The 72,089-nt window shown below is 34.4% G+C and overlaps 3 protein-coding genes across 18 annotated transcripts; all 3 read left to right on the top strand.

The window, feature by feature from the left end:
* Positions 1-1,841: 1,841 nt before the first annotated feature.
* Tret1-2_2 (facilitated trehalose transporter Tret1-2 homolog) lies at positions 1,842-10,920 on the top strand. Of its 2 annotated transcripts, none has more exons than XM_011195599.3 (5): positions 1,842-2,145; positions 8,697-8,994; positions 9,058-9,249; positions 9,361-9,669; positions 9,774-10,920. In XM_011195599.3, the coding sequence occupies exons 2-5, from the start codon at positions 8,715-8,717 to the stop codon at positions 10,556-10,558; spliced, it is 1,566 nt and encodes a 521-aa protein (XP_011193901.1). In that variant the 5' UTR covers positions 1,842-2,145; positions 8,697-8,714; the 3' UTR covers positions 10,559-10,920. The 2 variants fall into 2 exon arrangements, with proteins under 2 accessions (XP_011193901.1, XP_011193900.1); XM_011195598.3 differs by having other exon boundaries at positions 1,845-2,145; positions 8,714-8,994.
* A 6,449-nt stretch (positions 10,921-17,369) lies between these two features.
* On the top strand, positions 17,370-42,543 carry Tret1_26 (facilitated trehalose transporter Tret1-2 homolog). 15 transcript variants are annotated; one of them, XM_054232720.1, is made up of 8 exons: positions 29,931-30,266; positions 30,445-30,494; positions 35,406-35,608; positions 35,671-35,806; positions 36,280-36,474; positions 36,554-36,702; positions 41,194-41,353; positions 41,421-42,543. In XM_054232720.1, exons 3-8 carry the CDS (start codon positions 35,465-35,467, stop codon positions 42,308-42,310), a joined length of 1,674 nt encoding a protein of 557 aa, XP_054088695.1. In that variant the 5' UTR covers positions 29,931-30,266; positions 30,445-30,494; positions 35,406-35,464; the 3' UTR covers positions 42,311-42,543. The 15 variants fall into 15 exon arrangements, with proteins under 15 accessions (XP_054088700.1, XP_028900900.1, XP_054088696.1 ...); XM_011195587.3 differs by having other exon boundaries at positions 29,931-30,366; XM_054232722.1 differs by having other exon boundaries at positions 29,953-29,971.
* A 4,121-nt stretch (positions 42,544-46,664) lies between these two features.
* Positions 46,665-48,074, top strand: LOC128922546 (facilitated trehalose transporter Tret1-like; the record flags this gene model as incomplete). Its single annotated transcript, XM_054233474.1, has 2 exons — positions 46,665-46,884; positions 46,952-48,074. Coding segments are annotated over 2 exons (1,110 nt in total), but the record flags the coding sequence as incomplete, so codon positions are not given.
* Positions 48,075-72,089: the final 24,015 nt, after the last annotated feature.

Here is a 72,089-nt window from a genome sequence, read left to right as displayed (position 1 = left end):
ACCTTTTCTTAACTGCGTTTGAGGATTATCTTTTAGCCAGATTACTAACGGCACATGCTCTTGCATGCGATTTTGTTTTGACTCAAATAATTCCAGTTTTAATTGCGGCTTAGATCGCAATTTACTGTTATTTACAAACGGCTACCAGTTTCTGTTGAAGTACCGTTAGAAAATAACTAAAGCTGTTATCTTTAAGTCATTATGAGTATAAATATAGCAGATACTCGTAGATAATAAATATGATGTTGACTGAGTGCTGCAATTTCTGTGGAAGTGAACCAAGTGTCGGCTCTCATTCTTGACACATTTTCTATAAAATTATTTTAATAAAAAATATTATTTAAGAATGCAAACATGTGGCTTTCAAACAATTTATGAAGTATTAATAAAATGCGATATAAAAATTAATTTCGTTTACGTAACAAAACAAAACAAATACAATTATTTGCAAGGATTAAATTGGTGTAAATAAATAATTTAGGAGATTTCTTAAGTGAGTTTAAATCAAGTTAAATTTAAACAAATGTTTTACCAAATATACCTTCCACGCTATAACAACTTATTTCAAACCGTTTTGTTTGATGACAGGAGATATTTCGTCTTGTCCTCGTTCACTACCAGACCCATTCGCTTTCCTTATCTTGTCTAAAAAAATCAGAACTAACGGCACTGTTGTTACTTCCAATGATATCAATATCATCGACTGCATTAAAATCGACAAAGAGGTGATGTGCGTCGATCCCCTTTTGCAAGGATATTTTTCAAGAATTGGGGCATGATGAATATCTGGTCAGTTGTCGATTTTCCAGGTCTAAAGCCACACTGATAAGGTCCAATCAGTTTGTTAACGTGAGCTGTAGTCTTTCACACAGTACGCTCGATTGAATCTTATAGGCGATATTGAGGCGGCTTATCCCACGATAATTTGCACAAATTGTGGGGTCTCCCTTTTTGTGAATTGGGCAGAGTACACTTAGATTCCAATCGTCGGGCATAGGAAAATTGAAAATCTTGTAATAGCAGGCCTCTTTCCTTTTATATAATTGGCACTCATGAAATGTACTTGGCTTTTCATGTACATATGGATATGTTTTAAGAACTATTGACATGTTTAACTGATATAGGCTTATCACAATAATGGAGCTGTATAGGTAATTCATCTAGAACCCGACTACCCATTATCGCAAACAACAGCTATATTATATTAAATACTTCACAGTCATCCGTCGACGTATGCCCTTTGTTTACCAAACAATGAGAGAATGTTCACCTCAATCCTATCGCTGTTGGCACGCGAATAGACGGGAGACAACCAAACGTCTGCAATCGCCACCGATAACCTCGACTTACCACTTGAGTGCTGAAATTGCAAGAATGCAGATAAGCCAGTGGCGATCCATAAGCACTAATCGTATGCGATACACTGAAAATCCATAGAGCACAACGCGCCGCTCTGTTACTGATAACAAATACTCACAATTGATTACGTTGCGATTCCGCTTGGCCAATTTTACGTTTTTTCTACTATTTTTAATATTCTTTTGTGGCGTATGTGATTGCGCAAAGGCTAAAGTGCTAATATCGATAGAAGTTGACGGCGCCGCCACTTCAAAGCTTTTGTTGTGGTGTGCGTAATCTCTAAGTGCGGAGCCGTGAGAGTGTCAGATACGATACCTTTTTTTATTATTTGTTAAATAGATTTTTATGGTCATCGCACAGCCCATCACAGCTAAACAAGCCTTTGGGTAGTTGAGCACGCTAATGATCGAGCGATGGTAGAGGCAGCGGCTCACAGCGGCATTTGAATGTCGCTTTAACGCTTAGCTATGCGACATTTGCGCTTTAGTCGGCTGGCGTAACTGCTTCAAATCGGACCGTTTGACGTAAAACGGATATTTCGTCGGGTCAACCGTTTAGTAAAACGTGTTGTGTGTCGCAAAACAATTTCTATAGTAATCGGTGGTGAAAGCATTTAAATTCAGACAGCCCTGATTATTTGACTCGTGAAGTAAATGTGTCAAACTTGAACTTCAAAGTGTAGAGTACAGCTGTTCGCTTGTCGCATTCAGCTTATTTTTTGTACAAAAACGAGTTTTCGAATTCTTCAACTCTACTCGCATCGTTCGTGACCGTACCACCTCCGAAGTATGTAAATACACTTGGTATCGTGAATTTTGCATTTATTTTACCTGTGTTTTATTATTACTTCTGTGTTGTCGTGTTTATTTCTTTGTGATATTTGACAGTAATGTCTTGAAGTTGCTTGGCCAGTTTCGAATGTTCCGCGTTGGCTTCAATTCCGTCACACGTGCAACACAGTTCAGTTGTATACATTGCATGATCAGATATACTTATGCACATTTTTTAATAATAATAAATAATTATAATCTGTCATCGGTGAGAATTGTCTTAAAAATAGAATTGTCCTTTTAAATTTTTACATTAGTCGTGTTTTAACGAAGTTTTAACTTAGTTGAACCTGTCTACTTATTTTCTCTAAATATTTTATTGAATTGAAACAAAAAATTTGTTTGAAATACAAACAGGATAAATTTAAATATAGCTTCCTTCAGTCATCTTGATTTATGCTCGAAACTAAAATTGTTGTTTAAACATATTTATATAAGCCACGAGTATTTTATTTACTATATATAGGGAGGTGTTGACGTCAATACAATTTTATTTTGAAGCAGGTCTTTTGAATTGATAACACTATGGACACCAAATCGTTTGAAGCTAATAATACTGATAATGATCTACATATGCAACAAGTAAAATTCACAAGGGCACTCTAATGTTATTCTAGAATTTAAAAATTATTTTGAAAACAAAAATTTTAACAACAAACAGAAGTACTAGGCAATAATAAGTTTTTCAAATATGATGTTTGTGCGAACACTGTCATCCACTGTCGAATTTGTTCGCCCGAACACAGGAAGGATAGAATATTTTCAATTTTGTCGAGCAGAACGTCAAAAAAAAAAAAAATTGAATACGAACACTGCCACCATCAAGGAAAATCTTGTAAAAATTAACAAATTCGAGTGTGAATGGGCCGCTTACGTCTATGCATACGTTTTTAAGTTTTGATTTATGACTTACGTTGACCCAGTTTTGAGACGATTAACAACTGTTTACACAAAATGTGATGTTGATATGTTGAGTTGACTCTACCTCAATCTCCTACTTAAACTGTGCTTACCATACAAATCCACATCTAATAATAATATTATTATTATAAAACATTGTTTAAAATAGTACACTACTTTTGAGTGGTCTACATCACTTAACAGTTACAACAGTTAAGTAGCTGAGGTAATTAGTGAGGTAACCATTAGTATTCCGATATAATTAGGCCCTTACAAGTGATCCTAGTTTTAATGTAGACATAATTTATTTGTTTGTTATTTGTAACAACTTTCAATACATTTTCTTAAACAGTTATCATTAATAATACTATTATTCGTGCTTAATTAACTCGAGACATATTTATTAGTGCCAGTTCTGAAGTGACAATTTTCTAACGATATTATTCAAAATGAGCACTAAATTCGATAGTAAGGAAAATGCTACAGTTTCAATTAGAATGGAATTAAATTGATATTTATTTAATAAATGCAATATGAATACAATTTATAGAAACACTTGTGCGACTGAATATGAAACTGGTGTGAATAGAGTGTAAATGATTAGAGAGCTGGAGATCAATACATTGTTGATCGCTCGAGAACGCTTTAAATTCTGGATAACTAAATTGGAATTTTCTTAAGACAGATAAAACGGCTTCTCGTAATAGTCGCCACTCGGAATAATATCCACAATTATTCTAGTCTACTAAATAGTGTTGCACTCCACTCGAAGTTTTATGGTGCCCCGTAACAATAACATTTACTTAGAAACTCAGAATGTCTACAAATCTAATGCAAAAGTACTTACGCGTAATCTCAGATAAAACAATTTTATATGAACAGTGTGCTAACTGTATAAATATGTATTCAGCTCTGACTAAGTGTTTTATATTTCCTATGTAAATATTTGCATTTAATATGCGCATTCACTTAGTCGCTGGTGTGACCAAGTGCAAACATATAAATATATAGACTATTATAATTCTGATAACTTGACCTTTATCAACGTTACGTTATGAAGTGCTGATAACAAATAATGAGATTTCTGAATGCAATTCTTAAGTTGTTCAAGCAAGTACCGACGAAAATGATTTGAAGTGTTTGTGTGTTTCTACTGTTTTATGTGTTTTCTGATTTGATCGGACGGTTGTTAGAGGTAACGTGAAGTGGACACCGAACTGAATAACTACAAAGAAAGAAAGATTATGAGTGGTATGGAAATCTCTCTAAAGGAATTAAAGTTCGGTCTGATCTAATTTTACAAATAAAATAAAGTTATTATTAGGAAACATATTTTTAATGAGGGTTGACATATGCCTCGAAATAAATAAATTATTATTTGTACAATAAAACAAATAGATTTCACAATAAAAAAATATTTGTGATTTGCTTGCTAAGCGATTACTTTAATCTTTTTATGGGTGATGTGATTAAAATTATTAAAGCAAAGGAAGCTAACCATATGTTTTTTGTGTGTTATCTCTAAAATCGTGATACCAAATGAACCAGTATCAACAAACATAGAAATGCAAAAATAACTCCTTTAATATCTACTGTCTTTTTTATTAAATATTTCTATGTATAAATGAAGTCCGTAATCAATTTCCGAGCATTCTCAAACCGTAAACAGAAGAGGGTTAGAGTCTATTCATATTAAAACAGTTTGTTTGCGGTTATGAATATATTCCGCGACTCCGTGACTTCACTGACATTTTTGTATTGTTTTCCTTTCTTTTTTTTGTTTAAAGAATCATAATTAACTGTCTTTTCATATGTGTATGTATGTATTCCCGCTCCCATACACTCTTTATATCAATGTGTACTCAATCTTTCACAACATTGCGCAATATATGAACTGTAAATAGCCCTAGACAGTCCAATGTTTACTGAATCAATTAAAACGACATGCTGATAAATTATCATATCGCTCCAATATTGACCGCTGTTCCGCATCATTTGCACGTAGTAACTCGGTGGTGGTGCTGTACAACATTTTGATTAATGTTGATTGATTTTAAATTAATTGTTTATGATACAATACACATACTGTGACGATTTTGCATATGCAGCTGTTCAACCGATTGCTACGGAGCAAGATTTGCAGATGTTATTTATGAAAGTGAGTTGACATAGGGAAACAAGACAAAATGTGTATTTGTCTTGGACAAAGGCTTTACAGCTCCATAGATTAAATGCAAACTTTTAGATAATTTTTTTTTTAATTTTATTTGAAAAACATACGTATGTATGTACCATATATAGGGATGCAAACATCAGAATGTGTAAATATTAATAAGCCTCTTTATACAACTCCGGAAACACACTTTTTATGCATCGATGTTTTTAGATTCGAAAAATCGATGGCAAACATCGATGCCATTTGACAAAAACATCGATACATCGTTTGCATCCCTAACCATATACATATATTCGATATTAATATTATATAAGAGCTGGTGTAATTCGTGGATCAATTTCACCCAAGCTACATACATGGACATGATTCCAAGATTATATGTTGATTTTATTTCATTAAAATAGCTTTCACATTGACTAATATATGCGGTATAAGCACACCGAAATCCCATATATGGTTTATGGGTGCTAAAGGAAGTAGTGACCCGATTTATTTTTTGGCCAGAGGAATAGAATTTTCAGGAAAATTCATCCTCTTAATTTCATTAGGATTTAATCCTGTGACATCAGAATGCCAAGGAAGTTTTTTTACAAAAGTTGGTTTAAATCGGTCGATTAGTTCCTGTGACATGTTTTTTTGATCCATCAGTGGACGACACCACTCTCATTTTCCTTCTTTATACTTATCTGAGTGCAACTTTCTGTACCCCCTTAACTACGAATGACATCCGCATTTCAAAGAGCTTCGTCATGCTGATCAATTTATTATCTTAACTGTTAATTGTCTAACCCGTTTATTTGTCGGGTGACACAAGCAAACGTTAGGTGAACAAAAAACTATGCAACATATCCTAATTGAAAGTGTGGGAGCCTTGTTTGTGATCTGGCCGGGTCAAAGTGGTTACCACATATCTCAAACTCCTGACTGAAGGACTTAAACAGGTCAAAGCAACAAACGAACGAATTAACCTCCGGAACTCATTTGCTCTCCCCAACTAAAACATTTTATTCAATTGTTGTTTGCATCCTTTAATATAGTACATATCTACTTTTATTTTAATGTGTTACGAACAACCGCTAGGTACAGTTATTTTCAACGCTTATCAAAACATTATATTTATTAGGTAAGAGTAGTGTGTGAAATCTTATTCCGGACTAATAAAAACAAATATTCTAAAAATTATTTGCACATGTGCAAGTCGGATTGCAAAGTATCAAATAACCTCAAGCCCTCATATTTAAATTATTAGCATGCGATATTAACATATATGTATACATATGTATGGTAGGGTGGCCCTTATTTTCCAAAGTATTCCGATTCTCGATCGCACCCCCTAGAAATATGCGAATAGCCCAAAAACTTGTATATACAAAGTTTTGGGTCAATCAAAAAAGGTTTCAAAGCCACACTATCTGGTTTCCATACCGTAATAAGATCTGCATTTTATTACCTTTCCAAAATTACCACAATCTTAAAAATCGGTCGATTGATGATAGAGTTACAGAAATACAAATATGAAATTAAATTTAATGTGGTGCATTCTCAAGCGTCGCATGCTCGTGATATACCGTTATAACGGTTCGAATGTTATTCTTATTATCTTATTACGGTATGGAAAACCAGTATGGGATAATGTGACTTTGAAATATGGAAGTCTGACACATAAAAATGGCAAAAATTCTTATTTTTTCAGGATTTCAAGCTCCTTGCGCAACCTCTAAACCTTTTTTGATTGACCCAAAACTTTGTATATAAAGGGTGATTTTTTAAGAGCTTGATAACTTTTTTAAAAAAAAAAACGCATAAAATTTGCAAAATCTCATCGGTTCTTTATTTGAAACGTTAGATTGGTTCATGACATTTACTTTTTGAAGATAATTTCATTTAAATGTTGACCGCGGCTGCGTCTTAGGTGGTCCATTCGGAAAGTCCAATTTTGGGCAACTTTTTCGAGCATTTCGGCCGGAATAGCCCGAATTTCTTCGGAAATGTTGTCTTCCAAAGCTGGAATAGTTGCTGGCTTATTTCTGTAGACTTTAGACTTGACGTAGCCCCACAAAAAATAGTCTAAAGGCGTTAAATCGCATGATCTTGGTGGCCAACTTACGGGTCCATTTCTTGAGATGAATTGTTCTCCGAAGTTTTCCCTCAAAATGGCCATAGAATCGCGAGCTGTGTGGCATGTAGCGCCATCTTGTTGAAACCACATGTCAACCAAGTTCAGTTCTTCCATTTTTGGCAACAAAAAGTTTGTTAGCATCGAACGATAGCGATCGCCATTCACCGTAACGTTGCGTCCAACAGCATCTTTGAAAAAATACGGTCCAATGATTCCACCAGCGTACAAACCACACCAAACAGTGCATTTTTCGGGATGCATGGGCAGTTCTTGAACGGCTTCTGGTTGCTCTTCACCCCAAATGCGGCAATTTTGCTTATTTACGTAGCCATTCAACCAGAAATGAGCCTCATCGCTGAACAAAATTTGTCGATAAAAAAGCGGATTTCACATTTCGAACCGAACACTGATTTTGGTAATAAAATTCAATGATTTGCAAGCGTTGCTCGTTAGTAAGTCTATTCATGATGAAATGTCAAAGCATACTGAGCATCTTTCTCTTTGACACCATGTCTGAAATCCCACGTGATCTGTCAAATACTAATGCATGAAAATCCTAACCTCAAAAAAATCACCCGTTACTAGTTTTTGGGCTATTCGCATATTTCTAGGGGGTGCGATCGAGAAACCAGAAACTTTTTTTTATCCTCCATACAACTAAGGGCCCCCTAATGTATGTACATGTATACATTCGAATGTTAATTTAAACGTAAAAAGTGAATGCATGACTATCCATTTACATATATACGAGAACGGTACGATACATACTTAGCCTTCAAAACAACGGGGAAATTGTGGAAATATTTATGATTTATTTCTAAACATAGTTTAATTCCGGCTTTATAGTTGATCCAACGTGCAAATTAGGCTTTCGTGGTGACGATAACTTTCCTTTTTGAGTCACAATTTCTGCCCATCGACTGACTTTTGCTGACTTTGCTCCTGCTTCGACCAATTTGATTCTAGTGACGGCGGATGTCTAAATGTTATCACAGAGAAATCGGTATTTTTTTGATTCTACATTCAATCCATCTAATTATTCAGCATAAGAGAGCCTATGACCGTTTTCTTCGGAATCGGCTCTCCGGCTGAGAAAGAGTTCTAATATTACTTATAATGAAGACATCTGTCGATTTACGGGAAGTGCTCAATTTTGACATGTTTATTAATTGAGTTGCATTAATAAAGCTAATTTCAATGTATTTTCAATGATATCTTCGTGTCATCAATGTTACAATTTTCGAAAGCTTTTCTTTTACTCAATGTTATATGCTCAATTTTGAATTTTGATGGGTTATTATTATTTATTTAGTTTTTTCTTTTATTCAGTATGACCGAAAACAACCCCGCCAAACCAGAAGAACTGGAAACTCTGACAACAAAAAATGGTAAAACAGCGAAAGTTGTTTCAGGACTTAATAGGCCAGCAAAAAAGATACCGTTGGGCGAACAAAGGCGTGCGGTTCGACGTCAAGAATTAATGGTGATACTCGGTAATATTGGATTGCTTTCTGCCGGCATGGCGCTGGGTTTGCCAACAGTCACTTTACGGCAGCTGACGGACCCAAACGAGGCTGTCCATCTCAGCGAGTCACAGGCTTCGTGGTTTGGTAAACATATTATATTTATATTGATGATTTTCATTTGGTTTATTTTGATGTTTCTTTCCTTAGCTTCCATCAACACACTTTCATGCCCGCTCGGTGGTCTCCTATCTGGCTTATTACTGGATAAAATGGGCCGCAAAAATACCCTCTATGTGTTAAATGGTATTGCGCTTGCTTCATGGGCTTTGATGGCTTTGGCGATAGAGAGTAATGTCGATACGGTTTTTATACAGCTGATGGTGTCGCGATTTTGTATTGGTGAGTACAAGTTAGTACATAAATTCAAATTAGCAATTAACTAAAGAAGTTATGCCAAAGTCAGAAGTCAGTTTATTAAATAATTACTTCCCGAAATTTTGCTCTCTCAAGGTATTGCTATGGGGATCTCCAGCGCGCCAGTCGGTGTCTACTCCGCCGAAATTAGCTTACCGCGCATACGTGGACGACTAATTCTTGGCACGTCGGTTTCAATAGCTTTGGGTATTCTAGTGATATACATAATGGGATATTTTATACGTAATGACTGGCAGTTAATCTCAATGATTTGCTGTGCCTATCAAATCGTGGCTATACTTTGCATTCTTCCAATGCCCGAATCACCCAGTTGGCTAGTGTCCAAGGGTCGCTTGGAGGAAGCGAGGAGAGCACTCAATTACTTTCGAGGATTGGACAAATCAGGTAAGTGCATTTGAGCTCATTTGTTATAGTCATTCTGCTGATAAGCTCTGTAGAACGGCTATCAGTTCATTGTAATTTCACTGCTTTATCTCCCATCATTCCAGATGAAATCACTCATCCGGAAGTGCTTGCCGAATATAACTTAATGCAGAAATCTATCCAGTTAGGGGAAGGTGTGAAGAAATCACCGTTTCTGAAGAGCATACGCGAACCAGAGGTTTACAAGCCACTTCTAATACTCATGGGCCTTTTCGCTTTCCAACAGTTAACGGGAATCTTTGTTGTAGTCGTTTATGCTGTGCAAATCTCACAAGAGGCTGGCGTCACTATAGACCCATTCATGTGCGCTATCCTGATCGGTGTTGGACGAGTCGCAACCACAGTTCTGCTAGGCATAATTCTGGAGAAATGGGGACGTCGTCGTTCGGGTATTGTGTCGGCGCTTGGCATGTGTATATGCATGTTCTTATTGGCCGGTTATAGCTGGTGTTCAGTGCTGCAATTAATACCGTACCTGCCGGTTATTGCAATTATTTCTTTCATCATCTTAAGCACATTCGGGCTCTACACTTTACCATTCTTCATGATATCTGAGCTTTTCCCGCAGAAAGTACGCGGTGCAGCCTCGGGGCTCACAGTGGCAGTAGGCATGGTTTTCGCATTCATCTGTATTAAAACATACCCGGCAATGAAGAATGCATTAGATAAAGAATTTTGCTTTGTAATTTACGGCATTATGGCTTTCATAGCGGCGATTTATGTGTACGCAGTGTTGCCGGAGACACGTGGCCGCACGCTGCTCGCCATTGAAGACCAGTTCCGCACTGGCGTTAAATCGCAGCGTTATCAAGCCGCTCCAGTGGAAATGCAGGAAGTGTCCGTCAAATGAGCCTACCGAGCACAAAGGAAGTGCTTTAATTAATTACTTGTTGTATGTTCAGTATAATTAGGAAATGAAAGTGATTGCTAATGAAAGCGTATGCAGCACAGTTACAGCGTTTTAGAAGTGTTGCCAATAACTAGATTAAGAATAGCGTCAAACCAATTTGCATTTAATAGATCCAATATCTAAACGCTATCGTAAAGAAAAACAAAATACGTTTCGCAAATATTTTTAAATTAAATTCATAAAAACTTAAACTGTGATAGGTCCATTCGCTTGTAAAGAAGTTGATTATATGTAGTGCTTTAAATTTTAATATTTACAACTCAAATAAACAATAAAAATGTTTTATGTAATAAAAATAATAATATAGGAATTTTGCACAGCGGCACACCGATAGAAAAACAGATCTTCTTTGAATTTCAACTGGTGCTTAATTAATATATTGTAAAGTGAACGAATCAGATGGACTAAAACTTGTGTTATGGGGAAAGTAGGCGTGGTTTTGCACCGATTCCGCCCATTCTCAAACTATAATATTAGGTTGGCAAATATCTCCCTTCCGCCTTTTTGTCTTTTGAATTTCCCGGCTCTGTATAAAGCGCTACAGAGTTCGTATCTGGCAATACTATACATCTTTGAAAGGTCTTGACATAACCTATAAAACGACGCTGTGCATGATTAGTTTGGACAGTTATAGACGTGTAAACATGGTGTTCACTAACGCCGAAATTCGCGCTATTTTAAAGTTTTCCTTCGTTAAATACTAGTCCGTTCCGTGAGATTACTGATGTTTTGTGGGATGGTACTCTATCACTTCGAACTGCGGAGGAATGATTTCGACGATCAGAGCGGGTGAAAACGACACCATGGATAAGCCAGACGGCGGAAGACCTGTGACTACGAATAACTGTCAAATCATGGAAAACATCGAGTTAGACCGGCATGTGGCATCTCGTGACATCGCCCAGGATATGGGATTTAGTCATCAAACCATTTTAAACCATCTGCAGAAGGCTGGATGGCACAAAAAACTTGATGTTTGGGTGCCGCATGATTTCACGAAAAAAAAACCTTCTGGACCGAATCAAGGCGTGCGAACGAAACGGAACGAACTCGACAGATTTTTGGAGCGGATGGTGACTTGCGACGAAAAATGGATCACATACAACAATATCAAGCGAAAACGGTCGTGATCGAAGGCCGGTGAATCGTCCCAAACAGTGGCCATGCCGGGATTGGCGGCCAGGAAGTTTTTGGTGGGATTGAGAATCATCTACTATGAGCTGCTCCCCTATGGCGAGACGCTTAATTCTACCGTCTACTGCCAAAAACTGGACCGCATGAAGCAGGCGATCCACCAAAAGCGTCAAGAATTGGCCTACAGAAAGAGTGTGGTGTACCAACAGGACAACGGCAGACCACACACTTCGTTGATGACTCGTCAGAAGCTACGGGAGCTCGGATGGGAGGTTTTATCTCATCCACCATGTAGCCCGGACATCCTGTCCATGGCGAACGCTTTTGGTGGTGTAAAGTTGAACTCAAAACAGGATTGTGAAAAGTGGCTGTTCGAGGTCTTTGCAAATAAGGAGGGGGCTTCTACGAGGAGGGTATTATGAAGTTGCCCTCTGGATTGAAATAGATTATCGAACGAAACGGCGGATATTTGAACTAAATCCGATCACTGTAACACTTTTTATAAAGCATTGAATAAGGAGCAAAAAAGCGGATGGGAGATATTTGTCAAGCTAGTATTTGGATGTCAAGAAAATGTTATGAACCGATGTTTTGTTGATATTGGTCCAGTAATTTCTGAGATATGGTTTTTGACCCATAAGTGGGCGGAGCCACCAATTTGAGTGCAGTCCTCCTGTGCCATCTTTACCATGAAATTTAAGGTCGGGCACGGACGGACGAACAGATAGACATCCGGGATTTCAACTCTACACGTCGCCCTGATCACTTTGGTATATATAACCCCATATCGTTTAGTTTTAGGACTTACAAACAATCGTTATGTATGTGAAAATACTCTGTTAGAAACTTTGTTGGGAGAGTATACATAATTTTATTGGATGTAGAATACTTTTTCAGATATTTCCATAAGGGTCGATGTAGTCGTTAGATGAAATGAACAGTGTTAGAGCAAAATTTCCACTTTCGATAAAAAATTATAATAACAGTCAACCTACGGATGATTATTTTATAGCAAAAATACTCACGGGTATTTACCTTTAAAACCAAATGCTGACCTCTTTTAGGAAATTATTGTCTTATATTTGTCGATTAATTCTACCAGAATGTGGATAATATGAATAACAAAAAATCCATTCGAGATCCATAAAAAAACATTGTCTGATCAATAGTAACTATTCTATAGATTCCACTACCATTGACTACTTTCTCTAGGGTTTCGCTATGTGGTCACAATTTTACAACATATAACTTATTACATTTGGAATCCGACATCATCTTGGACCGGATCGCATGTTTTCAAGGTGTACGCAGTAGAATGGATTATTTGAGTATCCATCCATTCATGGTTCGCTTTAATCATGAAATTATGCTTTATTACTGTAATGGATTTCCAAAATCTGTCTACCACTCACTGGTTTGTCAAATAAAAGTCACAATTTAATGACTTAAACTAATCTTTATTTCTAACTTAACACTTTATAACTCAATACACCAATTTACAATTCTAACTTATAACTTGTTTACACTTTACTCCACACTCTCTCCACAGAATTGTCCTTTATTCGACAACTCTCTTATTAGAACTGTGTCCTGCTGCCAATCCGGCAGCCCTTATATAGTCGTTTGTTAGCGATATATTGCCACTCGAATATTCTTGCAACTACGAATATTGATTATTCTTTCAAGATAGTTATTCGTCTTGGGAATGTTATGATAGCTCTAAGCACTGTCCAATTGGTTGTTTTTTGGCCATTATCTACCTACCCGACCCAAATATTCTTGAACTACTTGACAAACATGTTCCTTTAATTACTTTAGAGTAGCTTATGCCCTTATTTTAAGCCATTCAAAGGTATTTTATATATATTTTTTTTTAATATTCGTCCATTGCGTCCATCATCGTTAGAGCTGCAATGGCAAATTGTTCCAGTTCATTCCCCTTGTGGGGAGCCCACCACCTTTTGGAATCAGCTGTGTGTTTTTTTTTTCAAAATATCAAAACTTGCTTCACTGAAAATACTGTATGACTCAAAAATTCTAATTTATTTACTTTGTATCACCGCGCGCCACCTGTAGTGGGATAGATAGATGAATATTCTTACAGGGATGACAGCCTTTTACAGACAGTTTATCCATAATTTGTAATTTCATTATCATTGTATGCCAAGTAATACGATGATTATCAATAAGAAGCAAGCCTTTGTATTACATTAATAATATTCTAATAGAAAGATAATTCAGTAAATTTGCTAATATCTTTGAGAATTTATTCAATGCAGAACTAGTTATAAGGTTGTTGATCTTTATGTATGAATGTACATATGTAGCTTGTATAATATGAAACATAAATTAGGATTTTTATAATATCATTAGCGCATATGATTACCCTTATTCTTACGGTAATGTTATAAAATTGGTCAGGAGTAAGTAACAAGGATTTATCTTACTATAAGGTGTTAGGTAGGTTTCAGAGGCTGAAAACAAAGGTATTTTTACTTTTGCTTTATATATTTTTCATTTTTATCTCATTTAAATAATTTAGCATATCAAAGATACATATTTAAACAGTATTTTTATTTACAAATTCTGAAAAATCTCTTTTTTTGATAATTGAAAAGTTTGAAATCAAAATTTAAGTAAAAGGGAGAAATTATAATAAAATGATTTTACGTTCTTGTCCCAACTTTGTATCCCTATTTCCACAAACTTAACAAAAATACAGTAGTTTTCCGAAATAACGAATATTCGTTTTAACGAAAACCGCTTATAACGAACAAGCAAATTTGTTACATTGATTACCTTAAATAACGAACATCGGTGATTTGTAAGTACTCGGTTTAACGAACAACATGAGGAAGACATATGAAGAAAGAAAAAAATCAAATAACATCGAACCAGAATTAAAAATAAAACTTGAAAAAATTTAAAAGAAATGTGCAAATTGAAAAAATGTATTTTATAAAAAAGTTTAAAATTATTGATGAGCACCAAATAGAAGTATAAGTGTCAGAATTGGTCTATATTGGAAGAATGTATTGGATTTGAATCGTTTTGTTATGGTTTTTCATTTTTTAACAAATAATTAATAAAACAATTTATTAAACTGCAATTTACGGATATTTAACTCATTTTTATTGAAAAACATACCTCAAAGTGAGTTCTCAAATTAACGAAAAATTCGATGTAACGAATAGGCCTGACAATTACTGTGTTCGTTATTTCGGAAAACTACTGTATAAGTTATTTTGCTTTAGGGGCGGAGTGATATCAACACGAATGCTTCGTACATATGTATGCCTGTTCATGAAACTCAAAATCTAACACTATGTAGCAAAAACTATACATTAACATATATATGTATGTATTTATCTGTTTCCATTGAGTTAAGAGTTAAAAAGTTGGCATTGACTTTCATTTCCTTTGTAGTTACTATAATGCTATTCGCAACACACTCCTTTAATTTGATTAAAATTGTGTACATACATATGTATATCATATAAGTACATATCCACATATGTACATACAAATTTGCATATTTCTTATTTTTTTTTTAATATTCTGTTGCACAGTTTAACTAATTAATGTTCAGCAACGAACAGAAACGAACTAAAGCCATTAAAGAAGAGCAAAAACAATCGCAAGAAAGAGATACTAACAACACAGACCCAGCTACGGTTGCAACGAAAATAAGAAAACCAAAATAAACACAAAAATAACAACAACAAAACCCCGTTATCATGCACGAACTAACAATCGCACTCTAAGAAAGCAAAAGTCGATGTTTTCCGCTGCTGTCCGCACAGGTAGTATGTGGAGCAGGGCGACGAAGGTGGCTGCGTTTATGGTTTTGTGCGGCGTTTAGACTAAATTTGTGACACATTCGTATCAACACGACGATGCCACGAATCGCCGCACAGTATGAGTTTTTAGATTCAAATTTGTAAAAATATTTTAAGCAAAACATCGCCGAATACTTTTTAAGGTTTAGTCGGGAGGGTCAGCTATATACATTCATATGTACATACATATATAGAAATTGCAATAGTCATAATATTGTAAATGCATCAGATTCCGAAGCTGCACATTTTAAAACTTATAAATAATATAATAATTTGTTATCAATTTTTGATGTTAAGTATATTCCCCACAAATTTGAAAAATACAAATTTATAATTTTTGTTTCTTTGTATTCAATTATATTGATTGAGGTGATCGGACTTTGACTAATATTACGGATAGTTTTTAAAATGGTTAACTTAGAAAAATCTACTCCTACTACTCTTTAAGTCAGTCAGTCGATATCTTTTACAAAGAAAATCACTGATATTTTTTATAGAAAACGTTCTCTCATAGGTGGACTACTTTACTAGCAGAGGATACTTTAACTTATTTATTTATGGAAGTCCAATATTCTTACAGTTTTGTCGTTTTTATTACTCAGTTTAGAAATATTTTTTTATTTAACCTTGTTGTTTTATAGGCACTAGAACGTAGTTTCCGGTTTTAAAATATATTTAAAAAAATAGAAATCGGATTTAGAAAGATTTGTGCACAGAAATTTGTAAATTTAGAGATAGCAAAGTGTAACAAGGATATCGGCTTATATGGAATTTAGAAGTGGTTTTTTGTTGTATTTTATGCCCCACTTTTTATATGTTGTATTGGTCGATATTAATGAAACATTTCCAAGTTATTCAGTTGAAGAAATTATATTATATTTATTGCATATTTGCAATTTATTAAAAAAGTATATGGGGCGGGCGTTCGTATTTTCAGTTTTTAAACATTGAAGGCAATGACGCATGATTGTAATTTGAATTTTTACAATTATTTCATTATACTTACATATACTTATGCACAGTAAAATCCCGGGTCAAATAAAACCAGCGGTATTCCGGATACTCGATTTCAAAGCAAATCCAAAAATATTTTAATATTAATAAATTTTTATTTTAAGGGGTTACATGCGTCGTTTAGATAATATGATATATAAAACACGAGCTATAACGTAATAAACATAATACCCATGTAATTTAAAATTTTTGTTGAAAATAACCTGTGATTGATCTTTGACGGAATAAGCCACACCTTTTCATTGCAACTAAACCCTGATACTGTCTAATTGTAACAACTGTACGGGATCCGATTCGTTCTGTCTTTCAAACCACCTAAAAGCAACATTTAGAGTTTCAAGAGCTCCTCAAGCCGTCAAAACATTTTTAAATTGGCAAATAGATCCACCAATGCATGCGGATGATCGGATATTCGGTTAATCGATGTTCGGATAATCGGGATTCTAGATAATAATGTATAACTATATCATAAGCACACATCCATTGGACTATGCTTTCTCAATTCAATCAAAATTTCACTGGGAATTCTTTTAAATCTTCATACTAATTTTTAACTAAGATAATTCCAAACCAAGACACTTATCTGAGCATGCAAGTGCTTAGGCGTCGAAGGGAAAGCTCGTGCTTTGGCTGCTGTCAATGTCAAGTTCACTTGGCTAACGAACGACAACGAACGGAGGTGCATACCGATTTACAATATTGATACAATATATACAAACACGTATACATAAATACTTGGGTACAATACTTGTTCTGTGTTACATACAAACGTGCAAGCAGCGTTAACGAAAACACGAGGAAGGCGGAATGTTTGGGGCGCTCGTTATGCCACCGCTATTGGGTGTTTACTTTTGTGCCGTTGCAGTGACAAATTGTATTCCCGCTTAGCAGTTAATGTAAGCAATAACTGTTAAATTCGTGTATACATTTCAGTTAACGTTGCAAGTGTTCCGCATGTGAGACGCAGCGATTGCTGGCGATGATTTGATTTCATTAAATTGCAATTTTTCAGACAATTACATACATACATACAAACACACCGTATTAATTATTCATATTGGCCGGCAAAACGAGACGTTAGTTTGACGCAATTTTCCAGCAATTGAGAATGCAGCGGAGCAGAGCTAAGCGCAGCACGGTATAATGCAGCGCCGGGTCGGCTCGCGTGGCGTCGCGTCGCGTCGCGTTACTGATTACCGTGATATTAAGTGAATGGGAGAACGGGCAAACTATTAGCCATAAAATTGCATAAATTACGAAGTTGCAATTTGTATATTATGCAGCGTCTCGTCTTTTCTCAATACAAATGAGTTTTTATATTGTTAAATGTGAATAATACACGGTTAGGAATGTTTAGGTGAATTTACACTATAGCAACGCACTCATGTTTTACACTTTAAGGGCTCTGACCCATATAGGTTTTTCATTAGTTAGGCTTTTGGTGGTTGACAATGGTACTCGGAGAATATTGCTCGTATTCACTGTAAGTTTTAACTGCGACTTCACGGTAATATTATATCAAAATGTCAATTTACGTTTTATTTAGATATGAAAAAAAAATATTAACCAAAGGAGGAAGGAAGAAATACGATTTCTTTTTTTAAATCCCTAAATATTTTGACAAGGTTAACACTTTTTTACACTGGCTTAACCCCTTAAAGTGAATTATAGCAATCATAGGAACAATAAAAAGCTAAACACCTTCCAGCTCCCCACAATAATGAATTCTTTCAATATCTTATTGAGAAAATTGTTATTTTCAATTAAAAACAGGACATGGCGAGGCATGTACAGTGTATATTTATGTATGTTTTCAAAATTAAAGGTTTAGAATATAAAAAAATATTTTTCAATCTTCAAAGCAAAGTTCAGTAATTTCTCACTTTAATTAAAATAAATAAATTTGCTTGTTGTACGAAAAAACCCAAAATGATATCAAAATTTCTAACTGTGTATGCGTTTATATGTAAGCCGCCGGTGGAGTAACTTGTGGCTGGTGACTTGATTCGCAGCAATTGAACGGTCAACAGTGTGGCGTTTATGTCGCGTGAGTCCAGCTAATAAGAACTCACAATAAGTGCACATATAACTATTCATGTCGGCATGTACATATTGTACTTAAGTATATCTGTATGTAGAGTGCCTCTGCAGCCTGTTTCATTGTTCATCGTTCAATTGTTCGAATTGAAATTGTTTGCCGGTATTGGCTGGCGATTCGATTTGCACTTTGGCTACAGCAATTCATAGATGATTTGCCATTGTTCAAAAACGGCTCGAAGCATTCGGACGCTTAGCGGCAAACACTAACGGCAACGTTCATAATTCTACTGACTGTTTCGATTTCCTGTAAGCTTGTATGTGTGCTAACACAAGTCCTTCGCGTTTGCTGCGTGCGGTGTGGCAAATATAATTAAGTGAATCTGAAGGATATTAAAATCCTGCCACTTCCGTTGGACTAGACAAGTGCCGCAAAGTAAGGACCCTATAGCACTGAACTTGAACTGTGTCTTGCAAACAAATATGCACAAATAAAGGATACAAATTATAAATATAGATGAAATATTAAATACGGGAAATTTTCAAAAGTAAAAGTGATACACTTGCTGATGTGATAGTGAAAAGAAATTCAAGTATAAATGTGCCTTTAAACGTTTTTGTGTTCCTATTCCGGTCAATGCCAATTTAGGTGAGAAAGTGAAGGTGAATATTACTTATTTTAGTCAAAGTTAGTTGTTATCAGTTTTATGTCATACCGTGATTTAAAGAAAAATAAATAAATTAATTGTTTCTAATATTAATCTATTGTTTTGGAATAAAATATCCGATTTAAAAGGATCACTACTGTTCTTTTTTATGTTATTCGTCTAGATTTTTTCTCCTTTTTTTTGAGCCACGGTCTTTAATCATAATCTTTGCATTCCAAAATATAGCTTATCTAACGGTTTCTATAATATTAGAGAGGACCGAAACCATTTTATTAGGAATAGGATAATTATTTCATTTAAATTTAACACAAAATCATATTGTGATCAGAAAAACTTGTCCAGATAATGTGTTTTAAGTATCTGACATATTCACCGATCTTAAAGTCAGCCGAAAGTTACAAGCTTGAAAAAGTTGTGAAGCGATATTCTTTATGTTTGGTCTAGGTCTTAAAATTAGTTTAATTTTGCATGGACAAAACAAATTTTGTGACACAACACTCTTCTCCATCATGTATTTCTCATGTTTTATTACTATAAAAAAAATTAATGAAAATTTTATATCAATATATGTACATACATACTAAATGGCTACTGTGTGAGGGATAATCACTTGACTAGGCAGGTAGTTTTTAATATTTAACACATTTTTATTCCAATAACGCTGAAAGTAATGTTTGCTTATTTTCAAGTTGTATTTCCTGAATTTAATAAGAGTATTTTATAGAAACTGGTTTGAGTTTGAATATTTTTAGATATAAATTATATATACATATGTTGGATTTTAACAAATCCATTAAACGTTTAAGCACCCTCAATGTCGAAGAACTTATACTTAATAAGCTTTCATTAAAAGTACTGTATTGTAGAGCATTTTCAAGTACCATAATGCTTTCTTCACACACGTATCCCATTGAAATAACTTTATGCCCTTCGACCAATGCAGTTACAGTAGGGAAAATCATTAATATTTTTCATTAAATTTTTTTTGTTCGTGTCTTTAAATTCCCTTTCCCTATAAGCATAATTTATCTTATTAATGAAGTGTTGGAAAAATTGGTCCAATTTTCGACCGTACATCCTAGATGGAATTCATTCGACGGTCACTTGTCCGAAATAATTTAAAAACAAGTGAGCAATGGCTAAGTTCGGGTGCAACCGAACATTTTATACTCTCGCAAATTATTGCTATATTTTTTATTAAGACCATACTTAATTTGACTCATATATTCGGCATAAAGTCCAATAGAAAAACGAAAATCATCATATACATATAGTGTATGAGGGCTGAGGTAATTCTTAAGCCGATTTCACTTATTTTCCCCACCAAGCTACACTATATCCAAGACTATACGCTCACTTAATTTTGCTAAGATATCTCACATATTAACCGATATATGCGGAATAAAGGCCACCGTATTTTTGAAAATCCTATAATTAGCTATATGAGAGCTAAGGAAAGTTGTGACCATTTTTGGTACAGAGACACACTATTAGAAGAAAACGATTTCCTCTTCCTTACCGATATTCTCGTCTTCCTTACCGATTTAGTGTTTCTGACGTTTTTCGTTAGTGAGTTAACGCACTTTTAGTAATTCGTTTAGTTTTATGACTTACACACAACCGTTATGTGAACAAAACTATAATACTCTCTTAGCAAGTTTTGTTGCGAGAATATACAAATTAGCACCCATATTTTTGATTTGTAATAAATATATCCTGAAATTATTAACCCAAACGATTACCCTCCTCCCGCCCAACCGACGCGTGGGGCGCAGTCCGCATACAAGCGGAATTTGCCGAGTCTAGAAAGGCAAGAGATTTTTAAGCGTCCGGTTCTCAAACTGCTCAGCTACAGAAAGAAACATTTCAACAGCTGAGATTTAAAAATTTATAAAAACAAAAAGTTAAAAATTTCTGAATATTATTTATTAAGAGAAGACAAAATAGTTTTTTTGATGCTAAATATTGAGTCAGATGGATCAAATGTGCTGGAATGCGAATTAAAATCATGACATATTCGGCAGAATGGTTCATTTAACTCAAAATTTGTTCTAGAAGATTTTAGAAATAATGGTCTAAACTGCCTGGATGAACGCAATGGGACATTAAACTTAATATCAGACAAAAGGAATGAACTACAAACTAAGCCATTCAATAGTTTTACTAGGAAAATTATACCTAGCATTTCTCTGCGACTAGTGAGTGTGGGAAGACTTATAAGTTTTAAACGACTAGTATACGGGGGAAGATTCAATCTTGAATCCCAATGTAAGTGGCCTAAAGCAAAAAGTAAAAATTGTTTTTGAACGGACTCAAGCTTATCAGAATGGGATTGATAGCTAGGATTCCATACCACAGAACCATACTCCAATATAGGCCTTACCAATGTTGTAAAAAGAATTTTAGTAATATACGGATCACTAAATTCTTTAGACCAACGTTTAACAAAGCTAAGAGCACCTTTAGCTTTTAAGACAATTGAATTTACATGAGAATTAAAATTTAGTTTAGGGTCCATATTAACTCCTAAATCAACAAAGCTGAAAACTTGCTCTAAACTGAAGTTATTTATTACATAGGGGGAAAGATGAACAGTTCTACGGGAAAAGCACATCGTTTTACATTTTTTAAGATTCAGTGGCATATCATTTTTGTGACACCAAGTAACTAAATTATTTAAATCCGATTGCAACTCAGTCCTTTCTTCATGAGAAGTATATGATTTAAAAAGTTTTACATCATCCGCATATAATAAAATTTCTGAAAACTTAATTACTGAAGGTATATCATTGATGAACAACAAGAACAGAATCGGGCCGAGATGACTACCCTGTGGAACCCCTGAAGTGACACTAATTGAATCGGATAACGTATTATTAAATAAAACTTGTTGTTTTCTGTTAGTAAGATATGAGGATACCCATTCAAGAAGTCTTGGTTGAAAACCAAGAAGATTCAGTTTTTGCAAAAGAATTGAGTGGTTTACTCTATCGAATGCTTTACTAAAGTCTGTATATATAACATCAGTATTCTTATTATCCCTAAAACCCATTGACACATGGTTTACAAATTCAAGCAAGTTAGTTACTGTAGATTTCCCTTTACAAAATCCATGCTGAGAGAATGAAATTAAAGGAGAGATTAAGAAAGTTATTTGGTCAGTGACAATAGCTTCAAAAAGTTTGGGTATAGCTGACATTTTAGCTATCCCCCTATAGTTCTCAACAGATGATCTAACTCCACTTTTATGCAAAGGTAATATAAAAGAGTTTTTCCACATTGACGGAAAAATACCTTGTTTAAGAGATAGGTTAAAAAGCTTAGTTAAGGGCAGATAGATATATTTTGCGCAATTTTTAAGAAAGCTTGAGGGAATCATATCAGGGCCATATTTAAACGAATTTTTTAACGTAACTAAATAATTTAAGACATCTGTTTCAGAAATAATTGGTGTATTAATTACAGTACTCGGACATAACACTTGATGATATGGCACATTCATAGGGTAGTTTGAACAATAATTGGATTTGAAGAATTCTGCAAACATATTAGAAATAATATAATTGTCACATGACATTGTTGATTTATATTTCATCGCGGACGGAAAATTTGAAATCCTGCGTTTGGAGTTAACGAAACCATAAAACAATTTCGGATTACGAATAATATTATTTTTTACTTTGATTATGTAGTTTTTATAACATTTTTTGTTAAGTTTCTCAAACTGACGACGCAATTTAGAATATTTTAAATAGTCAACAAGAGCTCCAGTTCTTTTATAAAGTTTAAAAGCACGAGCTTTTTTATTTTTTAATTTACATAGCTCATTCGAATACCACAAATTTAAACTTTTTCTTTTGATAATAAAACATTTCGGAACAAATCTTTCAAAAATATTAAAAATTGTTTCATTAAAATGTGATACATTTAATTCAATATTACCACTATAATCAGGCCAAGTCAATTTAGAAAGTTCACAATTAATCTTTTTGAAGTTAGCTTTCGCAAAGTTGAACCGAGAACAAAGGTCCTGTTTGTTGCATACAAGTAATTCGTCTATGATTTCGATATTAATTTCCAAGGCAGGGTGATAAGAATCCTCTGGCAAAACTAAAGGATCAGATCGGACCACAGAAACTGTTGAAGTATTATCAACATAGACCAAATCTAAGAATTTACCAAACTTGTTCGTAATTAAGTTAATTTGGTTAAGACCCATCCCAGACATTTCTTCCAAAAACTCATTAAAGCTTAAACGAGTGCAAAAAGGGGTAATGCAATCGTCAACAGATTTCCAAGATACACACGGTAAATTGAAATCGCCTAGAACAATTATGTAATCAGTATTCTTAGCAATTGAAAAAAAACATTATTTATTAAAGAAACATGCTGCGTATATACAGATAAGTCCGATTGAGGCGGAATATAAGATAAAGTTAGATAAATAGAACATTTATTAATACAAATTCGTATGCACTTAAATTCAATAAAGTCCGCATGAGGAACTTCTACTTCTTCAGATGGAATTGAAGAATGCACAGCAAATAGTAATTCAAATTCAAGAACCGAGAAAAAATTAAACTTCACAGTTTGACGTGTTGCCAGATTTATTAATAATAATTATTTCGAAAAACCCTTTTTTCGAACTTGGAAACCAAATACAATTGAACTTCCCTAATCGAATCACCATAATCCACAAAAACACTTCGAGTTAAAGAGACTTCCGAGTTACGGAAGGTGATTTGTATAAAGTTTGACTTCTATTGCCAATTCAACAGTTCGAGTAATGGAGAACTTCGAGTTATAGAAGATCGAGTTATGGAAGTTCAACTGTATTTCGATTTTGGAGGCTATCTTCGAAAATCGGAGAATGCACGATTTTTATGAATGACTCAATCTCGCGGAAAAACTAAGTTTGGTCCAATACATAGAGAAAAAGCTGATTTTGTCGTATAGTGTAATTATAACAACTAACCCTTATAACAGAATTAATGATAAAATTTATTAAATATTTCCCAAAATACTGGCAGAATGCAAAGGGACATGCACAGACAATAGAAGTGTTGTTTTAAGTGCAAAACGCTAATGTATACTTAACATTGCTGAAAAATTTCAAAATCAAATACACTGTTATCTCATTTGGTAAACATTTGTAAGCAACTAATTTCCAATAATGTTTTTTTAATTGTCAAACAAATATTTATTTATACTGATATTCTCTTTCATTTTGGAAATTATGGAATCTGGGGATATTACAATATTATGAACAATATTGTGTACAGTAATAATTATTGGCAAAATAAAAATAGTCTTTATATTCTTCAGACCAAAATATGTGTACTTTAATTTCATGCGATGTTATCTCTCCCTTGCTTTTTACGTGACTTTTTTAATGCGAAGCTGTCTAAGCGAAAAAAAAAAATAATTCTAACTCGTTATTCTACCTTTCTATAAACGACATATTGTTGCATGTGTACATACATACATAATTACATGATTACTTACATATTTATGTCTGTACCTAAGTAAGTTAGCTCAATTATGCAACTACTAAGTTCTGACATATTTATAAATATATGCTGATATATAAAGATGTCTTCGATTTGCCAAGCGTTGGCGAGTAGTGATTCGAACAAACTATTCCAACTGGTTAAACAACACGTCCACTGGCACTTGCACGATGTATTTGTTGTGCTTCTTTCTTGGTTGGAAATAGTACTTCTATCCGTGCAATAAAACATTTGCACGAATCATTACCCTTAGCTGTTTGTACATGTTTTACGTTTTCTATAAGCACCATCTAAACAGGGATAAAGGGTTGTCCGTCCAACTTATTTCAGTGTAAAACCGCATAAAAATTTACGTTTTTTACAACAATATGAATTGTTGCCACAATACTAATTTTTGGGCATTTAAATTAAAATACATACCTAACATTTATTACGGTTAAAACTTATATAAACAAGTAAGGAAAGGCTAAGTTCGGGTGCAACCGAACATTTTATGCTCTGGCAATTTATTGTTATATTTTTATTAAGAAAACACACTATTTGACCCATATATTCGGCATAAATATATTTCACATATTAACCGATTTATAAGCTATTAAGCTCATCGTATTTTTGAAAATCCTATAATTAGGTATTCTCATATATTCATATATAAGGGAAGTTATGACCCGATTTTAACCTTTACTGGTACAGCGGCACACTATTAGAAGAAAAATATTTCCTCTGAATTAAATTAAGATACCTGAGAGATTTACCGAAATTTTCAGTGAAAAGTTACCATGGGGCACTGAGTTCTTCATATTCGATATCCGGGGATCCACAGATCATATAAAGTATTTGTGTAAAGTTTTATTTTGCTATCTTCATTGGTTCCTTATGTACCTATATATTATAAAGTGAAGGAATAAGATGGAATTCGAAAATGAGTTATATGGGAAGTTGTCGTGGTTGTGAACCGATTTCGTCCATTTTCCACATGTGTCAAGAAAATATTATATACCGAATTTCATTGAAATCTGTCGAGTAGTTCCTGAGATATGGTTTTTGACCCATAAGTGGGCGACGCCACGCCCATTTTCCATTTTGTAAAAAAATCTGAGTGCAGCTTCCTTCTGCTATTATTTCTTTGAAATTTAGTGTTTCCGACGTTTTTCGTTAGTGAGCTAACCCACTTTTAGTAATTTTCAACCTAACCTTTGTATGGGAGGTGGGCGTGGTTGTTATCCGATTTCAACTATTTTCATGGCGTGTGGTGGGATACTCAAGAGAACCGCCTGCAGAAAGTTTGGTTTATATAGCTTTATTGGTTTGCGAGTTACATACAAATAACCGATTTGGGGGCGGGGCCACGCTCACTTCCCCAAAAAAATTACATCCAAATATGCCCCTTCCTATTGCGATCCTTTATTCCAAATTTAATTTTATAACTTTATTTATGGCTTAGTTATGACACTCTATATGTTTTTGGTTTTCGCCATTTTGTGGGCGTGGCAATGGTCCGATTTTGCCCATTTTCGAAAGCAACATCCTCAGGGTGCCAAGGAATACGTGTTCCAAGTTTCGTTAAGATATCTCAATTTTTACTCAAGTTATCCGTTGCACGGACAGACGGACGGATTTTTACTCGTCTCGTCACCCTGATCATTTTGATATATATAACCCTATATCTAACTCGTTTAGTTTTATGACTTACAAACAACCGTTATGTGAACAAAACTATAATATTCTCTTAGCAACTTTTGTTGCGAGAGTGTAATAAGGTAAATTATTACGTGCCATGAAAAAATAGTTTCTTGATGCTTAAATCATAAAAAAATTATTTTACATTCGTATTTTTATACTCTCGCAACAAAGTTGCTAGCAACAAAGTTGTATAGGGTTATAAGGTTATATATACCAAAATGATCAGGGTGAAGAGTGGAGTTCAAATCCTGAATGTCTGTCTGTCCGTCCGTCTGTGCAAGCTGTAACTTGAGTAAAAATTAAGATATCTTGATGAAACTTGGCACACTTATTTCTTGGCACCATAGGAAGGTTGCTTTCGAAAATGAGCAAAATCGGACCACTGCCACGCCCACAAAATGGCGAAAACCGAAAACACATAAAGTGCCATAACTAAGCCATAAATAAAGCTATGGAAATAAAATTTGGTATGAAGGATCGCACAATGAAGGGGCATATTTGGATGTAATTTTTTTGGAGTGGTGGGCGTTGCCCCGTGGCTAAATATGTTTTTTATACATATCTCGCAAAACGATAGAGCTATATAAACCAAACTTTCTGCAGTCGTTTTTTTTTTAGCCACTTCTTAATACAGTCCAAAAATGAAAGAAATCGGATAATAACCACGCCCACCTCCCATACAAAGGTTAGGTTGAAAATTACTAAAAGTGGGTTAACTCACTAACGAAATTTTACATAAGAAATGGCAGAAGGAAGCTGCACTGAGATTTTTTTACAAAATGGAAAATGGGCGTGGCGTCGCCCACTTATGGGTCAAAAACCATATCTCAGGAACTACTCGACGGATTTCAATGAAACTTGGTTTGTAATAGTTTCCTTACATCCCAATGATATGCTGTGAAAATAAGCCAAATCGCTTCACAACCACGCTTACTTCCTATATACCAGAATTTTGAAGACGATCTGAATCGTTTACTTTACTATATATAAAGTAAGCACTAGTGAAGATATCGGTGCAGAACTTTGCACAAATACTATGTTTATAGTGGGCAGCCCCATTCTAAAATCGCCGAAATCGGACCATAGGTTTTTAAGGCCCCATATATCGAACACGAGGACCTCGGTGCTTCTAACCTAATATTATCAACTTTCAATGGACTTTATACAATATATATGACGAATATGTGGGTCAAATTGTGTATTATATAATATAAATAAAGTTAAATAAATAAATTGCGAGACTATAAAATGTTCGGTTACACCCGAACTTAGCCCTTCCTTACTTTTTTAATTTGTATTTGTGATCTTGCACCGTGGTTATAAATGTCTATGTTGCAATATTTTTTAGCAACATTTTAATCTGGCCGTTCCCAATTGCAAAACGTCAAAACCTACCAACCCAATATATTTCTCTTAAAATATATTGAATACGCCTTGCCTTTACTCTCACAAAATTTTTCTTTTACTCAAACCTACTTTATTTTACGAATCAAAAAAAATTGGGACACCAAAAAGTTCTTTCGACTATTTCGATGAAAATTTATTCTGAAATTCATTTACAGAATATTTACTTATAGTATGTTTACATATGAAAATAATCTCGTTCTAAGCTCGTTCAATAATCTAACCGTTTACATATAGCCAAATGAGATTATCAATTGTCAAATGTGTTGCATTTGTTGTTGTATTACACATATTTCTCTCGATGTCGGCCATTTTTGTTTACATTTTCATTTGATATTGACATAAATGATAAAAAGGCATTTTATTGATATATTCTCATACATTTTCACGAGGGCTTTTTACAATAAAGATTCACAATAGATATGTACTTAGGCACTGCCATTGATATGAACACAACTGTATGTGAATGGCGTAAGGTTATGGCTGATAAGAAAAGGACAAGACTGGGTGTTTGCATTTCCACGTGAAAGCTAATCAAAAATCGATATCTAATCGATATAAGTATTTCAGTTGCACATGCCCTTTAATAAAAATTGAGTTTATGAATATAATTCCTTATTCACAATTGTAATATGTCGTACTTTGTAGGAGAGGGAAAACAATGGCTGCAAAGCGAAGGTCAATTAACATATTCAAGAGAATCACAAATTGGCACCACTGGACTGCTCGGCAGGTTATGTACTGCCATGTTTGTGTGTATGCTAGTAGATATAAACATAAACAAAAAATAATCAACTTCCTTAAGCCATACACAGTGGTGGATAAATAGGAACTCATAGTGTGTTTTTTTTAACCTTAACGTTTATACTAAACATACATACACGGAAACTTACGTATTATTACGTATTATTCTTGCAACCAATGAAAATGTTTACAAAATGTTTTTATTATGTTACTTGAGCTAGGCCTGTAATAATATAATTATAATAAAATAAGAAAATTCCACATTTTCAACTAACTTGGACCACTGTGAGACGTCACGTTGTTTTCATTTTGCTCTAATTTCGATTTGTTACATGACACCGTATATGTATGTGTGTATGTATATAACAACCGGCATGCTTAGATACAAATATTTATATTTTAACGTTTACAGCACTTGCCACCTTATTAGAGATATTATGAGATTTAAAATCGAACGAAGTTGATAAAGGCGTCGATATTTTCTAAACAATTTCTTCTCCTTCATTGTTTTACACCTTCGTCATTTTGTGAAATATTGATATAAAAGTCTTATATATGTAGATTGAGATCGCACTATTTATTTTGTTTTAAATAGAATCATTGTGGACCGTGGAAGATATATATTTTGAGTGAGGATTGAAAATATATATTTATTTGACATTAGCTTTACACTTAAAAGTAATGACCATCTTATTTACCGTTATATTTTGTTTTCAACTATTTCTGAACACACTCCAAATGTAGAAATATAGTTTAGATTCCAAAGCACATTCCGTTAACTTGAATGAGTTTTTTCTTATGTTTAATTTTATGTATGCAATTAAATATGTACATATGTATATTTTTCGATCTTCATTTTATATTTTAAGGCATCGAATACCATCAGGGAAGAAAACTTTAAGTGATTTGATATTCTTTTTTATGTTTTCTCCTCCCCTCTATGCTCAAGGATAAAACGCTTTTCTTCCTTGGAACAGTGACGCCCTATACACACTACAATCCATTTATTTTTTCATTGTTATAGTGAATTGTCATTTAAATAAAAATTAACAACATAATAAACACCCACTATTCACAAATTTATACTTTTTTTCGACATTCTTCGTTCGTTCTATTTCGCTGTTCACGACTGTATAAAATGCACACAGCTTTACGTTAACTGTTTATTGGTACAACAACATCTGTTTCAATCAGCTGTACAAATTCCAATCAATCGGTGCACATTTCTTTTTCGTTAGGAAAGCCGAAGCAATTTATTAGCCGGCTTGTGTTGAGCAAAGCATCGAGCATGCAAGTTTTCATTTCGACGGACAATCTAAAGTATTGTGACTATCTTAAGTATTTGGTACACGTGTAGGTTAATTAAAGTGCAGTGTGTTGGATTATTTGAAAATTCTGAATTTGTGCACGTACTTATAACGATAAAGATACCCACCTGATGTATCAAAGTTATAAACACTCATATAACACCCATACACGGTTTGAGTGATTAGTGGAAATAAATCTTAGAAAAGCAGTAAATTATACCGAATATGTAGTAATTAAAAAATGCAAAGTGTTTTGTTTAAGTAATTTCAGTAGCTTACGCTGTGATATAACACTAATAAATCAAAAGGTTGTACAAAAATTGTCTACAAAGTCTAAAGTCCCGTGATTACATACATACATATACTCGTACATATGTACATATATGTACATATACACAGTATATCGAAGTAAGTTAGTAGTAAGATGCTTAGAAAATGTTTTAAACCTCTAAAAAATCAGAGTCAACTCTTTTTGTTTATGTGAAGGGTCATCAAAGCTCAAACCGAAACGAGAATATTTCCAAAGAAAGAAATTTGTAAGTATTTAGTACTACTTCACAAATATTTTACAATGTTTTCTTATGTATATTCATATAAGCAAAAACGTCTGATTTCTTATAAAAATATTCATACCAACATACAAATGGTCTACATCAATTTAAAAGTTCGATGTCTTCACACTTCAAGAATTAATTTTCTGGTTGTTTGGGGAACTTGGTATAAACAATGATTATAGTTTAATCTCATTACTACAAACTATTCACAAATGAATTACAAATTGAGTGTATAATACAGTGGAACTTCCATAACTTGAACCTTCTATAACTCGAAGTTCTCCATAACTCGAACTCTTGAAGTGGCAATAGAAGTCAAATTTCATACAAATTTCCTTCCATAAATCGAACTTTTCGACCAGGACATTATACAAAATTTAAAATTTTACTATCAAGGAACAATTTTAAAAGAGTCTTTCTATATCGTATGGGGGCAAACAAAAAATATGATTTTATATTTATAATTTTCATAAATCGTTTAACAAAGGCATGAGATATAGACGTCAAGAGCCAAACAAACAAAATTACAGAATACATGATTTAATATATACATATATTTAAATACAACTTGTTGCGAAGTAAATAACTAAAACTATGGGTAAATCTATATTTTACAGCTTTTTGAAAAATGTGTGTTTTAATGAACATTTCTATAACTCGAAGTCTCTCTAACTCGAAGTTTTTTGTGGATTATGATGATTCGAGTTAGATAAGTTCCACTGTAAATCACTAGCAACATTTTAAACCAAGTATAAAAGTCAAAAAATGCTCAGATCAACATATTTAAGATGTTATCAGCATATTTGAAAAATTCAGAGATATGTTGAAATAAAACTTAGCGTAATTAGTGCTTCAGATATTTGGAACATTTCATATAATATCCGAAGCTAAAAATTTCGTCCTTTCGGTTGACTTTGCAAATTGGTCAATTGGACAGGATGTAAGATGTTTAATGAAATTATTTAAAGCATGTAACTCATAAATTATTTTGGTTCTCAAAATTAGAGTTTTCGGTTCACATCCTCTAATAGTGAATGTGGATTCTATATCCACAATTTGTGACAATAGACACCCCGAAAAATTCTTGACGCAGGACTCCGATAGCCTAACATAAAACAGTGTTTTTTGTATATATCTGGTAAACTACTGAAGATATATGTACCAAAATCTCTAGAGTCATTTCCTTTAATCACTTCATTATGCAGTCAAAAAATAGAGGAAACAACCACGCCAACCTCCCATACAAAGGTTATGTTGAACTACTAAAAATGCTTTAATTCAGTAAGGAAAAACATCAGAAATATAAAATTCCATGATATAGATGGTACAAGAGGACTGCACTCAAATTTGTATGTAAAATCGGTTCGTAACATTTCCATAACATCCCAATGCTATAGTTTGAAAATGGCCGAAATCGATTCACAACCACATCTTTGGCTATACCACAATTTTGATATCCATCCAAGCTTGCGGCTAATTTTTTATGAAAAATATACATAGTTAAATCTTTCAGTTATTCTAAAGAAATTCAAAATTCCTCCAGCCCCCATATGTATGTATATCTCATATACGGTTTTCAAATTATCGGTTAATATGTGAGCGAGCTTAGAAAAATTAAATACATATAAAATCTTGGATATAATGTTGCTTTGTATCGAAAATAGTAATATTGAAATTTTTTCAAAGTTGTATCTATTTTTCTGGAGCGCCTGGAGTCTGCACTTCTAAATCGATGCCGGTGATGAAGGTCGTGCGATGCATCTGAAACAGTCCAACCAATTTTTTTTTTAATTTTTATCAGTTTCTTTTCTTTATGAACTAAAAAAATACCGAAGAAGTTATGAAAATCGAAATTTTTTCGAAGTTTGAAAAAACATTCACTTTTTTAAGAAAAAAAAAATTACTTTAAGTTGTAAAACAAGTAGTTTAATACTTTTGTCCAACTTTTAGTTCAAATAGAAGATAATTTAATACTGAAGCTAGATCACTTTGGTTATTTTCGATCGGACGTATATTCTTTTTGCTATCGCCGGCACCGTTTTCTAACACTTGTGAAAACGCGCTTTAAAGTCTGCCTGAGCATTAGCACCTGCTCGACGCTCGGTCACTAAAACTGCTCTAGCTTCGAACATATGTCGAATTGGCCTCTGGAATTTTAAAGACATACATATTCTTGGATAGTTTTGGAAGAGATTTAAAACAAAACAAAACAAGTAAGGAAAGGCTAAGTTCGGGTGCAACCGAACATTTTATACTCTCGCAATTTATTTAGAGATTTACTTATATTTTTGGTGAAAAATTACCCTTAGGCACTGAGTTCATCATGTTTGATATTAGGGGCCTTGAAAAGTCACAGCTCAAATACAGTATTTGTGTAAAGTTTTATTTCGCTATCTTTATCGGTTCCTTATGTATACATTATAAAGTGATCGAATCAGAAGGATTCAAAATTGAGTTATATGGGAAGTAGGCGTAGTTGTGAACCGATTTTGACCATTTTCCACCAGTGTTATCAGGGTCAAGAAAATGTTATATACCGAATTTCATTGAAATCTGTCGAGTAGTTCTTGAGATATGGTTTTTGACCCATAAGTGAACGACGCCACGCCCATTTTCCATTTTGTAAAAATATCTGAGTGCAGCTTCTTTCTGCCATTTCTTATGTAAAATTTGGTGTTTCTGACGTTTCTCGTTAGCGAGTTAACGCATTTTTAGTCATTTTCAACCTAACCTTTGTATGGGAGGTGGGCGTGGTTATTATCCGATTTCATTTTTGGACTGTATAAGGAAAGGGCTAAAAGAAACGACTGCAGAAAGTTTGGCCTATATAACTTTACTGGTTTGCAAGATATATACAAAAAACGTATTTAAGGCCTGGGTCACGCCCACTTTTCCAAAAAATTTCATTCAAATGTGCCTCTCCCTAATGCGATCCTATCTTCCAAATTTTATTTTCATAACTTTATTTATGGCTTAGTTATACCTCTTTATGTGTTTTTGGTTATCTCCATTTTGTGGGCGTGGCAGTTGTCCGATTCCGCCCACCTTCGAACTTAACCTTCTTATGGTGCCTAGGAACACGTGTTCCAAGTTTCATTAAGATATCTCCATTTTTACTCAAGTTACACTTGCACGGACGGACAGACGGACGGACGGACAGACAGACATCTGGATTTGAACTTTACTCGTCACCCTGATCACTTTGGTATATATAACCCTATATCTAACTCGTTTAGTTTTAGGACTTACAAACAACCGTTATGTGGACAAAACTATAATACTCTCTTATCAACTTTTGTTGCGAGAGTATAAAAATCGACTTTTTGAAGCCTGTAAAGCAGACTACTGCCTTAAGAAATCACCCCAACCCCCATATACATGTGAACTATATATAGTGGTGTATAAATAAAAATAAATTGCGAGAGTATAATATGTTCGGTTACACCCGAACTTAACTTTTCCTTACTTGTTTTATATATGTATGAACTTCAATCTCGTTTAGTTTACACTATTACAAACAAAAAAATAGTGGAGCGCTGCATATTTCAAATTTATTTTATGAATATATATTCAGCGCCCTCGCTTACTTTTGCATTGCATGGAAAATAAAATAATTTAATGTATATAAGTATGAAAGTAGGTATAGGTATTCATATCAATTATATTATACTTCCATCTGTCATAAACTCGATTAAATCTAAACAAATACCAGGTGGGGAGGACGTAAGTTCGAATTCAACCGAACACTTCAACTCTGCAAGCTCTAAAGGCAGGGAAATATTTTCAAGATTTGGTAAAATATTACAGTTGAACTTCCATAACTCGAACTCTTGAATTTGCAATAAAAGTAAAATTTCATTAAAATAACGTTCCATAACCCAAAGTTTGTTTGTAGATTATGGTGATTCGAGAAGTTCAACTGTATTTTATTAAATCGATAACAATCAATCATTACATTGGGCATATGTGGATTCTGGCAGTTACTTACGGATTTTTCATACTTTCTTTTAACATATTTTCTTTTAAAATTGATCGACTTTGGGACATTTTATGTAAACAGTTGGAGCACATTAGGAGCACTATTAGTACACAGTTTTATTATCACAAAGTGTATGTAAATCCATTTTGTTTTTGGTATAAGAAACATTCATTAGGTAAACAAAACTATTATACTCAGTGCAACATGTTGCGACAGTATAATATAACTTTTTTTAATAAGACTGCATAATTTCCAATGAAAGAATATGTGCATTGCTGAATATAAAAACGTGACATATGTGTAAATATAGGTGTATGCAATTAACTAATACAGGTGATAATAATAATAATAATAAAAATTGTTTATATTTGTAAGTATTTACATATGTATATAAGTACATTTAAAAGGTACTAATTGGTACTAGAATTCAAGTATGTTTAAATTGCTAACGGTTGTTGAAACCAAATCCAACCAACTAAAGTTTACGAAACGGTATTAGTTATTATAGAATACACTGCGGTAATGTAGTATAGAATAGATACAGATCCATATATGATCAATTAGAAATCATATTAATTTGATATACATATAATAATATTGTAAATTTCGTCCATTTTACAATAAAACCTTACAAATACTAAGCGTATTCGGTTTAATTATTGATGAAATGTGGTCAACATAGTCTATAGTATCTTCATTTATAGGACCATATTAAATCAGAGCAAAAATATGCAATGTTTACTACTTACATACTAATACAGACTTTTGAAAGACTAATTATTGACATTGAAAAATATTGTATCTTCCAATACAAACTGCTTAATATTTTTGCTTACATACCCACACCTTTCATTACCTTTTTAATATAAATATAGAATATTTATATAACGATTTAATTGTTGATTTTTATTAAGTATAATTTCAGAATATCATAACAAATATTTAAGGAAATAAATCAATATAGTATAAAAACATGACGTCCAAAATGACGATACACTCAGACTTGGCGAAGTTACACAACGGTAATTCCGCACATAAAGTTTTAATCGTCAAGGAACACGATAAAATGAAACCACCGAAACCGTTAGGTGAACGCAAAAAAGCAGTGTTGCGTCAGGTGATAAATTAATCAAGACTAGCCGAATACATTTACAATTATAACTTATAAAAACATTATAGGAGCTGATGGTACTGCTTGGAAATACATGTGTGGCAGCGTCAGGTATGTCCATAGCTCTACCTTCAGTGGCGCTCGCTCAACTAACCGATCCAAATGATATTTATCACCTCAATACCGAGGAAAGTAGTTGGTTTGGTGAGTATGATAGGTGTTATTACAATACTTAACTATTTGGAAATCAATATAGAAATAAAATTAAATCAATTTCTATTTTCACCTACTTATAATATTGAATTCGAGAAGTTTAAGACTCTTTACGATCTAAAAATCCTTTCTATGAATTAAAAGAAGGAAAATTTAAAAATAAATTAATGGATACAGAAAAGTAGTTGTAAAGTTGTGCCGAGTTTAAATGAATATATGTATGTATGTAACCAAGATAGGAGGTCTTGAAATGTGTGGAGAAACAAACATCCGTGTACTTTAAATATACATATGTACATAGATTTATTCTCAAAAACTAACTAAACTTAAAACTGATTAAAAATCCGATAATTTTTTTATAATTAAATTTTCCGTATTATTCAGAAAATTAAATGTTTAAGAAAATGGTATTTCCAAATTTTTTAACAATTTGTATTCAATTTCATCTTGCTCATAAATTTCAGCTTCTATCAATAGTATGGCCTGTCCTCTGGGAGGCTTATTGGTAGGTTATCTCATGGATCGCATCGGTCGTCGAAACACGATGTTATGCACGAATTTCATCGGTATTATCGGTTTGTTGCTGCTTGTCACTGCACCCCACCAAAGCACGCGTGATGCCATTTATATACAATTACTCATTGGCAGATTCCTATGTGGTAAATCTTTGAAAATAATTATAAATGGATATTATGTAAATCCCTAACAAAATGTCTTATCGTCGACGTGAATATTAAGGTCTTATGATTGGACTATCCCTATCACCAATTGGTGCCTATGCCGCAGAAATCAGTTTACCACGGATAAGAGGTCGTCTCATTATGGGTACATCGATAGCTATAGCCAGCGGTATATTGCTAATGTATTTGTTGGGTTATTTCATTCGGGTGAGTATTAAGTTCATACAGTGATACATATTTTAATTTTATTTATGCTTCAAATATTCGGATTAAGTAGCAAGCTTATTTAATTAGTAACAAATAACTAAAATATTAAAATTACAGTGGAACTTCTCTAACTCGAATCATCATAATCCACAAAAAACATCGAGTATAGAATTTTCATTAAAACATACACTTTTTCAAAAAGCTGTAAAATATAGATTACACACCGTTTTATATATTTACTTCATATAAAGCATTATGAACATACATACGTTAAAACATGTATTCTGTAATTTTGTTATTTGCGTTTTGGCTCTTGACTTTGTTACCTGATTTATGCAATCCATATATGTATGTAATATCATATTTTTTATTCGCCTTCATACCATATGGAGGGACTCGTTTAAAATTCTGTCTCAATAGTAAAATTTTAAATTTTGTATTATGCTCTGGTCGAAAAGTTCAATTTATGGAAGGGAAATTGTATGGAATTTGACTTCTATTGCCAATTCAAGAGTTCGATTTATGGAGAACTTCGAGTTATGGAAGTTCCACTGTAGTACATTATTATTAGAAAACGATATTTAATAGATTTATTTCGGTAAAAAGTCAGCCATATCACTGAAGTTCTCATATTTGGTAACTGAAGTATTTACAAGTTGTGACCCGATTTTGGCCATTCTGAAGGGAACCAGAATACACTATACATACAAATGTACATACATACATATGTGAGAATTTGTAACTTGAAATAATCAGATAGTTTTTAAATAGGAATTAGGCGTGGCTGTTAACCAATCACCCATTCCAAATCATTTCATTTTCCCATGTTCATTTTGATTATTACTGTAAAAATTGGCCGTCGTGCTCATTATCCGATTGCATCCATTTTCACACTTCATCACATGCACAAATTTTGTTGATATAAGTAGATTAAACATCTTATGAGATACTATGGACAGTTGTGAGCAATAATGGATGAATGTTTGTCACTCTCACACTTAACTGTTCATAAAATCGGTTATAATGAACCAAATTTATTCATTCCACTAATAGAAAACATAAATCTTGCAGATGTGAAAAATCTATATTTATTAAGGCAAGTAGTCTGCTTTAGAAGCCGAAAAAAGGGTTTATTTAGCAATTTTTTTTGAAAGGGAAGGAAACGATTGCGGTAAACGGAATTTTAAGACGATAGTGTACTATATTTCAGGCTTGAAAAACAATATTAATTATTAAAAAATATTGAAATTTTTTCAAAGTTGTAAGTATTTTTCTGGAGCGTCTGGAGTCTGCACTTGTAAATCGGTGCCGGTGATGGAGGTCGTGCGATGCATTTGAAATAGTCGAACCAATTTTTTTTTTTAATTTTTATAAGTTTATTTTCTTTATGAACTAAAAAAATACCGAAGAAGTTATAAAAATCGAAATTTTTTCGAAGTTTGAAAAAAAAAAAATCACTTTTTTAAGAAAAAAAAATTTACTTAAGTTGCAAAACAAATAGTTTAATACTTTTGTCCAACTTTTTTAGTTCAAATAGAAGATAATTTTATACTGAAGCTAGATCACTTTGGTGTTTTCGATCGGACATATGTATATTCTTTTTGCTATCGCCGGCACCGTTTTCTAACACTCGAGAAAACGCGCTTTAAAGGTCTGCCTGAGCATTCGCACCTGCTCGACGCTCGGCCACTAAAACTGCTCTAGCTTCGAATATATGTATGTATGTATGTCGAATTGGCCTCTATTCTTGGATACTCTATACATATTCTTGGATAGTTTTGGAAGAGATTTAAAACAAAACAAAAAAAATCGATTTTTTAAAGCCTGTGAAGCAGACTACTGCCTTAAGCAAAATTAATATTTTTTCAATCTGAACTCAAAACCGAAGCTTTTCCATGGGCCTAATCATTGAATCCGTTTCGATCGAAAAATTTTACGTCGGAATTATTGAAACAGTATAGAAAATAAAATTTACGATCACATTACTCATATCTAATCTATCTACCCGAATGTGTGAATGACTTGCGGAAATGTACGCAACGGACGGAGTAAATTATGTTTTAAATGGTTATTTTAGAGCCAAGAGACAAAAACAGTCTAACAATAATAAATTAAAAATACATATTTAAAAGCGATATTAAGGTGCCCCCTCGGAATTTTAAGACGATAGTGTACTATATTTCAGGCTTGAAAAACAATATTAATTATTAAAAAATATTGAAATTTTTTCAAAGTTGTAAGTATTTTTCTGGAGCGTCTGGAGTCTGCACTTGTAAATCGGTGCCGGTGATGGAGGTCGTGCGATGCATTTGAAATAGTCGAACCAATTTTTTTTTTTAATTTTTATAAGTTTATTTTCTTTATGAACTAAAAAAATACCGAAGAAGTTATAAAAATCGAAATTTTTTCGAAGTTTGAAAAAAAAAAAATCACTTTTTTAAGAAAAAAAAATTTACTTAAGTTGCAAAACAAATAGTTTAATACTTTTGTATTGTTGAATATATGTATGTATGTATGTCGAATTGGCCTCTATTCTTGGATACTCTATACATATTCTTGGATAGTTTTGGAAGAGATTTAAAACAAAACAAAAAAAATCGATTTTTTAAAGCCTGTGAAGCAGACTACTGCCTTAAGCAAAATTAATATTTTTTCAATCTGAACTCAAAACCGAAGCTTTTCCATGGGCCTAATCATTGAATCCGTTTCGATCGAAAAATTTTACGTCGGAATTATTGAAACAGTATAGAAAATAAAATTTACGATCACATTACTCATATCTAATCTATCTACCCGAATGTGTGAATGACTTGCGGAAATGTACGCAACGGACGGAGTAAATTATGTTTTAAATGGTTATTTTAGAGCCAAGAGACAAAAACAGTCTAACAATAATAAATTAAAAATACATATTTAAAAGCGATATTAAGGTGCCCCCTCGAAATAGCTCAAGAATTTTCTCAAAAAGCCTCAGGCGAATTAAATATTTCTTGGAAGAAATTTCACAATAGTAAAAGGTCAGGTTTAATTCATTTTGAACAAAGCAAAAATATTAACATTTTTGATAAAGGTCGATAAAACAATTTTACGTTCTCACTTTGTGGTAAAGTTTATTGACGGAATCAATGATTGCATGAACTTTTTCGATCGAAAATCTTTATCGTATCGAAATCGAATTCGCTGCGGATTCAATGATTAGACCCCATATTTTTAAGGGCTCTTTGATAAACAGCCAACAGTATTTTAAGAGCTCTTAAATTTTCGATAGAGTTCAGATCCAGACTTTGTGCAGGACATTTCAGACTTTGACTTTGATTGGCTAACCAATCTGTCACGATTTTGGCTATGAGTTTTGGGTCAACATTTTGCTAAAGCATTATTTCGTCTTCGGGATATGCGCTAATGTCAACGAATCCTGGCAAATTTGATTTCAAAATACCAATATTCCTTTTTCGTATTCCCTTCAACTTTCATTAATGGGCCAATCTAATACAATTGAGGTATTTTCCGTCGTCGATGCCAGAATTATTGTTTACCAGCCGATTGGAAACGATTGAGTTACTGCCTTCCCTAGATAAAAGCGTTGGCGGAACGTTTTTTTCCGCTCAGCTTTAACGTCGATGCGCCATCCCTAAATAAAGCGGCAACTTTACGTCAAATATCAAAATGTTTACTTGAATTGTTGTTGTGAAATTTTATTGAATAGAGAAACTTCGTTTTTCGCAGCCAACTTTACTTCGCAACGCTCCGTCAAAATAGAAAATTTCAACCGCTTAGCGTCGCCGTTCCGTTATTTAGGTATCCGTCATACAAATTGTATGGGCATGAGAATTTTTTGACAATCATTTGCCGCTGCCGCTTTTATTTAGGGAAGGCAGTTATGCTTCATCTGACCATATTATGCGTTTCCATTCTTATACATGTAGTAGATTGACATTCGTACAAAATTTTAACTTAACTATTTGGACGCTATCAAAAAAAACCTTTGGCAGATAAGTGGCATAGCATTGGCAAAGATTCCTGTTCTGATCTGTAAACATTATAATTCATGTACATTTTATTAGAATATATTCGTCTTTCCAATTTTTGCACTATTGCTTTTCGCCAATTCGAATTTATAAATCACAAAATATGCTACACGTTCAATATTTACTGAACTCAGTACACATAATACAAATATGTACTTAAAATATAGCTGATAACGTTAATTACCGTTATCGGTTTGCAAAATTGGATAACTACATGTACAATATTATAGCAATAATATTGATGCATTACATTTTTATTACTATGGTTTATGTTTTCTATTAGAATAATAAATAATTCATGAAATAAAAAAATTGGTTAAATTTGCTTCATTAGAACCGATTTTATGAACAGATATAAAAGTGACAAACATTGATCCATTATTGTTCGCCACTGTACATATGAACATTCAACCTATTATGGGGAGCCGTGGTCGATTTACGAATATCATTTCATTCGTTTCAGAACAACTTTAAATTGATCTCCATTATATCCGTCGTTTATCAATGCTTGGCGTTCTGCTGTTGCCTGCCCATGCCTGAATCTCCAAGTTGGCTGCTACAGAAAGGCTATGTGGAACGAGCTCGCAAGTCGCTCAAATATTTTCGAGGTCTCTCAAAAAATGGTTAGTTTTAAATACTATTGTATGAAATAAAAAGAGAGTGTCCTATTTCGTTTCTTGTTTAAACCAGATAACAACATTTACGAGGAATTCGAAACAGAGTTGGCGCTCATCAAAAAGAACTCGGACATCAGTCGGACAACCGCTGCCAATGAATCGCTTCTGCAGGCCATACGCGCACCGGAGGTCTACAAACCATTGATCATGATGATTGGCTTCTTTTTCTTCCAACAGTGCTCTGGCATTGTTGTTGTGATTGTATTTGCGGCACAAATTGCGACACGCGCTGGTGTCTCTGCCGATCCGCTGCTGGTGGCTGTGTTCGTTGGTGTGGCACGTATAATCACCACATTCTTCATGGGCATGATTTTCGAAAAATGGGGACGTCGACCAGCTGGTATATTCTCAGCAACAGGTATGACTATTTGCATGTTGTTGCTTGCCGCTAATGGATGGTGGCCAGTTATCGGCGAGCAAGTGCCATTATTGTCTGTCTTCGCCATTGTGCTGCACATAATCTTCTCCACGATGGGACTGCTGACTTTGCCATTCTTCATGATCTCGGAGGTATTTCCACAACGTGTACGTGGCAGCGCCAGTGGATTTACTCTGTGCATTGGTCTACTGTTCTCCTTTAGTGTAGTAAAACTGTATCCTACCTTGGAAGTTTGGATAGGCACCGCTAATTGTTTCGCCTTCTTCGGAGGGATTTCCTTATTGGGAGCGGCGTTCATTTATTTTATTGTGCCCGAGACAAAGGGTCGCACACTACTGGAGATTGAGAACTACTTTCGAACTGGACGGAAGGTGAGCAATGCAGAAGTTGCACGTCGGCAATCACAAATAGCGATGGAAGAGGCGGCGGGAATATATCGTTCCGAATTGGAACTGAACGAAGTATTCTTGAAACTAAGTAAAGTAGACGAAGATGGAGAAAAGAAACTGGATGACAAAGAGTGATAGACTACTGTAGAAGTTAAGAAAAATCGACGCCAAAGATATTTTGTCGAATGTTTTAAATATGAGTTTAATTCGCCATATTTTTTATAATAACTATAATTCAAGTAAATATGTTTAAATAATTAGACTGTGATGTAAGTTTGTAAGGTCTAAAAGTAAAGAGAGACTATATATTTACTATGAATAAAGAACCCAACACGGAAGTGTTGTAATATGAAAATATTAGCTCTATAGATGGATGTATGTATGTAATTCGCGTAGGAACCGTTTATGCGATTATAGCCGAATCTATAATAGCTTTTTCCCTCGTAATTCCGCGCCAGTTGGAAATCCCAAGTGTAACCAGGTCACTCTCCACCTGGTCTTTCCAACGGCGTGGAGGCCTTCCCCTTCCTGTACTTCCACCGGCGGATACTGCATTGAACACTTTCAAAGCTGGAGTGTTTTCGTCCATTCGAACAAGAGGTCCTTCCCGATCCAGATGGAGGTATTGCTCAACGTCATCTTACACAGCCGTATTAGTTTTGCAGGGATACCAAATTCAGATTCAGATTCTGTCAAAAGCAGCTTTAAAATCGACGAAAAGGTGATGTGTGTCGATCTTCTTTTCACGGGCCTTGTCCAAGATTTGGCGCATGGGGAATATCTGATCAGCTATTGATTTTCCAAATCTGATAAGGTTTTATTATTATTTATTTATACCTCATACAAAGAATTATATGTGCATTTCTGCTTTCGTTTGTATTTCTTATTCACTGTTATTTTTTTGGATTTCGGTAAATGTGGAATAAAAGGTTGATATGTTGCTGTTTCATACTTTTCTCGTTCGTTGTACAGTTACATTATGAATGTGCTTGTGAATTGGGTATTGCATAGTAAATATTTATATGTGCAAAATCAGTTCAGCTGCCCTTTTTTTGTTAAAATTAGTTTGCAAAATTGTTGTAGGTGCATTAACTTAATGAATTATTAAAAATTTGATCACATATATGTATGTATTTAACTTTAACCCTAAAATGCCTCGTGGTTGTAGTTTATCAGCCGAGGAACAAGTAATAATCAATGCAATGAAAGCGGTTCCAAAATGGCTCCAGACCAAAGCGACATCGGAACTGTATCTCAAAATTTCGTAAAAATTCTACTAATTATGGTATAGTGCGACACAGCGGACGAAAAACCACATTGAATATCGGTGCGAAAGGATGATTCGACGGTTAGCAGTTGCGTACTTGATAAGCAGCGCTCAAATATGGACCTAGTTAAGTCAGAAAATCACAATAAATATAATTTTTTCAATTATACAGAAAAATCTGTTTCTCAAACACACCTCCCAACAAGAATGATAGAAGACACGATTACCACATAGTGACGCGCTCACGACCCACGAAAGGGAATAGGCAACATAAGAATTGTCAAGTGGAAAACGGAAATGTGAAACATAGTGAACCAAATTGAATAATGCGCAGATAAAATATCGCAATGAACGTGATTCCTAAAATTGTCATGTATAAAATGATCCAATATAATAAGGCATACTTATAATTAAAATTATATGTTTTGTTACAAAAAGTTCGCCAATTTGCCAACTTTTTTGTTGGTTGGAAAAGTGAAAAAAAAACTCTTTATATACGACTTTTTTGTACTATTGTTGTTAAATTCCGCCATTGCGGACTTCTTTTTCAAGTTAATACATTTTTCACTTAGAATTTTAAATAATAATTAAGCACTAGCCTTGACTTCAGCTCTTTGTTTTGGTTTTATTGTTTTGCACCACCGTGCAATTTGTCAATTTTTCTTTCGTTTTTTGTGTTGCTCGCGTGTTCTGAGGTCGTGAAAGTGACACAGAAAACCCAAAAAAGCTAACTGTAAACGAATGTCGTAATCTTGTCTTCTATCATTCTTGCCTCCCACGGTGCTCTGGAGCGACTTTAAATAAAATTTTTAGGTAAATAAAATTTTCAAGTGGATTCTGTTTCTGGGTGATATTAGAAAGAAAATAAACGTAAAATGATCCACTTGGCGTTTTTTTTTTGTTTGGTAGCGAAAATAAGATTTTTATAGATGATGCTTGAACAAATCTGGTAAATTGCGCACAATTTGCTTACGCACGTGCTCTTTGATTCGACCCATAGCGAAAATGAAATAACAAATTACGGAGAAAGAAAAAACAATAGAAGCAGAACTGATCACGCTTTCTAATAGCGTTTTTAGACAGAAGCAAATTGATCAATTTACCGGCCTCTACTCGATTGAAACGCTTATTAATATCGATTTATCATACAAAATAAAATCTCCATTTATTTTAAATTGAATTTAAATCGACGTGAAAATCAAATGCAACTCTGCGACAAAGACGTACGATATATGTTCTTTGTCTGCGATTGGCTGAATTTTTTTATAAAATAGCATTAATACTACTAGACGGTAGATGGCGCTGCTGAAAAATAATAATCAGCTGATGAAATTACCAACTTCTTATGAAAAGCAAAAACAACAATGTGTAACAGCTGATCGTAAATCGAGTAGCCGGAAGTATAAACGGTAAAAAGGGTTTCTCGATTTAAATTTGAATTGATTAATTTATTTGGCTGTCTAAAAACGCTATAACGGTACTTACCACAATGCGATCAAACGGCTAGTTCGTGAGAAATATTGAATTGAAAGTGTGCAGTTCCTTTTCGGTACAGTCCTTAACTATAATACCTGGACGTTTAGAAAAATAGTTTGTATAATGATGTACTAATATAAATATCATTTCTTTAATTGTTCCTTCCGAATTATAAGAAACCTGGAAATCACACTGCAAATCGTTCAAAATTATGTCTGGTTTTTATGAAAAAAAGTTAAAAAAAATGCTAATTATACAAGGGAAAATGCAAATTAAGCTAAAGAATGTGTTGGATCAGTTTGATTTTTCAGACGAAAGATTTCCTAGTGTTATATGTTTTACTTGCAATTTGTCAGTGAATAATATGCTAGACAGACGGCAGAGTTAACTCGGATTAACTGCGCTTTTAATCAGTTCCAATTTTGTGGGTGACGGAATCAATGATTGCATGAACTTTTTCGATCGAAAATCTTTATCGTATCGAAATCGAATTCGCTGCGGATTCAATGATTAGACCCCATATTTTTAAGGGCTCTTTGATAAACAGCCAACAGTATTTTAAGAGCTCTTAAATTTTCGATAGAGTTCAGATCCAGACTTTGTGCAGGACATTTCAGACTTTGACTTTGATTGGCTAACCAATCTGTCACGATTTTGGCTATGAGTTTTGGGTCAACATTTTGCTAAAGCATTATTTCGTCTTCGGGATATGCGCTAATGTCAACGAATCCTGGCAAATTTGATTTCAAAATACCAATATTCCTTTTTCGTATTCCCTTCAACTTTCATTAATGGGCCAATCTAATACAATTGAGGTATTTTCCGTCGTCGATGCCAGAATTATTGTTTACCAGCCGATTGGAAACGATTGAGTTACTGCCTTCCCTAGATAAAAGCGTTGGCGGAACGTTTTTTTCCGCTCAGCTTTAACGTCGATGCGCCATCCCTAAATAAAGCGGCAACTTTACGTCAAATATCAAAATGTTTACTTGAATTGTTGTTGTGAAATTTTATTGAATAGAGAAACTTCGTTTTTCGCAGCCAACTTTACTTCGCAACGCTCCGTCAAAATAGAAAATTTCAACCGCTTAGCGTCGCCGTTCCGTTATTTAGGTATCCGTCATACAAATTGTATGGGCATGAGAATTTTTTGACAATCATTTGCCGCTGCCGCTTTTATTTAGGGAAGGCAGTTATGCTTCATCTGACCATATTATGCGTTTCCATTCTTATACATGTAGTAGATTGACATTCGTACAAAATTTTAACTTAACTATTTGGACGCTATCAAAAAAAACCTTTGGCAGATAAGTGGCATAGCATTGGCAAAGATTCCTGTTCTGATCTGTAAACATTATAATTCATGTACATTTTATTAGAATATATTCGTCTTTCCAATTTTTGCACTATTGCTTTTCGCCAATTCGAATTTATAAATCACAAAATATGCTACACGTTCAATATTTACTGAACTCAGTACACATAATACAAATATGTACTTAAAATATAGCTGATAACGTTAATTACCGTTATCGGTTTGCAAAATTGGATAACTACATGTACAATATTATAGCAATAATATTGATGCATTACATTTTTATTACTATGGTTTATGTTTTCTATTAGAATAATAAATAATTCATGAAATAAAAAAATTGGTTAAATTTGCTTCATTAGAACCGATTTTATGAACAGATATAAAAGTGACAAACATTGATCCATTATTGTTCGCCACTGTACATATGAACATTCAACCTATTATGGGGAGCCGTGGTCGATTTACGAATATCATTTCATTCGTTTCAGAACAACTTTAAATTGATCTCCATTATATCCGTCGTTTATCAATGCTTGGCGTTCTGCTGTTGCCTGCCCATGCCTGAATCTCCAAGTTGGCTGCTACAGAAAGGCTATGTGGAACGAGCTCGCAAGTCGCTCAAATATTTTCGAGGTCTCTCAAAAAATGGTTAGTTTTAAATACTATTGTATGAAATAAAAAGAGAGTGTCCTATTTCGTTTCTTGTTTAAACCAGATAACAACATTTACGAGGAATTCGAAACAGAGTTGGCGCTCATCAAAAAGAACTCGGACATCAGTCGGACAACCGCTGCCAATGAATCGCTTCTGCAGGCCATACGCGCACCGGAGGTCTACAAACCATTGATCATGATGATTGGCTTCTTTTTCTTCCAACAGTGCTCTGGCATTGTTGTTGTGATTGTATTTGCGGCACAAATTGCGACACGCGCTGGTGTCTCTGCCGATCCGCTGCTGGTGGCTGTGTTCGTTGGTGTGGCACGTATAATCACCACATTCTTCATGGGCATGATTTTCGAAAAATGGGGACGTCGACCAGCTGGTATATTCTCAGCAACAGGTATGACTATTTGCATGTTGTTGCTTGCCGCTAATGGATGGTGGCCAGTTATCGGCGAGCAAGTGCCATTATTGTCTGTCTTCGCCATTGTGCTGCACATAATCTTCTCCACGATGGGACTGCTGACTTTGCCATTCTTCATGATCTCGGAGGTATTTCCACAACGTGTACGTGGCAGCGCCAGTGGATTTACTCTGTGCATTGGTCTACTGTTCTCCTTTAGTGTAGTAAAACTGTATCCTACCTTGGAAGTTTGGATAGGCACCGCTAATTGTTTCGCCTTCTTCGGAGGGATTTCCTTATTGGGAGCGGCGTTCATTTATTTTATTGTGCCCGAGACAAAGGGTCGCACACTACTGGAGATTGAGAACTACTTTCGAACTGGACGGAAGGTGAGCAATGCAGAAGTTGCACGTCGGCAATCACAAATAGCGATGGAAGAGGCGGCGGGAATATATCGTTCCGAATTGGAACTGAACGAAGTATTCTTGAAACTAAGTAAAGTAGACGAAGATGGAGAAAAGAAACTGGATGACAAAGAGTGATAGACTACTGTAGAAGTTAAGAAAAATCGACGCCAAAGATATTTTGTCGAATGTTTTAAATATGAGTTTAATTCGCCATATTTTTTATAATAACTATAATTCAAGTAAATATGTTTAAATAATTAGACTGTGATGTAAGTTTGTAAGGTCTAAAAGTAAAGAGAGACTATATATTTACTATGAATAAAGAACCCAACACGGAAGTGTTGTAATATGAAAATATTAGCTCTATAGATGGATGTATGTATGTAATTCGCGTAGGAACCGTTTATGCGATTATAGCCGAATCTATAATAGCTTTTTCCCTCGTAATTCCGCGCCAGTTGGAAATCCCAAGTGTAACCAGGTCACTCTCCACCTGGTCTTTCCAACGGCGTGGAGGCCTTCCCCTTCCTGTACTTCCACCGGCGGATACTGCATTGAACACTTTCAAAGCTGGAGTGTTTTCGTCCATTCGAACAAGAGGTCCTTCCCGATCCAGATGGAGGTATTGCTCAACGTCATCTTACACAGCCGTATTAGTTTTGCAGGGATACCAAATTCAGATTCAGATTCTGTCAAAAGCAGCTTTAAAATCGACGAAAAGGTGATGTGTGTCGATCTTCTTTTCACGGGCCTTGTCCAAGATTTGGCGCATGGGGAATATCTGATCAGCTATTGATTTTCCAAATCTGATAAGGTTTTATTATTATTTATTTATACCTCATACAAAGAATTATATGTGCATTTCTGCTTTCGTTTGTATTTCTTATTCACTGTTATTTTTTTGGATTTCGGTAAATGTGGAATAAAAGGTTGATATGTTGCTGTTTCATACTTTTCTCGTTCGTTGTACAGTTACATTATGAATGTGCTTGTGAATTGGGTATTGCATAGTAAATATTTATATGTGCAAAATCAGTTCAGCTGCCCTTTTTTTGTTAAAATTAGTTTGCAAAATTGTTGTAGGTGCATTAACTTAATGAATTATTAAAAATTTGATCACATATATGTATGTATTTAACTTTAACCCTAAAATGCCTCGTGGTTGTAGTTTATCAGCCGAGGAACAAGTAATAATCAATGCAATGAAAGCGGTTCCAAAATGGCTCCAGACCAAAGCGACATCGGAACTGTATCTCAAAATTTCGTAAAAATTCTACTAATTATGGTATAGTGCGACACAGCGGACGAAAAACCACATTGAATATCGGTGCGAAAGGATGATTCGACGGTTAGCAGTTGCGTACTTGATAAGCAGCGCTCAAATATGGACCTAGTTAAGTCAGAAAATCACAATAAATATAATTTTTTCAATTATACAGAAAAATCTGTTTCTCAAACACACCTCCCAACAAGAATGATAGAAGACACGATTACCACATAGTGACGCGCTCACGACCCACGAAAGGGAATAGGCAACATAAGAATTGTCAAGTGGAAAACGGAAATGTGAAACATAGTGAACCAAATTGAATAATGCGCAGATAAAATATCGCAATGAACGTGATTCCTAAAATTGTCATGTATAAAATGATCCAATATAATAAGGCATACTTATAATTAAAATTATATGTTTTGTTACAAAAAGTTCGCCAATTTGCCAACTTTTTTGTTGGTTGGAAAAGTGAAAAAAAAACTCTTTATATACGACTTTTTTGTACTATTGTTGTTAAATTCCGCCATTGCGGACTTCTTTTTCAAGTTAATACATTTTTCACTTAGAATTTTAAATAATAATTAAGCACTAGCCTTGACTTCAGCTCTTTGTTTTGGTTTTATTGTTTTGCACCACCGTGCAATTTGTCAATTTTTCTTTCGTTTTTTGTGTTGCTCGCGTGTTCTGAGGTCGTGAAAGTGACACAGAAAACCCAAAAAAGCTAACTGTAAACGAATGTCGTAATCTTGTCTTCTATCATTCTTGCCTCCCACGGTGCTCTGGAGCGACTTTAAATAAAATTTTTAGGTAAATAAAATTTTCAAGTGGATTCTGTTTCTGGGTGATATTAGAAAGAAAATAAACGTAAAATGATCCACTTGGCGTTTTTTTTTTGTTTGGTAGCGAAAATAAGATTTTTATAGATGATGCTTGAACAAATCTGGTAAATTGCGCACAATTTGCTTACGCACGTGCTCTTTGATTCGACCCATAGCGAAAATGAAATAACAAATTACGGAGAAAGAAAAAACAATAGAAGCAGAACTGATCACGCTTTCTAATAGCGTTTTTAGACAGAAGCAAATTGATCAATTTACCGGCCTCTACTCGATTGAAACGCTTATTAATATCGATTTATCATACAAAATAAAATCTCCATTTATTTTAAATTGAATTTAAATCGACGTGAAAATCAAATGCAACTCTGCGACAAAGACGTACGATATATGTTCTTTGTCTGCGATTGGCTGAATTTTTTTATAAAATAGCATTAATACTACTAGACGGTAGATGGCGCTGCTGAAAAATAATAATCAGCTGATGAAATTACCAACTTCTTATGAAAAGCAAAAACAACAATGTGTAACAGCTGATCGTAAATCGAGTAGCCGGAAGTATAAACGGTAAAAAGGGTTTCTCGATTTAAATTTGAATTGATTAATTTATTTGGCTGTCTAAAAACGCTATAACGGTACTTACCACAATGCGATCAAACGGCTAGTTCGTGAGAAATATTGAATTGAAAGTGTGCAGTTCCTTTTCGGTACAGTCCTTAACTATAATACCTGGACGTTTAGAAAAATAGTTTGTATAATGATGTACTAATATAAATATCATTTCTTTAATTGTTCCTTCCGAATTATAAGAAACCTGGAAATCACACTGCAAATCGTTCAAAATTATGTCTGGTTTTTATGAAAAAAAGTTAAAAAAAATGCTAATTATACAAGGGAAAATGCAAATTAAGCTAAAGAATGTGTTGGATCAGTTTGATTTTTCAGACGAAAGATTTCCTAGTGTTATATGTTTTACTTGCAATTTGTCAGTGAATAATATGCTAGACAGACGGCAGAGTTAACTCGGATTAACTGCGCTTTTAATCAGTTCCAATTTTGTGGGTGACAGACGGCAGCAAAGCGAGTTATAAACTCCCATAACAGCTGACTGGCAATAATATTTCCATTTTGGTGAAATGAAATTGGATAGAAAGGAAATATTGCGGTTGTTAGCCACACAACTAGTACAAAATCACTAATTATTAAAAAAATATACATAAATACATTATTATTAAAACTTCCATTTTAGAAAAAATTAGCATGCGTATGTTTTTGTTTACATTTAATTGAAAAACAGCTGTCAGTATTGCAAATTTTCATTCACAATAGATAAAAAGCGGCCATGTTTAACAATGTTGCCAACGAAAATGACACGAACCCCCTCTAACTCTCTAAAATTTTGAGGATTAAATGGGAGTTAGTAAACCGAGTTAACCGAGATAACTCTCGAATTAACCCCGATTAATGCAGTTATTCCGAATTAACGCGCTGTCTGTCAGGGGTATAAGGCGCTAAAGAATAAAAAAACTTCAAAGTTCCTGATTTCAGTAAGTTAACATCAATAAAAACGCGTTCTTCATCAGCTAGTGAAAATTGTACATGTTTTCTCTATTTAAAAATCAGTGACTTGCGAAATAAGAATCTACCAAACGTTAAAAGTTTAAATGATAGAAGCACATTAAAAAAGAGTCAAGACAAAAACTTAAAGAAGAAAGAAAAGGTACTGAAATAAAATTCGATAAGAGGTGTACCAAGTGTTTAGGATTTGCATGAAATGTTTGAGTTGCGCAAAATACATATGTTGATACGTTTCGAGCATTGAAAAAAGTTGTTGACGGATGCTTTTCAATCGAACTAGATTTCAATTTTCAAAAGCATATCGACGCTTTTAAAAAGAGTTACGAATCCCTTGGAATTCCAGTTACACCAAAGATCCATGCAATATTTTACCATGTATCAGAATTTTGTACGAAAACCAATAAGGGATTAGGATACTTTAGCGAACAATCGAATTTTGTACGAAAACCAATAAGGGATTAGGATACTTTAGCGAACAATCGTGTGAGTCTGTTCACGCTGATTACAGTAAAACTTGGGAAAGGTATAAAGTCCTAAAGAGTCATCCTGAGTACTCCAAATAATAATTACGCGCAGTTTGCGATTACAATAGTTTGAACTTGTGATTAATATGTGAATACTTGTGAAAAATAATGTAACTTTGTTTGCATTTTTATCTTTTAAGTTGGGTTACATTATATTTTATTGTAAAAACATAAAAATCTTATTTTCGCTGCCAAAAAAAAAGCGCCAAGTGGATCATTTTACGTTTATTTTCTTTCTAATATCACCTAGAAACATAATCCTCTTGAAACTTTTATTTACCTAAAAATTGTATTTAAATTCGCGGCACCTAAATCAACGCTAAACAAAGGCACAATAAAGCACATTTGAAGTTTGCAAATAAATACCAATTCTGGGTCGATGAGTGATAGAATACAGTCTTTGGGAACGAATAAAAATTAAATTTGGTCGGTCCAGATCATTGCAGAAATATTGGAGAGATTCGCACCAGGAACGACGGTCCTGCTAAAGCGATGTTTTGGAAGTGGTACCTTGATTTCATGGGCTGCATTTTACTGCAGTGGAAAGCCATTTACATGTTTTATATATGATGTAGATCTTTTGGACAGCGAGTTACTAAAATTTGCTGGCAATATTTACAATCCACACGAAGAACATCTTTAACGCCCGGAAAATTCCGGTATTACAATGTGCAGCATTGAGTTCGAACCTAAATCCTATTGAGGATCCCTGGGGGATGCTCCCTGCTCTTGTTTTCCAAAACGGAAAACAGTTTGAGACAGTACGTCACTTTAAATTAGCCATAAAGCAAGAATTGGCCAATATTTACATAACTATTCCACAGTCAGTAGTTAATTCTCTGATTAAGCGGCTTAATTTAATTTTAAAATATAAGGACAATTCTACTGACTATTAAAATAAACCAGGGTTCTCATTTACTACTCCTTAGCAGCAAAATTTCTAGAATTAAATAGCGAAGGTCCACCACAAAAAGATGTTAATGGCTAGAAAAAAGTGAGAAAAATATCACGCGATAGTATATGTGAACTGCATTAACATTTTTTAATAGGTATGGTCCGATTGGAAAGGCTGCATCCGGAAGAAAATCGCACACAACATAAGCGAAAGCAGAGCTACTGGAGGAGGGCAATTCAACAAATTTTCCCTGACCCCCAGTGAGGAAGTAGCTCAAATTTGTGGAATATATACGGCCGTGGTAGGCATCGCAAATAGCGCTTCATTTGGAGTTAACGTTAATTCTGTTGATGTCGAAAACGATTCTTTGGATGCCATGCCTTTAAGTATCGATAAAATTACCAGCGGCGGACCAAAGTCCACAGCACGAAAACGACGGCATGAAGACACTGCGCAACAAAACGAGCTCATTGCCGAACAAAACGAAGATCGTCGCAAGAATTATTTGGCCAAGCAGGAAAGCTTAATTGCTAAAAATTTAATGAAGCAGAAGATGCTAGAAATCGAAGAAATTCGAGTCCAAAGGGATATTTATTTCAAAGCAAATACTAAAAATATCGAGTAATTAATTTTACTAAATAATAATATTATTAAATGATCTCATAGTCAAAAAGTTTAACTTAAATGTGATGTTTTTATTGAATAAAAAAAAAATGAAAATTAAACTATACGCGTTAAGTTATTACGGATTTCATCTCGAATGGATACAGCGGCATTTTGTAGATGGCTGCTATAATCAGCAACTTCTTCGTCCAGAAAATCATCCACTACATCTAAAGCAAAGACATCCAGGTTGTAATAGCGACAACTGTTGTGCAAAGCACTGCATACATTTATAATTCTTACAACTTTCTCTGGGACATATGGCATAGTTGTTTGAAGACATTTAAAGCGGCTCTTGAGGACTCCAATTACTCTCTCAACGATATTTCTTGCCTTGGAGTGTTGTAAATTGAATTTGTGCTGTGGTGCCCAGCGTTTGCATCCCGATAAGGGGTAAGTAAATATAGTTCCGAGCCATATCCTGAATCTCCTAGTAGCCAAGATCTATGGTCTCCGCCCACATACCTGGATGAAAGATATTGTTTGGCAGCACTTAAAGAAAATATAAAGGCCTCATGACTGGAGCCAGGGTGGCATACATCCACAGCCGTTATACGCATTCTGTAATCGCAAATCTGTAAAAGAAGTGAATTAATATCACGAACAAATTTCATATTTGTAACTCGCAAACATCGTATTAACGCTGAAGTAACCCTTTCTGTTAAAAAAAAGATGCTCATTTTGGTGGGACTTCGTAATTTTTATGTGTGTCCCGTCCACACAACCGATTACTCCGGGAATACTAAAATTGTTGAAAAAATGTGCTTTGGACATTTTAATTTCTCCTTCGCTCATTTGTAGTTTAATCCATTTTGGACACAGTGCTTTTTCTAAAGCATTTAGTATCTCATGTAAGACTTTGGACACGGTACTTCTTGCAAGGGATATGTCGGTGTCTTTTCCTACCGAGCGCTGAAATCCTCCCTCTGCAAGGTACCTCAAAGTAGTAGCAAGCTTTATGTTATGGACATCACGAACAATTTCAAGAAACGCATCTTTGCTTATCCTGTAATCGGCAACAAAACTGGGATATCCAAGGGATTGGAATGATCCCTTAAAATTCGCCGCCGAACTTTCTCATTTTTTCCCTTTCATTTTTTGTCAATAAATATGCAGCAATGGTAAATAAGCTCATTTTGTAAAATTCTTTGAAAAAAAATTTTATTTGTCATTAATCAATCAGCTGTTTCGTAGTTGATGTCGAATTTAAGCCAATTCGCACGAATTGTGGAACACTGTTAACAAATTCACGCGATTTGCAAATTCGGTGCCGATTTTGTAATTTTGCATATTTGTCTGAAAATATACATACATATGTACGTATAGATATGTCCATATGTATGTGTGTGTATAAAAAGCTAGGCTAGAAAAACCTGAAAAAAGAAGAGAAAACTGCAAAGAGAAAAAAAACTGCAAATAGAGTAAAAAGGCTGAAAATAAAAAAAACCCTGAAAATTTGTTAAAGATAAAAATTATTAAAAATGGTAACAATTATGTTGTTAATTTTTTACTAACCCGAAATAAAGATGTTCCTTAATCAAAAGGGTTAGGGCAAGTAACTACTTACTAAGTTTTTTCAGTTTTTGGTCGCGTTTCCGATTTCTTTCCTCTTTATTTTTTTCTGCCACAAACTATTTGGCATTTTTGTATAACAAAACAGTAACTAAGTAGTCTAACAGTTTAAGCTTATGGAGAAGGCACTCGTCGGTTTCAGAAAACCACTGATGGAAAACTTTTTCCGTTTTTTCTCTTATAGCGGACAACATCAGACAACGAACATTGGAATAGTGCGCTTATTTGCTGATGAGCCTGACGTACCACATCATTTGCAGTCGACACACTTCGAAGACCCTATCGTCAGGATTGACAAACCGTAAGTCGGTGCCTTCCTTGTAGGTTTTGGCTTTGATAAGAATACAGCGATAAATCGCTTTGTTTCTTTGACATTGCCTTTTTGCACTTTTCGCAATCAAGCTTACCCAGAATTTTCTGGTATATTCCATAGCCAGTGTACTACCGCTTGGTGTGGACGTCTGCTGTGTCACCCTCCTTAGCAAAATTTTCGCCAGAGATATTTAAATCAGTGGCTAATTGCACGAATTTCTGCTCGCTTTCCTGCAACTCAAGATGACGATCTTCGGGGCCTACATTCCAATCTAAATTAACATCGTCATCATCCTCACAATTACTATTCTTTTTCTCAAAATGATGCCTTAGAATTTTCATAGAAACTAAACGACCTACAATATACTGTATCTCACTGGCACTGGTGGGTATTTATACCCTGACTTGCTCGAACTCGGTAAAAGAAGTTTTCTAAGGCATCCTGGTTTAATTTCCCAAGAAATACAAATTTTAAATCCCCCTGTTCTTTAAATAGCTCATCGCTCAATTGAATGCATTTAACTCGAGAACTTCCCGGAAGGTTTAGTGATTTTAAATAACCTATATAACTATAAAGACGTTGGACCTTCGCGGAATCATTTTTGGATAATGGATATTTCAAAGGGTTTTTGGCATACAGAATTTTGGAATCTAACTCGTCAAACAGGTCATTCATTTTTTTACAAATAACTGCATAGGCTTCGCACATTTTAATAAATATTCGTCGGAGCCGATAGATAGCTTATGGTCATTTCAATTCCAGAAGTGACCGAATTGCTTAGGACTTGAGTTGCGCGCTTTACGGACATTTTTTCAAAAACGCTGGGATATATATGGGGCTCGGTGAGTTTGGGACAAATTTTGAAATTAGTATTCGATTGATCTATAGAGAACAGTTTTTTAATAACATTGTAGCTGGCTATTCCATCAGGAGTTAAAATATCGTATTTCATTAAAGTGTTTCGGACGGATTTTATTAAATGGCAATAGTCATATAAACGATAGAGTTTTGAACCTTCGTGCATAAAAAAGAGGTTTTCCTCGAAAATTTGAAGCAAATGAAAAATTGAAGAATTCGAGGCCCCTTGATCGCAGATTAAAGCCTTTACATTAAGGCCGATGGACTCTAATGCTGAAATATTTTTGTTCACAACTGGCAGTAAACTTTTTGAAAAAATACCCCCTTTAGAAATATAATATGAAAAAACATATTTCCAGTTTGAACTGAGCCCATTCACCATAAAGAATACGCACTTATTGCCTATTTCCATTTCGCGATGGCTTATGGGAATCATAGTCTACAAACCTATCTATTACATCCGTTAGGTAGGAATTGATGATTATTTCATCGAACAGAATGACACAATTACGTTCCAAAACGGGCATGTCTTTGACAATCTTGTCTAAATTACTCAAAACATTGGCATCTAGACCAGGGACAACATATCTTATTGGGCGCCATCGCAACAATGAACTTTTGCTTGGTAAAGCGAAACCTAAATCGTCACGCATGAAATTATAAGATACATATAACTTATGTTTTGGGCCAATGTTTTTTCCTGTTCACTAAAGAAAGTGCGTTTAGTGACGATCATCCTAGCGAAAGTTATAGCGTCACCGCTTGAAGTAATATCTGCAATTATAGCACCTTCTTCCAGGTCTTTATATTTGGCTTCTAAATTTTTTATTTCTCTCTGTAACTCTTCAATCTTTTTATTTAATTTCAGCGCATTACTTTGATAATAGCGCGCCGACCTAGCAAACCGTTCGCGTGTTCGAAGCCTACGCCATTATTTGAGGGTCCTAATCCTAATCTCCTATCTTCTAAAATTGAAAACTGCTCAAATTCTGCCAAACTTATATCGTCCTCTTCTCCTGAACCTGCCTGGGGACGAATATATGTTTTAGAGACGGGCGGGCACACCCATTCAGAGCCAGCACTAGATGAGCTACGGTTTAGTGCTGGCTCCAACCTCAAACATGGAAAAGCCCCAAGTAACAGTTTGTACCTAGTTACATATTGTGTGTCAAAATGGTTTTTGCAGATGCACAAGGACTCGGAAACCGACACATTTACGTTACATGCCTTTGTCCAACTCTGCCGAACATCCTCTTTTTTGGGGAACTGGTATAGCACCCTATTTCCCCTTGTGTTACAGCTGCTGACACATCATCTCCTATTTGGCAGAGGCAGCGTACATAAATGTTTTGGTGTTCGTCGTAGTCTATTTATAAAAAACAAATACAACATCACAATAACTACATATAAATATGTTATAATAATAATTTTATATTCTTATTTTTATAAAATAAAATGTTAAAAAATATATACATACATATGAGTACAATAATATACAAGAACACCCGACAAACGTTGTTCTGTACACACGTCTTTAATCCTAGTAAAGGGTGATCCATTTCGAGATTCCCTACTTTTTTAAAGAAAAAACACATACAATTAAATTTTAATTTGGGCTGTTTATTATCTTTCGAAAGTACATTATATTGCATTTATTTTTTAAAGATTATCTCTTTAAAATGTTGGTCGCGGCTACGTCTCAGATGGTCCATCCGTTGAGTCCAATTGTCGATAACTAGTTCGAGCATTTCGACTGGTAACTGGCGAATGACCCGCGTGATGTTTTGCTCCAGGCTTGAATCTTCACTTTAGAATTTGTGATATCATACGATCTTGATGGCCAATCGACCGGCACAAAACTTAAAATGTCAAAAAAAGTACCAAAATTACCTCTACTAGGATCACCCGATATTCCCAAAATTGTTTTTTTAATTTATATGGAATTTTATATGTAAATTTAAAGGAAAACAACGATGTCGTAAAATATGGTCACTTAAGCGGGAAAGGCACTTAAACCTGGGAGCTCTTAAGCGGGGATCACTGTACTGCATTTTTAATGTACCAATATTTTATAACTTTATATGATTACCGATTTCAATAATTTTTGCAGAATGATCTATTTGAGAGAATTAATTTCAGTAAAAAATCTCTACACGTATGTACCATGTACATATGCCAACAATTATCTTTAAAATATTAACTATAAACATACTCACAAGATGCACACATGTGCATTTACCTAATATTGTCAAGCCTAACCACATATCATTCGAGTTTTTGTTAAGAATCTCACAACACTAAATTACAATTTGCCAAACAAAAATATGAAAACATTAGACGCATGCATTAGGCGACGGCATTTCGCACATGTTACATCTCTGAATATTTTGTGGAAATGAAAAATTGTCTTTCAAAAATGATGATGATTCTTATTTTAACTTTTTCCACATATAATATATTGTAACTTTTAACTATCCAAAAAGCTTAGCGACTCGAGTAATTCTTATCATTATTCAATATCTATATAGATTCGTATATCTACGTACATATTTGCATAAATATACGTTCACACACATATTCAAAATCTAAAATGAATCAAAAGTCAAATTGAAAACAAAAAACTATAAAATCATTAAATTTTTAAATAAGACCGAGATCATTTATTATTATTTTATTTGCTCCAAAAAAAATCCAATCGATATGCCGATAGTCTTAAATAGACACATTTTATACACTTGAACACATTATATACACCGTAACATATTAAATATGCATGCACACAGACATACACACACAAACTTATTCAACAAATAATAAATGTTTCACTTTTCCTCACATACACACACGTTTTGTGAAATGAAAAACTTTTTTATGTAAATATGTATGTACTTAAGTACTTTAATACAGAAACATAGTAATTAAATATGTATACATACATATTAAATCAAAATCAAAATTGTACGTAATCAGCACATTATAACACATACAAGTGTGTTTTTTACTAAGTAATCTGTAATTTTTGTCTGCATTTGTTTTTTCATTTTATTGTAAAAACAGTCTATAATACTATTGTGTATAGAAGACACAGCTATGGTCAAATTATAATTTTCAATATTGCTGTGAACAAATCGTGAAAATAATTCTGCAGCTTTTAATGCCTCTTCTGCGGTAGGTAATGGTTCTTCCTCGACTTCCTCTTCCCCATCACTTTCGAGTTGTTTCTTAGCACTAAAGTTCTGTTCGATATTTTCATCGTTAGGTTCTTCGACGTCAACATATATATATATATATATTTGGCGTAGGAACCGCTTTAAGCGATTATAGCCGAATCCACCAGAGCGCGCCACTCATTCCTCCTTTTTGCTTTTTGGCGCCAACTGGAAACACCAAGTGAAGCCAGGTCACTTTGCACTTGGTCTTTCCACCGGAGTGGAGGTCGTCCTCTTCCGCGGCTTCCTCCAGCGGGTACTGCATCGAATACTTTCAGAGCTGCGCAAAACCTTTCTCTCGAAAACCCCAAGAGTCGTCTCATCGGATATGGTCATCGTCCACGCTTCAGCGCCATACATCAGGACGGGAATAATGAGCGACTTGTAGAGTTTGATTTTGGTTCGTCGAGGGAGGACTTTACTTTTCAATTGCCTACTCAGTCCAAAGAAGCACCTGTTGGCAAGAGTGATTCTGCGTTGGATTTCAAGGCTGACATTGTTGGTGTTGCTGGTTCCCAGATAAACGAAATTATCTACAACTTCAAAGTTATGACTGTCAACAGTGACGTGGGAGTCAAGACGCGAGTGCGCTGACTGTTTGTTTGATGACAGGAGATATTTCGTCTTGTCCTCATTCACCACCAGACCCATACGCTTCGCTTCTTTATCTAGTCTGGAAAACGCAGAACAAACGGCGCGGTTGTTGCTTCCGATGATATCAATATCATCGGCATACGCCAGGAGCTGTACACTCTTGTAGAAGATTGTACCCTCTCTATTTAGTTCTGCAGCTCGTATTATTTTTTCCAGCAATAGATTGAAGAAGTTGCACGATAGTGAGTCACCCTGTCTGAAGCCTCATTTGGTATCGAACGGCTCGGAGAGGTCCTTCCCGATCCTGACGGAGCTTTTGGTGTTGCTCAACGTCAGCTTACATAGCCGTATTAGTTTTGCAGGGATACCAAATTCAGACATCGCGGCATAAAGGCAGCTCCTTTTCGTGCTATCGAAGGCAGCTTTAAAATCGATAAAAAGATGGTGAGTATCGATTCTTCTCTCTCGGGTCTTTTCCAAGATTTGGCGCATGGTGAATATCTGGTCCATTGTGGATTTTCCAGGTCTAAAGCCACACTGACAAGGTCCAATCAGTTTGTTGACGGTGGGCTTTAGTCTTTCACACAATACGCTCGACAGAACCTTATACGCGATGTTGAGGAGGCTTATCCCACGGTAATTGGCGCAAATTGTGGGGTCTCCCTTTTTGTGTATTGGGCAGAGTACACTGAGATTCCAATCGTCAGGCATGCTTTCTTCCGACCATATTCTGCAAAGAAGCTGATGCATGCACCTTATCAGCTCTTCGCCGCCGTATTTGAATAGCTCGGCCGGTAATCCATCGGCCCCCGCCGCTTTGTTGTTCTTCAAGCGGGTAATTGCTATTCGAATTTCCTCATGGTCGGATAATGGAACATCTATTCCATCGTCATCGATTGGGGAATCGGGTTCGCCATCTCCTGGTGTTGTACTTTCACTGCCATTGAGCAGGTCGGAGAAGTGTTCCCTCCATAATCCCAGTGTGCTCTGGACATCCGTTACCAGATTACCTCCTCGGTCCCTACATGATAATGCTCCGGTCTTGAAACCTTCTGTAAATCGCCTCATCTTTTCATAAAATTTTCGAGCATTACCCATGTCGGCCAGCTTTTCAAGCTTTTCATACTCACGCATTTCGGCCTCTTTCTTTTTATGTCTGCAAATGCGTCTCGCTTCCCTCTTCAGTTCTCGATATCTATCCCACCCCGAACGTGTTGTGGTCGATCGCAACGTTGCGAGGTAGGCAGTCTGTTTTCTCTCCACTGCGGAACGACAATTCTCATCGTACCAGCTTGTTTTTTGTCGTTGCCGAAAACCAATTGTTTCGACTGCAGCGGTACGCAGTGAGTTTGAGATGCCGTTCCACAGTTCCCTTATACCGAGATGCTGATGAGTGCTCTCAGAGAGCAGGAGTGCAAGTCGAGTAGAGTATTTCGTGGCTGTCTGTTGCGATTGCAGCTTTTCGACGTCGAACCTTCCTTGTGTTTGTTGACGGGCATTCTTTGCTGCACAGAGGCGGGTGCGTATCTTCGCTGCGACCAGATAATGGTCCGAGTCTATATTTGGTCCTCGGAGCGTACACACGTCTAAAACACAGGAGACATGTCTTCCGTCTATCACAACATGATCGATTTGGTTCCGCGTGTTTTGATCAGGAGACTGCCAAGTAGCTTGATGTATTTTCTTATGCAGGAATCTGGTACTACAGACGACCATATTTCGGGCCCCAGCGAAGTCAATCAGCCTCAGGCCGTTTGGCGATGTTAAGTCATGGAGGCTGAATTTTCCGACTGTTGTGCCAAAGACACCTTCTTTACCCACCCTGGCGTTAAAATCGCCAAGCACGACTTTTACATCGTGGTGGGGGCAGCGCTCATAGGTGCGTTCTAGGCGCTCATAGAAAGCATCTTTGGTCACATCGTCCTTCTCTTCCGTTGGGGCGTGGGTGCAAATCAGCGATATGTTGAAGAACCTCGCTTTGATGCGGATTGTGGCAAGACGTTCATCCACCGGGGTGAATGCCAGGACTCGGCGACGTAGTCTCTCTCCCACCACAAATCCAACACCAAATTTGCGCTCCTTTATATGGCCGCTGTAGTAGATGTCACAAGGACCCACCTTCTTCCGTCCTTGTCCCGTCCTTCGCACTTCTTGGATGGCGGTGATGTCAGCCTTTAGTCGTATGAGGACATCAACCAGCTGGGCAGAGGCACCTTCCCAATTAAGGGTCCGGACATTCCAAGTGCATGCCCTTAGAACAGTATCCTTAAAACGTTTGCAGGGGTCGTCATCAAAAGGGGGGTGTCTCATCCGAGGCTTTCGTAGATTTTTCATTGGTACTTCGTTTGTATGTCGTGGGTCCCAAGCCCTACGCACAACCGCATAAGCGGGCTTCGCCTTCTCACTTTAGCTCGCCTTCAAACGGATGTCTGTTGGCTACCCAGAGGATACTTGGTCTAAAACCGGAAGTCGTGAGCTGCTTGAACCAGTTTACAAAAAAATTACATCCAAATACATATGCCCCTTCATAGTGTGATCCTTCATACCAAATTTTATTTCCATAGCTTTATTTATGGCACTTTATGTGTTTTCGGTTTTCGCCATTTTTTGGGCGTGGCAGTGGTCCGATTTTGCTCATTTTCGAATGGTGCCAAGAAATAAGTGTGCCAAGTTTCATCAGGATATCTTAATTTTTACTCAAGTTACAGCTTGCACAGACGGACGGACGGACAGACAGACGTTCGGATTTGAACTCCACTCTTCACCCTGATCACTTTGGTATATTTAACCCTATATGTAACTCGTTTAGTTTTGGGTGTTACAAACAACCGTCGCAACTTTGTTGCGAGAGTATAAAAATAATAATAGATTTCATGTACATTCATTTAATAAAAAACTTTAATTAAAAATAAAATTATGAAAATTGGTTTTTGTTAAAATAATTGCAGGTTGAAAATAATATAGGATTTATCATAGAGATCTCCTTTAGGATTAATCATAGAGATCTCCTATAGTAGTAATCATAGAGATCTCCTATAGCAGTAATCATAGAGATCTCTATCAGGAGGTTAAAAGGAGTACTCGCGTTCCAATGACATGCAATGTTAAAAGCGAGTATACAATTTTACGTGTATTTACACACGAGTATTAGGAGTAATAGGGAGTATAGGATATCTCCTAAAAGATTAATCCAGGAGGTCTCAAACGATCATCCTAAAATCTGCTGGGTTCATATTCGTAAATCAAAAAATTGCATGGACAAATAGAGATAGTCAGAATAATTTACACATCGGACGTTTTTTTTACAAGTTTTACAGAAAAAGCTTTTACTTGTTGTTGTTGTTGTCGCAGGATAACAAAATGCTATGTTGTTATAAACCTTGATCTATTCCTGAGAGAATGAAGTCAGTTTGTTAAGAATAGCTCGAAATATGGCGGAGATATAAGCAAATGAACTACAGACCCGCAGTAGTCAAAAGTATTTACACACGGCGATTTAGCCTTTATCCTTTGATTTGGTTTGAGCAATAGTAGTAATTGAATTCAAATGCATTCATTATAAACTAACTCAGCTTTAAAATATAAAAAATGGTGAACAAAATGCCGAAAACAAAGGAATTATCGATTATAACTAGATCGGAGACTATTACTAAGTTTAAGACTAGTGTATCGGCTTCGGAGTTAGTAAAAAGTTATAGAATTTGATGAAATACAAGCAAGGCAATGTTTACCACTCTATAAGGGAACTGATCAATTGTGTGCACCACAATATAAAGGAACATGAGAACAGAAAATGTATGCATCAGAGAAACTAAGTTTATAATAACAATCGATTATTTAAAACAAATAAATCGACCATTTTTACATTTTTTGCACAAATAATTTCACTTTAAACTAAATATGTAAATTTTATTGAAGTGAAAGATTTTAGTACGGCAACAATGAAATTGCTGTTTGATATGTCGCTGCTGTCTTCAAGGAGAAATGAGCATATTTATCACAATGTTGCAATAATGTATGTATGTATATACACTACTACCCATTTGAATATATGTACATAAATACATACATTTATGAATAGGTAGCGAATTAAAAAAGGAAAACAACGTATAATACAATATTAAAAAGATAATAAATTTAAAAAATTAAAAAGAATACATAATATAAAAAAAATTACATGGGTGGGATTCGAACTTAGGCAAAAGATGAGACCAAACTTCTGTAAGAACAACATCTATAAGAGCCCAGCTTCGAACAATGCTTTTCTCACACCTTTTAAGTTGGAGTAACATTGAACTGGCATGGGAAGAAATTTATAGTTGGATTATAAGAAGCGGAGGTATCCTCACCCATCGTGGAAGGAGGTACTCCTGTTTGACATAAAAGGGCTAAATCTGTGAGACTTTTCAAATTGGGTAAGTGTGAAATTGTGTCAAAATAAAAAAAGCGAAAGAGAGAATTGACAAATTTTAAAGCATCACATAGAAGACGACAAGCGACGAGCGACATCTGTCAAATATTAAAATACACGCGTTCTTATAGGCACCGATTTTTTGACAACAGCACGATTACGCGACAACAGGCTTGTAGTTGTCGTTGTCGCCAAATTAGAAATGTTTCTAATTTTGCCGACGACAATGGCCGCTGTAGAGCTGCCACTAACATGTGAAATGTAAAATTATTCAAAGTTCTCACAAGTATGACGTCATTTTGCCAGTAGAAACGTAAAATAGCTTTGATATATCATTTATAATAACAATCGATTATTTAAAATAAATAAATCGCCAATGTTTACATTTTTTGCGTAAATAATTTCACTTTAAACTAAATATGTAAATTTTATTGAAATGAAAGATGTTAGTACGGCAACAATGAAATTGCTGTTTGATATGTCGCTGCCGTCTTCAAAATGTTCAAGACGCTGGCTTCAAAGCGACATTTGTGATCAGCCGTCGCTACGTCGTGTCGTGTCGTCGTCTTTGTGTTCAGCACTTCACTTTTATAAGATTGTGGCGTGAGACAGTTCGTGTCGTTTATAAAGTTCAAATTTATTTGTTAAATAACATTTCAATTTAAAAACAATAAAAATGACGCGAGTTCGGAAGTGTTGTGTGCGAGTTAATTCATAAACTTATGAATGGTTTCAAAAATATATATTATTTTGCTGAATGTGATCTTTATTCTTGCAAATTACATACTTAATTGAACATGTTTTTGTATTATCCTATGTGTTACATACTATTCGTTAAGTTGATAACATATCCATGTTTTGTGGCTTAGGTCTAAAGTCTAATCTTATTATTTATTGTAAACAAGTGCTTATCATGCGGCTTATCTTGCGGCCTATGTATGTCTTGTATTCAGATATGAGTTCAAAGTCTTGTTTTGATACTCTTGTTTATTTGATTAGGCAGAGCTGGCTTTATCAGCGTTTCTCTATGTCGTTGATACTGGTATTAACTCTCCTCTCTCTTATAAAAAAAAAACAAAATGTCCTCATTTTTATAATGTAAAGTTGGCTGTGAGTTTTTGGAGTTCGTGTAGTTTCTTTCTTTCTTGTGTAACTTGTCGTAGTTTGATTAATTTGAGTAGTGTCCAAATTATCAGGATTATAATTCCAAAGGTTGTAATTGTGTAGCAAAAAGTTTGGATCGGGTGATCTTCGAATGGAATGAGTAGTTTATGTAACTTCCGGATATTCGTAAATTTAGTTTCTTCATTGGAGTTGATTACTTCATCAATTGTTATGGTGCCTTCATGTTGGATTATCTGCTTTATTGTATCCTGTATGTTTGTGTACTTTCGTCCATTTATTTTAATGGTGTCATTGAACTGGATCAAGTTTACTCCTGAGATAGTTTCGTTATTAATTTCATATTTTCCATCTAATATTATATTACCATAATGTAATATTGTGATATTAGCATTTGTTTCTTCAATAGTTTTACAATTTGCTTTTTCTTTTAGCACTAATTTCGAAATACATTCATTATCCTTGTTGGTTTTACATATAAAAGTATTTAGTGATTGTTTACATTCTTTTACTCTTGAATAATTATTTATATTACATTGAGCTATATATTTGTCTAATATATATTTGCCATGCAGATAGCTTAATGATGTTATTTTAAATAATTTACATTTTTGCGTTATTAAAGGATATTTATAAATGATTACATATGTATCCTTAACTTTAATTACATTTATTGTAGAGTATTCCATTACATTTAAAACTGGAATATCTAACTTTTCGTTTTTTATTATTTGTTTTATATCATTTAAATTTAAAGACTTAGACAAGTAATTTCCTGTCTTTACAGAATTTATAGTTTCGAATAGGGTTTCTAATTCCTTTAAAGTTTCTGATATGACCAGGCTTGTTGAGATTGATTGAGGATCAGCCTTTGAGATTGATTGTTCAAAGTGTGAGTTAATGACTCTTTGTTGATTATTATTTTCTATTATTTCATTTAAATGTGTTTTTATTTCAATAAGATAGTCATGATCTGGAATCCCATTTATAAATTTTATTATAGTCCCTAAAATGTTTATTGATCTTTTTTGTATTGAGTGTGAAATAGTTTGTTCAATTAAATTTGAGATTCTATTTTCGTTTATAATATCCTGTTGTGTCCTGCCAATTGATCTATATTCTATCTGTTTATATTTTTCCATTATTGTCGTTAAATTAAATAAATGATATAAAAATTCGGTATCTTCATATAGGTATGCGTCGTCAGTTTCGGTGAATATAAACTTTTTATTTTTTAGATTGCTCACTGTGTATGCTTTTATGTTTATTATTAAATTCAATAGGAGTGTTACGAATGTTATCTTTATGTAAGACATGTTGTCTTCCTCCTCTCTCTACTAAAACTATGTCCTCACGGTTTTCTATAACTACATATGTATTTTAGATATTTTTGTTCAGTTTTTGTACGTCGTTTTGATAGTTCGTAAATTATTTGTTTTGGTTCATAAACTTTTTGTGTTCTTTTTTTATTATGATATTCTAACACTTTGTCTTTGTTTTTTTTCAATCAATTGTTTTATTTCCGGATAATTCTTCCTATTAAAAAATACTTCTACCGGTTTTTGTTTGGTCACCGAGTGTATTGTCCTATTATACTCGTATGCTGCGTTAAATATTTCCGTAACTGGATCGGTGTTATTTTGTTTAGCTAATGTTGCTGCGATTTCTATCAGTGTGCTATGCAAGCGTTCAACTGAACCGTTTGATGTCGAATGAGCTGTTGGCATACGATTATGTGTTATATGAAGTCGTCGGTATAGTGACAAACAAGATATCGATGTGAATATACTCTCATTGTCGGTTTGTAGGTTTCTACAATATGGGTATGTAAGTGTGAGAATTTCTTATAGTTTGTCTACGGTGTTGACTTTATCTGCTATTTCTCTCATTAATAAATATTTTGAGTACCTAAACATACTAGTTATATATGTTCTATTTCCTATGTGGAATATATCCATACTTATAGATTCTCCTGGTAGATTTGTTGCTGGTGTTCTCCCTATCAGTTGTTTTGTTGGTCTACGCTCGTATTTTTGTTCATAACAATTTGAACAGTTTCGTGCAAAGTTTTTGATTTGTTTCGCCATATCGGGCCAAAAATATTGTTGTCTAATTTCCATCGCGTTATTTTTCTTATTTCTATGCGCTCGGTTATGTGTATTTGTTATAATTTCCAATTGCTTGTTTTTGTCTGTTATGTCTTCGACTAGATTTTGTGCTATAAAGAGCTTGTTGTTTAGAAAATGTTTACTTAGTAGTGATTTTATTGCGAATAGTTCTTGTTCATCAATTTTAATCGCGTTATTGAAATTAGGTGTAAAAATTTCTTTTAAGGTTTTTGTTAGATATTCAGTGTTTTGATATTCAATAATGTGTCTGTGATACTTTGGAAAAGTCGTTTGTGTTTCTTTTTTATTTCGTTCAGTTTTCTTTAATATGATTTGATTTTTAAATGAATTTATCGTTTGTTTTGCGTATGTATAGTTTTCGTTTGGTGAACTACGTGTCGAGTGCATCGATTCTATTGTTGAAGTGTTAATTTTTTGTCTTGATAATGCATCTGCTACTACGTTTTGATTTCCTGGTTTGTATACTATTTTTGCTCCAGATTCTTGTATAAAATGTTTCCATCTTTTTAGTTTTATATTTGGATTTTTGTCCTAAATAGAAAATATCAAAGCCTGGTGATCAGTGTGTATAGTTAAATCTGCTATACCGTAAATATAATTCCTAAGTTTTCCAATAGCCCATACTATTGCTAATAATTCTTTTTCCGTTGTACAATAATTTTCTTGTGTTTTTGTTAATGTTCTTGATATAAAAAATATAGGTTTCTTTTCTTGTGATAAAACTCCTCCTATGGCAAAATTACTCGCATCTGTAGTTAAATCAAAAGGTTTTGAGAAATCTGGTTGAAATAGTTCAACTTGTTCTTTTAATTTTGTTTTAATTATTTGTATAGCTTTTATGGCTTCTTTATCTAATTTAATTTCTTTCTTAGCTGACATTTTTTTACTTATTGTACCATTTTCTCCTTGTAGATGTATGGTTAGTGGTTTTGTTATTTTGCTATATCCTTGTATAAATTTCCTATAATATCCCGCCATACCTAAAAATGACCTTAATTCTTTCAGGGTTTGAGGTATCGGATACTTGTCTAATGTTTCTACTTTCTTAGGATCTACCGTTATCCTATTTTGTGTTATTATATGTCCTAAATATTCGACTTGATTTTTAAAGAAGTGTGATTTTTCATCAGAGATTTTCATATTTGCTTTATGTAATGCGCTTACTATTATTTGGATGTGTTTAATATGTTCTTCAGGTGTCGAGGAATATTTTAACACGTCGTCAATATATACAAACGCAAATTTATTTATATATTCTCGTAGAATATCATCAACACATCTTTGAAAGATTTAGGGTGCATTTCTTAATCCGAAGGGCATTCGTATGAATTCATATTTTGCTCCATTTATGGAAAATGCTGCTTTTTCCCTATCTTCTTTTTTTATCATAATTTGGTGAAATCCTGCGTCTAGATCTATCGTAGAAAAATATTTAGCTTTACCTAACGCTTGTATTGTCATGTTTATGTCCGGAATAGGATATCTATCTGTTATAGTTTTTGAATTTAATTTTTGAAAATCTATCACTAATCTTTTCTTGGGTTTTCCATTTTCATCTATACCCTTTTTTGGTACTGTCCAAACTGGTGAGTTATAAGGACTTCTACTAGGTTGTATTATATTATTCTTTAATAATTTTTTTATTTCTGAATTGACAAAATCGTTATCTGCGTACGGATATTGGTATTGTTTCGTCCAAACAGGTTCATTATTTTCTGTCCTAATGGTTGCTTCTATCGTTGTGGTAAATGGTAACTTTTCTGTTTTATTATTTCTCCTAATTATTTCTCTAATCTCCTCTTCATAATCTTTATTATCATTTGTGTAATTTATTTTTTGATTTTTGTTTTTATTTTTATATTTTAATTGTAGTGACGTGAAATCTATTTCTGCATTTAATTTTTTCAATCCACAAAATCCTATTATCATATCAAAATCTTTGATATCTTCTGGTTCAAAAAATGGTAAATCATGGCTTAACAGATGTATTATTTTTTTACTAGTCATGATGGAATATCCATGCATTGATTTTGTCCATACAGGATCTATTGATATACTCTTACCTATTCTGCATTTTTTGATATGTAGTTGTTTGTAGCGCCTGAGTCGATCATGATATTCACTTCTTGTTGTGTCGGACCATCCTTGAGTGTAAGGCAAGGTAGTCCATTCTTTAGCCTAAAAAAGTACTCGATGTATCGTCAGATTCTTCCATGTGTCTGAAGGTTTGTTCTGGCTGAGGTTCAGGTTGTTGCTGTGTGTTGATCCTTTGTATCTTTTGCGGAATGATGTTTCTGTTAGAGTGATTTAGTTTGCACCCACTGTTTCTTTGAGGTTCGTCAACATCCATGCGTTCTTGTGGAGGTTGATATGTATTAAATCCTCTTTGAGGTTGTGTATAATTGTAATTGTTCCTCGTTTGTTGCCTTGGTTGGAATTGATTTTGCCTGAAGTTGTTATTATGATGATTAGGTTGATTATATTGGTTTCTTGACCATTGATTTAAATTATTATTTTGCCATTGTGGTGGATTAAAATTAAAAGGGTTTGTCTTTTCCGGTATTATTCTATGTTGATTAGTTGGTCTTTGCCAAAAGTTATTTAAATTTTGTTTTTGGATTTCGATAGGTCGTCTTAGATTTTTATTTTCACTAGTTTGTTGTAATCGTATTTCGATTTGTTTAGCACTTGTATAGGTTTGCATTAAACTTTGATATTGATTTGATGCTAAGGCTGTTGCCAAATTTTTATTTTTTAATCCTTTAAAAATTGTGTTATAGATTCTTGTTCAATATATTTGTTATTTATTTCTGTTTTTAGAAGGTGCACTGTATTTTTAATCAGCTTCCTGTGCAATGTCAATGTGTATTGGAAATAAGTGTCCAAGTCTTCTGTTGGTTGTTGTGCCAAGTTCTTCATGTGTTCTTGTATTTCATACAGTGCGTTTGGGTCGTGATATAGTGCGTCCAAAGCTTCCATGATACTGTAGAAGTTGAGAGGTGTGTTGTTGCATTCAAGTAACATATCTGCATGCCCCGTGATTCTTCTTCTGAAGGTTGTAATGATATTGTAGAATTGAGGTGTGTTCTGGAATACTTGGAGTGGTTCCATGACTTTCATTACATGTGACTTCCATATCGTATACTCTTCTTTGTTTCCTTGGAAAATAGGTAATTCCTTTATGACTTCGATTTGTATATCTGTTACATTCTGGTATTGCATCGTGGCTTCTTGGTATATTGTTGGAGTAGAAGTTTCGCTAGTATTAGGATTTGTAGTTTGGAACATCCGTAATATTAACTCCTTGTCCTTTCTCCTTTCTTCGTCCAATTTCGAGAACTGATTCTGAATGTAGGACATTATGTAGTTTTCAGGAGTGGTAGGGACTGTAGCTGAAGGATTTATGTCCTCGTTAGGCATTGCCCGTTTTGCTCCTTGACTCATTTTGTGAGTGTCTGTCTTCGTTAAGGAAGATTTAAAGATTTTGGCTTTCTTTACTAAGGATTTCAGCTTAAGGATTTAGATGTCCTTCTTTATGCGCTTCGAAGATTCTTAAGGAGGCCGAAGTCCTGTTGTGCGATCTCCAACTTCCCAGTAAAGAGCGGTTGAGCCCCCGGTTAATTCATAAACTTATGAATGGTTTCAAAAATATATATTATTTTGCTGAATGTGATCTTTATTCTTGCAAATTACATACTTAATTGGACATGTTTTTGTATTATCCTATGTGTTATATACTATTCGTTAAGTTGATAACATATCCATGTTTTGTGGCTTAGGTCTAAAGTCTAATCTTATTATTTATTGTAAACAAGTGCTTATCATGCGGCTTATCTTGCGGCCTATGTATGACTTGTATTCAGATATGAGTTCAAAGTCTTGTTTTGATACTCTTGTTTATTTGATTAGGCAGAGCTGGCTTTATCAGCGTTTCTCAATGTCGTTGATACTGGTATTAACTTGCGCGGGTGCTCCGGTGATAGGACAACTGGCGATTTGTTCATTTGGCCGAAAAATTAATTACTAAAAAGTGGTTCCAAAACGTAATTTTTAAAGAAGGAAGCAGATTCTCGCCCTCCAACACTTTTATATGTGCAAAACACTTCCAAAGTTATGCACTGGGGCGAGAAAATTAAAAAGTGAAGCTTTTCCCACCCTACATCTTGGTAAGTCTTATATATGTGCATATGTAAGTGAACAAAAGTGATATTGTCAGTGCTGGACACATAGGCATACATGCGTACATCCATAGGGGTATTCATTTCGTGTAACATTTGGTGTGTAATCAAAATGTGGCAATATCACATTATTTTCTATTGTTAAAAATATATTGTATTATTATTAGTATAATTGAATATGTACAGTCACTCACAGCTTATTTCATGCAGATCGAAATTTTTTTTAAA

Source organism: Zeugodacus cucurbitae, chromosome 6 (assembly GCF_028554725.1).
Source record: "Zeugodacus cucurbitae isolate PBARC_wt_2022May chromosome 6, idZeuCucr1.2, whole genome shotgun sequence".
Lineage (NCBI taxonomy): Eukaryota > Metazoa > Arthropoda > Insecta > Diptera > Tephritidae > Zeugodacus > Zeugodacus cucurbitae.
Note: the sequence above shows the minus strand (reverse complement) of the source record. Positions and strands in the feature narration are given on the sequence as shown.

What these genes read in the sequence shown, in the direction of transcription:
- Tret1_26 (XM_054232725.1), top strand. Translation starts at nt 35,465, where the DNA reads ATGACGTCCAAAATGACGATACACTCAGACTTGGCGAAGTTACACAAC. An exon ending in CATTGGCAGATTCCTATGTG is followed by an intron (nt 36,475 to 36,553) that starts GTAAATCTTTGA and finishes GTGAATATTAAG; the next exon opens with GTCTTATGATTGGACTATCC. An exon ending in TGTTGGGTTATTTCATTCGG is followed by an intron (nt 36,703 to 41,193) that starts GTGAGTATTAAG and finishes CATTCGTTTCAG; the next exon opens with AACAACTTTAAATTGATCTC.
- Tret1-2_2 (XM_011195599.3), top strand. Translation starts at nt 8,715, where the DNA reads ATGACCGAAAACAACCCCGCCAAACCAGAAGAACTGGAAACTCTGACA. An exon ending in GTCACAGGCTTCGTGGTTTG is followed by an intron (nt 8,995 to 9,057) that starts GTAAACATATTA and finishes TTCTTTCCTTAG; the next exon opens with CTTCCATCAACACACTTTCA. An exon ending in TCGAGGATTGGACAAATCAG is followed by an intron (nt 9,670 to 9,773) that starts GTAAGTGCATTT and finishes CCATCATTCCAG; the next exon opens with ATGAAATCACTCATCCGGAA.